General features: G+C 37.6%; 1 protein-coding gene across 4 annotated transcripts; it reads left to right on the top strand.

Annotated features, from left to right (window-relative positions):
- Positions 1-39447: 39447 nt before the first annotated feature.
- Positions 39448-68669, top strand: LRRCC1 (leucine rich repeat and coiled-coil centrosomal protein 1; the record flags this gene model as incomplete). 4 transcript variants are annotated; one of them, XM_080694036.1, is made up of 19 exons in its annotated part: positions 39448-39536; positions 41471-41676; positions 42449-42514; positions 43424-43591; positions 46226-46401; positions 46489-46551; positions 48214-48410; positions 49084-49231; positions 50520-50668; positions 53956-54160; positions 54700-54839; positions 56832-57033; positions 60338-60523; positions 61446-61620; positions 63582-63745; positions 64351-64559; positions 64649-64786; positions 65510-65645; positions 68547-68669. In XM_080694036.1, 19 exons carry the CDS (start codon positions 39448-39450, stop codon positions 68667-68669), a joined length of 2940 nt encoding a protein of 979 aa, XP_080550162.1. The 4 variants fall into 4 exon arrangements, with proteins under 4 accessions (XP_080550162.1, XP_080550161.1, XP_080550160.1 ...); XM_080694035.1 differs by having other exon boundaries at positions 46489-46650; XM_080694034.1 differs by having other exon boundaries at positions 46489-46698.
- Between the last annotated feature and the right edge of the window lie 3420 nt (positions 68670-72089).

Raw genomic sequence — 72089 nt, 5'->3', positions numbered from 1 at the left:
CAGAGAAGAGGATCCCCATGCCACATAATTGTCAAAATGACCACTGTGGAAGCCAAGCAGAGAATCTTAAAGGCAACAAAAACAAAGAGCCAAGTGACATTCAGAGGCAAACCAATTAGAATCACTCCAGACTTCCCAAACCAGGTCATGAGAGCCAGAAGGGCTTGGAGTAACATATTCCAAACTCTGAAAGAAAACAACTTCCAGCCAAAAATTGCCTACCCAGCAAAACTTTCTATCAAATTAGATGGGGAAATAAGAAACTTCCACGACAAACAGAAGCTGAAGGAATTTATGTCTTCAAAACCAGCGCTAGAGAAAATACTCAAAGAGATTAACTGCAAAGAAGAAATAGGTAACACACACCAGAACCAGAGAAACAAGATTTTCCATCCAACAGACAACTAAGATTGGTTATCTGTGGAGATTCATTATTTATGTTAGTCTTTTACCTATCTCTAAATTGTATTGTTTGCTTTTATTGTTGCTAATTTTTAGGATTTCTAGTTGGAATATTAATATACCTTCAGATATAGCATTTGAAAATATTTTATCCCATTCTATTAGTAACTTTTAACTCTGTTTACATTGTCTTTGGATATACAATTTTTTTTTATTTTTTAGGGAGTTTATTTACCCTTTTGTTGCCTGTGCCATTGAAATCATATCCAAGAAATCACTGCCAATTTCAATGTTGTGAGGTTTTATGACCCAGATTTTCTTCTAAAAGTTTATAGTATTAAGATTTATACTTAGATCTTTTATCTATTTTGACTTAATATTTGTAAATATTAACTCAAAAGGGTCCAATTTTATTATTTTTCATGTAATTATTATTTTTCAACAATATTTAGTTAAAAGATTATTATTTCCTTCACCAAATGTTTGTGGAAACCTTGTCAAAAATAACTTGACAATATATTGAAGAATTTATCTCTAGGCTTTTATTTAACTCCAATGGTTTATATATCTGCCTCTGGAACAGTACTACACTGTTTCAATTATTGTAGCATTATATGTTTTGAAATCAGAAAATATACATCTTCTAGCTTTGTTCTTCTTTGAGATTGTTTTGGGTATCTAGAATCCATATTCCATATTAGGATAGATTTTTTCTGAAAAATAACTAAATAAATGTATGATAGTTTCACCTAAAAAAAAAAGAAAAAAATATTCTCTGGTAAGAAAGAAAGCAAAAAGAAATATTGAAATGTTATCGTTAAGTCATCAAAAGCTTGGTATCAGACAAATGAAACTGTTTTGTGAGATTATCATTGTTAATATTGGATAAATTGCTATAAAACTAGATGTCAACCACTAAGCCAAGCATGGGAAGGAGGGATGGGGAGGGAACGGGGTGGGGATCAGGTAGGGGCTAACAGGGCGATGTGTGCATGTATGTCTACAAAAGTATTTTCTTTATACCATTATGATGTATGAATACATTGCAGCAATAAAAAAATTTAAAAAAAAGAAATGGTCACTATAGAAGTTACACATAAATATATATTAACATAAAACAAGTTTAAATGGTAGATTGTTAGATGCTGATATTTTTTCAAAACTTTAACTTTCATTAGAAATTTAAAAAATAAACTCAATCAAAGTTGAAAGATTTAAGGAAATTTCCTAAGAACAGGAAAAGTAAGTTGACAGAATAGCAGGCTGTCATGGAGTGAGCATTGGCAAGGAGAAGAAACATAAGCAATGGAGTCATAACTGAAAAACTCAAAGTTGATAACATACCTAGATGCAGCCTAAATATGGATGTTTTCTAGGATTAGCCATTATCACTATTCCATATTGGCAAAATTTTATTATTTAATGTGTGTGTGTGTTTGTATGTATGTGTGTGTGTTAGGGATTGAACCCAGAGTCATTCTACCATGGAGCTACACCCCCAGAATTTTTTATGTTTTATTTTGAAACAGGGTCTTGATGAGTTATGGCAAACTGACCTTGACCCTGTCATCAACCTGTCTCAGCCTCCCAAGTTCTAAGATTACAGGTGTGCACAATCCTGTCCAGCTTAGTCCAAAATTTTTCATTTAAACTACACTGGTTAAAAAAATACAATTACTGTACTTAACTAAAAAAATGCAATTATATTGCTGTATTTTTTTCTTAATAAATTTTTCATATATATTTGGGCTCTTCACAATGTTGTAAAATATGTATGTGGATAATAAAATGCTTATTACAGTAGAGCAAATAAATTTATACATAATTTCATATTGATATCTTTTTTGTGTTACAAGAGCAGCTAAAATCTACTTCTTTAACAAAAAATCCTAATACAATACAGTTTTATTAACCATAGTCCTCATGTTATATTGTTGTATAATTAAGGTTTTTGTTACATTTAATTCGAGTAAAAAGCACACTGATAGTTCTTCTTATATTTTTGTAGTTAACTGTATCTTTAAAATTTCTGGTTCTTTAGGTAATTTTGGATATTTACACATACAACTCAGAGGTTATATTTGCTTTTGAGAAGAAGCCAGAGCAAGAATATTTTTAACTACTCATTTTCATTTCTAGATTCTTTAGGAAGTTAAATGTATCTTTAAGTATGTTTCATCACTGTGATGAAATACCTGAAATAAATAATTTAAGAGATTAGAAGATTTACTTAGACTCAGTTTTGGAGCCTTCATCCATGAGCAGTTGGCTCCATTGCTTTGGACCTGTAGTGATCATAGTGAATGGCATGTTCACAGAGACACACACACACACACACACACACACACACGCACACACACACGCACACACACAAAGATACTATGTGTGTATTGTGTATATATATGTAATATATATGCATATATTAATGCATATATTATATATGCATATGTAACAGTATATGCTTATTGTCTTGATAAATATACACATATAACTATGAGTGTACATGTATGTATAATAACTTCTATTATTTCCATTGTTTCTAAAATAGACCATGGACATATTAAACATTTGAATTACTTCCCTTGAAGAACTTTGTTAGATACTCTAAAGCTCCATACTTGAGTACAACTTTCCCCAACATGAACAACAACAAAAATACCCCGAGGTGTAGTGGCATATAATGCCTATAATCCCAGTACTTGGGAGGTTGAAACAGAAGAATTACAGATTCTAGGACAGCTTCCGCAGCAAGACTCTTAACAATCTAACAAGACTTTGTTTCAAATACTTTTTAGAAGGATGGGGCAGGGGTACATCTCAGAGGTAGAATGTCCCTAGGTTCAAACGCCAGTGCCACAAAAATAAAATAAAACAACCAAAGAAAAAGACTAAAAAAGAGTGTTTTAAAACAATTTATCTACTTTCAATAATTTTATAATAATTAAATAATTTTATAAAATTATCTGCTATAGAAAATGTAGAACTGGGCCCCTGGGATGGGGTCGAGCAGGACACTCCTGCTCCCCAGGAAGGTTCGGGCTGGGCCGGGCCACAGGGCCCTGGGCCCCCGGGCTGGGGTCAAGCGGGGCACGCCTGACCCCCAACCCCGGGAAGGTCCGGAGGTCCCGGCTGCAAGGCCCTGGGGCCCCCGGGCAGGGATCAAGCAGGCATGCCTGCCCCCGGAAAGGTTCAGGCCGGGCTGGGCCACAGGGCCCTGGGCCACTGAGCGGGGGTCAAGCGGGTCACGCCTGCCACCCCCAAGGACCTGGGCAGGCCAGAAGGCCTTGCCCCCCCCCCCGCAGAGGTGAGGGGGGGGCACTCCTGCCCCTGGAAGGTTCAGAGGTCCAGTCCACAAGGATGTGGGCCCCCAGGGCAGGGATCGAGTGGGGCACACCTGCCCCTCCCAAGGAACAGGGAGGGCTGCAAGGCCCTGGGCCCACGGATGGGGGTCGAGCAGGGCTCGCCTGCCTCCTGGAAGGTCCGGAGGTCCCGGCCAGAAGGCCCTAGGCCCCAGACAGGGGGCAGGTGGCCCGGCCTACCCCCGGGAAGGCATGGTGTCCGGCAGGAGGCCGAGTTCCGGGAGGCCCGGTACCAAACGGGAGACCTAATCGCGGGTACAGAGGAACTCAGCTCTGCTGTGCTACACGAGGCAGTGGTATGCTTAGAACAGCAGAATCTGCTCTGCACGGTGAGACTGTTGAACTCCACTTTTGTAAGCGAGGAAAGAAAACAAATTCATTGCTACCGAGTGCCTGACAGCCACAACTTCCTCAAACCACACATACTGTCTTCTCTTATTTAAAAAAAAAAAAGAAAGAAAGAAAGAAAGAAAGAAAGAAAGAAAGAAAGAAAGAAAGAAAGAAAAGAAAAAAGAAAAGAAAATTATTGGAGAGGGGTCAAGATGCCCGCGGCGGCAGCCAGGATACTGGAGATGAAGACGAAACATATCCAACTAGACTGGAACTTTTGGAAAAAAATCCCCACGAAAGAGGACTGCCTCTCCTCTATATCCTTAAGAATCCTGGACATCACCTGTTAGGAGAGAGTTCAGCGGAGACCTAGGAGGAAGGTGGTGTGGGCAGCAGTGGCCGCGATGGCGGTGGAAGCTTGTATTTGGGAGAGGCAGAGATTGGATCCAACCCACCTGATCTTCTGAAGAAATTACCCCAAAGGTGGAATGCTACCACCGCGCAGGCTTAGGAACACTGGACAACATGCAGTCTGGGAAAATAGCTTGGGAAAGATTTGAAATGGTGGAGGCAGCGCCAATGGCAGCAGCCAGTACTCAAGAGAGGCAGAGTTCTGATGCAATACACCTGGAACTTTTGAAGAAATAACCCCAGAGGCAGAATGCCACCACCATGCACCCTCGGGAAAGTGGGACAACCTGCTGAGTGAAGAGGGTGTTCAGATCGGAGCCTGCCAAGGGGTGAGGCTGGTGACGGGGACAGCGAGGCCAGGATCGGAGCCTGCCATGAGGCAAGGCCAGTACTGGGGCCTCCGAGGCCGGGATCGGAGCTTGCCAAGGGGTAAGGCAGGTGCTGGGGCCAGCGAGGCCGGGATCAGAGCCTGCCATGAGGCAAGGCCGGTGCTGGGGCCTTCGAGGTCTGGATTATTAGAGCCTGCCGATGGGTTAGGCCGGTGCCGGGGCTAGCGAGGCCGGGATTGGAGCCTGCCACGAGGCAAGGCTGGTGCTGGGGCCTCTAAGGCCAGGATAGGAGCCTGCCGAGGGGTTAAGCCAGTGCCAGGGCCAGCGAGGCTGGGATTGGAGCCTGCTGTGAGGCAAGGCCACTACTGAGGCCTCCGAGGCCAGGATTGGAGCCTGCCATGAGGCAAGGCCAGTACTGTAGCCTCCGAGGCCGGGATCGAAGCCTGCCAAGGGGTTAGGCCAGTGCCGGGGTCAGAGAGACTGGGATTGGAGCCAGCCATGAGGCAAGGCCAGTGCTGGGGCCTCTGAGGCCAGGATAGGAGCCTGCCAAGGGGTTAAGCTGGTGCCAGGGCCAGCGAAGCCAGGATCAGAGCCTGTCATGAGGCAAGGCCAGTGCTGGGGGCCTAGATTGGAGCCTGCCGAGGGGTAAGGCCAGTGCTGGGGCCAGCGAGGCTGGAATAAGAGCCTGCTGTGAGGCAAGGCCGCTACTGAGGCCTCTGAGGCCAGGATCAGAGCCTGATGAGGGGTTAGGCTGGTGCTGGAGCCAGTGAGGCCGGGATAGGAGCCTGCCATGAGGCAAGGCCAGTGCTGGGGCCTCTGAGGCCTGGATTGGAGCCTGCCAAGGGGTTAGGCTGGTGCTGGGGCCAACGAGACTGGGATTGGAGCCAGCCATGAGGCAAGGCCAGTGCGGGGGCCTCCAAGACCGGGATTGGAGCCTGCTGAGGGGTTAGGCCGGTGCTGGACCAGCGGTCACAGGATCAGAGCCTGCCATGAGGTAAGGCTGGTGCTCGGGCCTTCGAGGTCTGGATTAGAGTCTGCTGATGGGTTAGTTTGGTGTCAGGGCCAGCGAGGCCAGGATCAGAGCCTGCCATGAGGCAAGGCTGATGCTGTGGCCTCTGAGGCCGGGATCGGAGCCTGCCAAGGGGTTAGGCCAGTGCTGGGGTCAGAGAGACAGGGATTGGAGCCATCCATGAGGCAAGGCCGGTGCTGGGGCCTCTGAGGCCAGGATAGGAGCCTGCCGAGGGGTTAGGCCAGTGCCAGGGCCAGCGAGGCCAAGATCAGAGCCTGCCATGAGGCAAGGCTGGTGCTGGGGGTCTAAATCAGAGCCTGCCGAGGGGTAAGGCCATGCTGGGGCCAACGAGGCCAGGATCAGAGCCTGCCATGAGGCAAGGCCACTACTGAGGCCTCCAAGGCCAGGATCAGAGCCTGCCATGAGGCAAGGCCAGTGCGGGGGCCTTCAATGTCTGGATCGGAGCCTGCAGAAGGGTTAGGCCGGTGTCGGGGCCAGCGAGGCCTGGATCGGAGCCTGCCAAGGGGTTAAGGCCGGTGTCGGGGCCAGCGAGGCTGGAATCGGAGCCCACTGTGAGGCAAGGCCGCTACTGAGGCCTCTGAGGCTGGGATCGGAGCCTGTCGAGGAGTTTGGCTGGTGCTGGAGCCAGTGAGGCCGGGATCGGAGCCTCCCGTGAGGCAAGGCCGGTGCTGAGGCTTCTGAGGCCTGGATTGGAGCCTGCCAAGGGGTTAGGTTGGTGCCGGGGCCAACGAGCCCGGGATCGGAGCCAGCCATGAGGCAAGGCCGGTGCGGGGGCCTCTGAGGCTGGGATTGGAGCCTGCTGAGGGGTTAGGCCAGTGCCGGGCCAGCGATCATGGGATTAGAGCCTGCCATGAGGCAAGGCTGGTGCTGAGGCCTCCGAGGCCAGGATAGGAGCCTGCCAAGGGGTTAGGTCGTTGACAGGGTCAGCAAGGCTGGGATCAGAGCCTGCCGTGAGGCAAGGCCGGTGCTGGGGCCTCCGAGGCTGGGATCGGAGCCAGCCGAGGGTTTAAGCTGGTATGGGGGCCAGCGATGCCAGGATTGGGGCCTTCCATGAGGCAAGACCAGTGCTGGATCCAGCAAGGTTGGGATCAGAGTCCTTCAGGTGGCCAGGCCTCTACTGGGGACGTCAAGAGTGAGATCGGAACTTGCAATGCAGCATGCACAGAGAAATATCACATAAAGTAAAAACCAGATGCTTCCCCTAACTAGCAAAATCTAGGAGGAAAGGGGTAACAGGAGGAGGTCGAGTTGCAGAAAGGGCCCTATAGAGAAGCAATTAAGGTGACCAGTCAAAAGGGATAGGATGGGGCAGGATGGAACCTCTTTAAAACTCAGGAGGTATATAAACAAATGTATCAAAGATATTCACCAATCAAACATGGGATCGAAGGAGGGAGAGGGAATGGGATGGGGATTGGATGAGGGCAAATTGGATGATGTGTGCTTGTATATCCTCTCAAAGCTTGTATTCCAATATCATGTATGATTACAATGTACCAATAATAAAATTTTTTTAAAGAAAATGTAGAACTGTGTTAATGTTTGGGAGAACTTATCATATGATTTAAAGCCCATTTAGAATTCTAAACATTGACTGCATCATGGAAGCATGGCAGGTAATATAATTATGTGTTTAATCATTTGGTGGTTTTGTTTTGTTTTGTTTTTAGTAAGATATTCATTTTTTGCCATTAAATAATTTGGGTAGTAAAAATATAATGCCTGAATGTTTTCTTTTTAAATAGGATGCTGCATGAAAATATCTAACAATATTTATCTATATTTTTTCTGTCCATTATGTTTTGTTTTAATGGTCTCAAATTTTTCAGAAATTATCTCAAATTAGAGATGCATATAATGAGTATGTTTTTAAATAGTCTAGAAAATAAAAGAAAAATAAACAAAAACACTATTGGAAAAATGTTGATAATTAGTGAGCTGAGTGACGAGTCTAGGACAGTTTATTTTGAAATTTTCTCTGCTTTTGTCTGTTTGAAAAATCAAACTAAAATTTTTAATCAGATTTTTATGAAATTGTTTCTATTTTAAAAAAATAAAGAGTTCAAAAATGAATAACCACAAAACAAATAATTCACAAAACATTTTTCTGCCCTGCAGTTTTATAATATACTGTGAAAAATACCTCTGTTTTATATTGTTAAATGTGAATGGTCATTTGAGATAAATATTTTCAAAGATGTTCTTCTGATTTCAATTGGACTGCCTGGTGTTCTGGGAAGAGTTTCTCTTGCCATCTTCTGCAGTCTTTCTGACCATGTTTTGATAGCCCACATAACACACACATGAATTTACTTGAAAATGTCTCAACATAAGAGCCACTGATAGGCTTTCAGTTTGAGTCCTTCTTCCAGCTTCTTACTAAGAGGCTTCTCCCAAAGCCAACTATTTCTATAAGCAGTGTGAAAAATCCAAAACCAAAAGTATAGACAGAGCCAGCTGTGGTTCAGGATGAAGACTCACTCCTGCAATGATGCACGCAGTCACCATTATAGTGGTCTTGCCAATAGGGAACCCTTTGCAGGCACATTCTCAAAGGTGAAGCTCACACAGTCTTCCTGTAAACTAGCTCTGCCTCAACTGTCATGGTGTAGCTTAGGCTACACTAGAAGAAAAAGCCTGGAAGAATGGCTCATTTCAAGTTTAACAATATCCTGGGAGAATAGAGTAGATTTTATAAGTTAGTAGAGTTGGTGACATAGTATAATCCAAACCTTATCTCATGGTCAGCTTGGCTCTGGCCCTTTGTCACTCAAAAAGAAAGTTGGTAAAAATGATGCCTATGTATACAGCTTTAGTTAAAGTAATTGCTTTGTGGACAATTTTCTCATATCTTGTCAAGCTCTAAAGTGGCTTGGTTGAATATACTCATTAGCAGCAACCATCATTGTTTTAAGCAGCGTGAAAACTAGAACAATATTCCAAGAAATACCAGATGTAAATGCAGCAATAATGAGGTTTGTGTAGTCAGCTTATTAATATTAGTTCTCAATGGCCTGAAATATCAATGTGACTCACAAAGAAAATACTAAGGGCGATAGCACTTCCACATTTAAACAGACATTTTCCCAAGACTCAGACAGGTGTATGTATGATAGAGATCCTTCCTCTCTCAACAACAGCCTTTCTCAAATGTTTCAGCAGTTTAATTTCATGATTTTATTAACAGCGGGAATCTTCTCCTTTTCCAGTCCCAAGTTCCTAACAAATATTTTAATACCTTAAGTTTTAAAGTAGTCTTTTAAAATTTGCATATTATATTTGAGTATTTGCAGTAAATCACCATTTTCAATCTTTATAGATTATTCACAAAAAACACAGGTACAAAAATCAAGAAAAATGGTAGTATTACTTCATTCTAAATTTTATTATCAGTTCTTTATGCACTGTTTTTGCTTTGGAGCCACATACTAAGGATGAATTTTTCTTCATAGAAAAAAAAATGGAGCACATACTGTGAAAAATCAATCCAAATGACAAAAGACCCCAGAATCCTGTTACACAGGAACAATTGGGGTGGAAATTAGGAAGCTGAGCCCTGGAAAAGAAAACATTTGAGTTGGAAAAGGAGAGAGAGAGAAAGAGAGAGAGAGAGAGAGAGAGAGAGAGAGAGAGAGAGAGAGAGAGAGAGAGAGAGAGAGGAAAGAGAAGCAGCACACATACAATGGGTGGAAATTACAGGTGTAGATTTGGACTTCATTGAAAGAAAGGTTGTTAAAATGAAATTACAATGAAATGTGATGCCCCAGAAGGCAGAGCGCATTCCATTGCTGGCTGTGGTTCAGGAAAAATGAGATGAGCCTGGCTCTGGGAAATTTAGAATGCTTTTGTCTGAATGACTTCTCTCTTCTCTTTCAACTGTAAAAGTCTCTCATTCGTCATCTGTTCTGAAACTAGCCAACAGAGCCGTCTTCTACACACAAGACTGGCAAGGAGCCTTTTTTTTTTCTTTTTTTTTTTAACAATAGTGAGGAAACATCAGTATTCTCCATACTTGATCTTTAAAAACGTTGCTGTAACTCCAGAAACTTGTTAAAATCTCAAAAAAGATTTTAATTGAAAGTAATGTTTAATGTGTCATATGCTCCCATATTCATTGGTTCTTCAATAAAAAATATTGAACACCGTTAACGGTTGTCATCTTCTGATATATAACCTTAAGATAGTGCATATATACAAAGTTCAGAGTACGTATTTAATTCCAAGGAAGGAAAAGAACTAATTTGGAAAAGAATGTTCCAGAGCACGTCCATGTTGGTTTACCACTGCATTGGTGAGAAGCATGGTGGTTCAGAACACCATCTTTGGCACTGGGCAGACAGGTTCTCACGCACGCTATGCTGCAGATGAGCTGTGTGACCTTCTGCCAAGCAACCTTTCTGGATGAGTTTCTGTTTCACTGTCTGTAAAATGTAAATAATATCACTGCCTGTCTTATAATGTTATTGTCACTTAAATGTGATAAAACACACAAGCAATCTTTCAATACATGTTAGCTGTTATTGCTGCTGCTATTTTTAGAGGAAATAATTTTTGGTATTTACAAAATCTTTTAAAATGTTATCTAGGAGTTCCTTGGTATTCCTTTACTCACCTGGGTAGCAGTTTTTACAAATTGGGGGTGGCAAATCACATTTTGCTTCATATTTATCTTCAATTTTATAGTAAATTTGTGACTATACAATTGCCTTAGCCCCCTTTCTGCTGCTACAACAAAACACCCAAGGTTGGTTGATTTGTGTATGTGTGTTTGTTTGTTTGTTTGTTTGTATATATTGTGGTACTAGGGATGAAACCCAGGGGCATTCTACTTCTGAGCCAAATCCCTGCCCTATTTTATTTTTATTTTGTAACAAGGTCTCACTAAGTTAACATGCCGTTGGCCTCAAACCTACAATCTTCCTCTTTCAGCTTCCTTAATACTGGGATTACAGACATGAATCACTGTGCCTACCTGGCATGAGTGATTCAATTTTACAAAGATGTTTATCTAGCTCAGTTTTGGAGACCCAAGTGCACAGCCTTCCTGGCTTCTCATGGCAGGTCAACGCATTATAGAAAGCAGAAGAGTGGGCAGGAGCCTGCTGAAAACAGGCATGTGTTCAGGAGAGGAAGAGAACAGAGGAGCTGATGCATTTCCTACCAAACTGCTTCTCAAGAGAACTGGTCTTTTTTCGCAGGAACTGCATTAATCCCTTTATGAGGATGGAGCCCCTATGACCTATTTACCATTTGTGTGTGTGTGTGGGGGGGGTGTCTGGGGTTGAAATCCATTCGACCTCCAAGCTACACCCCCAGCCTTATTTTGTATTCTTTATTTTGAAACAGGGTCTCACTAAATTGCAGAGGGTCTCACTAAGTAGCTGAGGCTGTCCGCGAACCACGACCCTCCTGTTTCAGCCTCCTGAATGCTGGGATTAAAAGCGTGCACCACCACGCCCAGCTCTAATTACCTTTTATGTGCCCGACCATCAGCAGGACCTGGTGGCACAGGCTGTAATTCCAGTACTTGGGAGAGACTGAGACAAGAGGATCACAGGTTTGAGACCAGCCTCAGCAACTAAGTGAGGCCCTCAGCAACTTAGTGAGACCCTGTTTCGAAATAAAAAATAAAATGTGGCTGGGAGTGTAGCCCAGAAGTAGAATGCCCCTGAGTTCAATCCCAAGTACCACAAATACAATAATAATAATAATGAAGAAGAAGAAGAAGAAGAAGAAGAAGAAGAAGAAGAAGAAGAAGAAGAAGAAGAAGAAGAAGAGCCCCACCATCTCTCAACATTGTTATACTGGAAGCTAAGCCTCAAAATGAGTTTTAGTGGAGACAAACAATATCAAATTATAGCAGTAATAATGATACAATTTTTCACCATGAAATATTTCCAAAACTAATATATAAATAGATTTAGATTTGATATTATCATTATCATAATAAATGTTAAGTAGCACATTATGCTGTGTTCTATGTATGATATAATAGTTATGCTTACCTACAATACCTGCTTCTTCTTTTTTTTGGTACTTGGGATGAAAACCAAGGATATTCTATCTCTGAGCTACATCCCAGGCCTATTTTATTGTTTATTTTTGAAGCTAGGTCTCAGTAAGTTGATGAGGATCTCACTAAATTGCTAAGGTCTCAAACCTGTAATTCTTCTGTCTGAGCCTCCAAAATACAGGGATTTCACCACACCTGGCTATATGTTCTTACACAGACTTTTGTAGGATTTGTCAAGGTATAATTTCCATATATCATTAATACTAATTAAATTAACAAACATAAGTAAGGTCATATTTTACTCAAATTTTTTGGGGTGGTAGCACTGAGGTTTGAACTCGGAGATATTGCACTTCTGAGCTATATCCCCAACTCTATTTTATTTTTTATTTTGAAATAGGGTCTTGCTAAATTGCTGAAACTGACCTCAAACCTTCGATCTTCCTTTTTCAGCCTCCTAAACACTGGGATTACAGGTGTGCACCACCATACCCAGCTTAATTATTTTAGTAAGTAAAAACATTTGTCCAAATTTCCTGTACATAAATGAGATTACTTAGTTTCTAAAATAATATCAATGGCCATGTGATTACATTAATGAATTTGTATTCAAAAGTAGAAGAGAAAAAATTCAAAACTGTATCTTCTCTGATTTTTGTAGAAATATTCTCCAAAGAACTACGAAAATTTTCAGAAATTTTCAAAAATAGAATATATTAAAAATTTATAATTATTAATGACCATTTCATTTATATATTACATAAATTTTTGTATGGTGTGTACTATAAAATATCGTTCATATTAGACATATGTTATATTTACTAATATGTGTTATGTATGATGTATAAGTATAAAATCTACTTATATTAAGTATATCATATAAATGTTGTCTATCAGCATAACAGCATTTCCATGACCCAGAGGCAACCTCTATTAATATACTTTCGGCACTCTCTTATTCCCTTTCTAAACATGATAAAGTATGTAAAGAATTAGTTTCAGCTTAATTCACCCATTTTCTAAAAGGGCTGTCATTAAGAACTTACATGTAGAGCCGGGCGTGGTGGTGCACACTTGTAATCCCAGCATTCGGGAGGCTGAGACCTGGAGGATCGCGGTTTGCGGACAGCCTCAGCTACTTAGTGAGGCCCTCTGCAACTCAGTAAGACCCGGTTTCGAAATAAAGAATAAAAAATAGGGCAGGGGGTGTAGCCCGGAGGTCAAATGCCCCTGGGTTTCATCCCCAGACCTGCAAAAAAAAAAAAAAAAAAAGAACTTACATGTAAAGTGACATAATGACACATACCTATAATCCCAGTACTTGAGAGGCTGAAACAGGAGAATCACAGTTTTGAGAACAGCCTCAGCATCTTAGTGAGGCCCTCAGCAACTTAGTGAGACCCTTTTCAAATAAAAACTAAATAGGGAAGGGGTGTAGCTTGAAGGTAGAATGCCTCTGGGTTCAGTCTCCAGTACCAAAGGAGGAGAAGGAGAAAGAAAAATGAAGGAAGAAAGTCACATATAGATATTTACCCCAAATTAAATGAGTTTGATGAAGATAGAAAAAAGTAGAAAAATATTTCACTCTACCAGGTGACAATATCTATTTCCTACAAATTAGTTAGTCAATCCGTATAGTATTATTGTAAGCAGATATAGCAAATCATGTCACCGTTCATTTTAGACAGTGAAATACAAGCAACAAGAAGGACGAGAAATATGTAGAGAAAAAGGAGAGGAGACAAAAGGAGGAGAAGATTTATTCTATTGCACACGGTAAATCAAAAGAAAATTCAAAGGACACCCCAAGACTAATAATTTCTGATTTTATATTTTATTTAATAGTTTATTCACTCATATAGAAGTATTTTATACAAAAATAGCTAAAATGTCTAAGCCTTTATTGAAATCATATTTTTAATTCAGTACAGTATTTTCTCATTCAGTGAGTCACAGACCAAATATAAGACATACTTGTAGAAGACAACATACTCGGATGGAAGAGAAAAAGAAAGAAAAGAAACAGTGGGTAAAAGCTCTAACAAAATACATGTAAAAATCCTAAAATTGATTCCAAATTCTAAAATCTATCATACTTTCAAAAAAGAGAAAGAGAGAAAGGAAAAGAGAAAGAGATAGACTAAAAAGATAACATCATTACTATGTGTGTGTGTGTGTGTGTGTGTGTGTGTGTGTGTGTGTGTGTTACTAGGAATGGAACCCAGGGGCATTCGACCTCCAAGCTATACCCTCTGCTCTATATTTTAGTCTTTATTTTGAAGCAGGGTCTCACTGAGTTGCAAAGGGCCTCACTAAGTACCTGAGGCTGACCGTGAACAAGATGCTCCTGTCTCAGCCTCCCAAGTACTGGGGTTACAAGTGTGCGCCACCACAACCAGCTACTTTCGAGCAAAAAATGTAAGAAGTATAACAAAGAAAATTTGAAATTCTCTTTGAAGTTTGAGGAAGATCTTGTGTTTAGCTTCCAAAGATCTGTGAAGACATGCAGAATATAAAAAGGCCCTGGAAGTGACCACAGAGCAGAGAGCTTAAGACTTTGTTTTGTTGTTATTGTTGTTGGGTTTGTTGTTGTTGTTTTTCTAATACTGGGGATTGAACCCAGGGGCATTCTACTCTGAACTATACCCTCAAGCCCTAATTTTTATTCTTTATTTTGAAACAGGGTCTCACTAAGTTGCAGAGGGCCTCACTAAATAGCTAAGGCTGGCCACAAACCTGCAATCCTCTTGTCTCAGCCTCCCAAATACTGGGATTAAAAAGTGGGCCTCCACACCCAATAAGAGCCTAACTTTGAAAATGCAAAGACCTGGGTCAAATTTTAGCTTTACCACTTTGCCATCCTGTGAAATCATGCAAATCTCCAACTTCTCTAATCCTTTGCTTTCTTATCTATAAATGAATACAACAGTAATTGCCGAATTGTGATGATGAATGAAAAATGTTTAAGCCAAATACCTTCTCTCATAAATATTAGCTAATGAAATTATTAAAACTAAGTTTCATAAGTCTGATAAGATACTGTTTACTTGCTTACTCAAAGAAACTCAGGAAATCATTCCTGCTACAGAAGATTCTGCCTCAGGATTCCAAAGAAACCTCCCTGATCTGACAATGAGTAAAGCAAAACAGAAGTAAAAGAGACCACTGGGGGAAAATTCCCTGGAGCACATGAATATCAAATTCTACCCCTGTATTTTATTAACACAGTGGGAGAAAATTAATCTGGTCACATAGTTCTTAAAATGGGATTCTTCTCACATCATTTCAAGAGCATCTTTCAACATCAAAGTAAACATATCCATTTAGAACCTAGCCTACCACAAAGAAAAAAATCAGGAGGGAAAATGGGTTTTCCACATTGTCAATCCAATGTATTCAGGAGACTATGTCAGTAGTACTAGAAAACTGTCATTGGTACAATAATTTATCATTTTAGAGACTCTATTTGAATATTTCATGCTGTTTGTCTGAATTATAAATTAATTGGCTCCTCCAGAAAACTAGAGAATAAAATAATGTGCTTTCTTCAGAGAGAGAGAGTACAGAATAGAAGAAGAGAGATATAGTTTGTCCATTAGGCACAGTGAAATGTAAGAACTTTGCAAAATATTTTATAAATAAACATCTCAAACATGCAGGTGATTCTTGGTTTTTATTTTGTTTTCTTTTGTGTTTAAGTAATTCTTAAGACTGATATGTGGTCTGTTAGCTTTATCTTTGGATTCTTTCAAAAGGTTAGCCTTACATGTTCTAGCCTTTAGTGTAAATACATTTCATTAAATAGATAACAATCTCATAAACCAAGTATTTCATTTTTTAATTTAGTCATAGCAAAATGGCAGAAAACTAAGTGATTCATTCAGTCATGCAGGCTTAGCATCATAAGAAGAGTTAGCATGTCTCTTTGTTTTTGGTTTGTGTGTGCATGTGTGTGTGTGTTGCTAGGGATTGAGCCCAGGGTAGAGCACTCTGCCTCTAAGCTACATCTGTAGACCTTTTAATTTTTTTATTTTGAAATGGCTTCTCACTAAATTGTGAACAGGGATTCCCAAAATTACTGAGGCTAGCCTCGAACCTGCAATCCTTCTGTCTCAGCCTCCCAAGTACTGGGATTACAGGTAAGTGTCACCATTTCCAGCAAGAATTAACTTATAGAGTTTTATTTTTATTTATTTATTTATTTATTTATTTATTTATTTATTTATTTATTTGTGTGTGTGTATGGTACTGGGGTTCCTGGAAGCCCTTCTACCTCCGGGCTACACTCCTAGACCTATTTTTACATTTTTTTTTTTTTTTTTTGGAAACAGGGTCTCCTAAGCCAGCGCACAGGGCTGGCTTTGAACCTGTGCAATCCTCCTGTCTCTGCCTCCCAAGCGCGGGGATTACAAGCGTGCGCCACCATGCCCGGCCAACTTATAGAGTTTGATACTGAAGATGCCTTTCATTACCTCTAACTTCTAAATGGTGTGTGTGTGTGTGTGTGTGTGTGTGTGTGTGTGTGTGTGTGTTACTGGAGATTGAACCCACAGACATTCTACCTCTGAGCTACACCCCAGTCCTTTTTATTTTTTGTTATGAAATGGGATCTTTCTAGGTTGTGGAGACTCTCGCTAGGTTACCGAGGCTGTCATATACCTGTAACCCTCCTGTCTCAGCCTCCTAATTACTAGGATTACAGGTTTGCACCACCACATGAGCTAACTTCTGATATTTTAATCTCTGGACTTTTTTTCTTTGTCAAATAAGTGTGATAATAACATCTTGCAAAATACCTCTGAGAATATGCAAAATTCATGCAAAGAGCCTTGCGCTGCATAGGCTCTCATTCATCAGATCTACAAAGGCATCCCAAATTTCAACTTTGCTTATTAGAACGAAGGCTGGAATTTATGGATTGTAGAGTGCAATGGAGTCTTCCCAGTATCCATGGTCAAAGAATCACCAGCTTGCAAAGAGATAAAGGTTGAAACAACTGAATTTCTAATAACATAACCTCGCCATATCAGGAAATTAGATTGCTCATCAGGGATCCAGACCCATTAGAATTTGGAGAAGTCCACTGGGTAGGTGGTCCTCTGAATGAGAACTGAAACCAAAAGGAAAAGCTTGGGTAGGCAATGTGCCAGGTTTTCAGAAAGGACTCAAGTCCACTGGCTCAGAAAGAAGAGAAATTGTTTCCTTTATCCAAAACAATCACAAGACATTTTATTCTAAACATCTCAGGCAGATTCACATGGATCCGCTCTGCCTCTAGAATTTTCTTCTCTTAGTCAGTTAACTTAATGCCACCAAATCCATTAGCTTTTCATTGGATGGAAAAATATCTTCAGCCCTATTTGGACTTCAACTGTTTAGCTACCTAGAAGTCCCCATGTTGGAACTCTGCTCTTCTTCCTAGCAATCAGTTGTGCTTTTTTTTATCCTCTCTTTCCCAGCTCAGGAGCAACTGTCCAGTTCATTCTCTTTTTAAGTTAAAAATTATATGTAATATAATCTAAAGTACATATAATCCACTTTTTACTTTCTAAAAATTAACTCCTCCATCCTACCATCTGCTAGTTGTTTTTTTTTCTTTGCAATTGGTGATAATAAGCTATAAATCACAAATTGGACACATCTCAGATGCTCCCCCTTAGCAACATCTTAGCAGTGACTCTCTGTAGGAGCTTGGCAAAAAGATTTCTTCAAGAACAATTCCAAGTAAAAGTTTAGTAGTTAACAAGTAATAAAATCCAAATCCTATTTTATTTTTCAGATAAAATCTGAGGCTCTCAGGATGTATGTTTAGAGACTCCTATCAATTTAGTGAAAGCATTGATCTAGCACCAGTATCCAGATCTTTGGATTCTTAGCTAAGTTTTGCAATAAAATGTTTCTCTTTTTTAACATACAGTATAATTTAACAAAAATGAAGAAGATTACAAAGAAATTTTGGGGGCGAATACATTGATTTCATCAGCTACTCAGATGAGACAAATGGAAATCAGCTAGACACAGGATTCATAAAGATTAGCAAAGGAAGAATAATTTGAGCCAATTCATTAATACATAAAGCTGTACCCTTAATATACTCCTCCAAGAAGACACTTGTGAGTCACCTAATATCTCCAGCCATTGGATCACAAATCTTTATGTAAACAAGGGAAACTATTATCCCACTCCTACCTGCAAATGTTCATTGCACAATAATGACATTTATATAATAAGTCAATGAGACATTGGAACAAAAAAATGTCAGTGGAGAGTATGATTAAATAGATGCATAGCCCTCACAATGATAGCTTTATACTCCTCATGGCAAACTTCCTCATGTACTGACAAAGAATAATTACTAAAGGTTTATTAAGCTGAGTTCTATACAATAGGAGTTGTAGGAGATATAAAAATAAGCATTATAATGCATGCAGCTTTCATTTCTACTGGGGTTACAAAGTTAAATATATGTAGAATAATTTAAGAAGTACAATATCATTCTCTAATTTCAGCTATCAAGTACCCAAATCACTAGAAGTCCCATAAGCTACCACTTAGATTCTTATTCTCAATAAATAAGATGGATCCACACAAACTAACCAGTTTCTTTTAGCTTACCCAGGACTTTTCCAGTTTTAGCACTAAGTCTCACTTCCCAGGAAATCCCTTGGTCTAAGGCAAGCATAAATTACAAGTAAACATAACAGTGTATCAATTATGCCTTGCTAATGTCATGTGAATTAGTATCTTGTTGGAATTTAGAATAATTCTTAAAGCGAAATTAGACAACAGTTACTCAGAGATGGATAGACTGCTGGTAATCAGTAGTGAGTCATCTCATTAAACAACAGAAACTTGCAAGGTCTATCATCAGGGCCCCTTTTCCAGGTCCATAATCAGCAGCACCAAAGCATGAACCAAGAAAGAAAAGAAATGGGTCTTGCAGAGGAAGTGCCCTTTTCCTGCCGGACACCATGCTGTAGGACTTTTTTTGCAAGCCACTTCATGGAACCTGCTCTTTGAAGATCACTTGTGACATCCTAATTACTAAAGAGAATGTTGGCTTTGTAAGCTTTCCCTTCCACAAGTGATCTATGTCATTTGTTACAGCTGTCTGTTCCTTCCTGCAAACATTTTGCTTTCCTATTCTTTGTGTACCTAGCCTATAATCACACCTGAATATTACGCAGTTTCACTTTTTACTTGACAATCTCCTCCAGATTCTTCTCCAACTATTACTTCTCCTTCATCCAGGATCCTTATTATTTATTCTAAAATCTGTTTCTCTTACCATGCTATATTCCCTGCTCAGCACCATAGTTCACTCAATACCCAACTCAAAATCCAAGAATCATCTATCACTCATCTTACCCCCTCATTCTCCAACATTAAATTGATCACTAAATACTTTTAAATGTATTTGCCCTGTATCTCTCACTTTCTCCCCCTTTCTTTTTATATACACTGGTACTAGCATAGTTCACTTCTCATCATACCTCAGTTGTTCCCCTCGGTGTCCACCATTAACATTTCACCTATTGGCTGAATTATGAAAACACAGTGAGCATTTCCTATGTGCCAGATATCATACTGGTCTACAGCTATAAACAGACCAAAGTTGGTGACCTCAGGAAGTTCATATTCTAGTAGGTGCTGTCAGACAATAATCAAATATCTAAGTAAGGGGTGATGTATGGGGCTTTATTTTCTATGTGTGGTACTGAGGATGGAACTCAGGGGCATTTCTGGGCAACACTCCCAGACCTATTTTATGTTTTATTTGGAAACAAGGTATCTCTAAGTTGCTGAGCGCTTCACTAAGTAGCTGAGGCTGGCTACATACCTGTGCAATCCTCCTGTCTCAGCCTCCCAAGTACTGGGATTACAAGCATGTGCCACCATGCCTGGCTTGTGATTTTTTTTTTCAAAGAGGAGCTAAAATTCTTTGGGGAAAGAATGCCTGTTTTATAAATGATGTCGGAAAAGAGCTGGAAGAAAGTGAAGTTTTAAATCACTTGGTATCTGAATAAAAATCTTTTCAGGCAGGAGAAATAATAAGTACCAAGGTCCTGAGGTAAAAAAAAAAAAAAAATGTTCAGTGATTATATAGCTGATAGGTTTGGGATAAGAAATAAAGAAGAGGCCAGTGCAAAACAATGGAGATAAAGTGATACAAGAAGTCATAATGATGTTTGGGAGGACCTTGAAGCCCTGAGGACCCTGCAAAGACCTTGACTCCTACTCTGCATGGATGGGAAGCCACAGATGAGTTGTGAGCAGAGGACTGAAGTGGACTGACTCGCCTCTTAAAAGTATCACTCTCCTAAGAATAAGTTATGTCTACAAGAGCAGCAATTATTGTTTATTTATCTTTGAATTAAAGGCAGTGAAGGAATATTATTTTAAAGGTGGCAGAAGCCTCTTAGGAGAAATTGTTTGTTCAGAAAAATAAAACCCTCGAGATGTGGCTGAAATGGGCTAAGATAGAAAGAGAAAGAGGACTGAATAGCCTTGCATAATGGAGTTGGAGAAAGGCAGAGCTCTGAAGTTTAAGTGAGGAGGAAATTGATGGATATAGAGCCTTTGGAGAGAGAAGCACAGCCCTGAGGCAGGCACTAAGAGAATCGGAAACAGAGTCAGCTAGTGAGATATTCCCTAGTGGGCAGAGGACCTCTTATAAAAAAAATATGAAAAATATTTCTTATGAAATATTCAGTTGTATAGCCCATAACATTTAAAAATTCACTACTCACTATCCCAATTCACTAGCTCATAATATTTTTAAGTCCTCCAAATTTCCACGAAATAAAAAATATAACAACACAAATGCCTTGTGTGAACAGTGCTTTGAGCAACTGAAGGGAAAAGAATTGTACCATTTGATATTCTTGTGAGTGAAGAAGAAACCAGCACAGAAAAAAAAAAAAGAAAAGAAAATAGAAAGGAAACCCATAGAGGATGAGGGTCAAGGGGAGGGGAGGAAAGGGGCATATGGAGGAATAAATTAGACAAATTATACTATCTATGTGCAGGTACAAATTTACCACAGGGAAGCCTACTATCATGTATAATTCACCAATAAAAACCTTTTTAAAGGAAAAAAGTATCTGTTTTCCTACCTTATAAGGTATAAGGTGTGTATATATCATATACACACAAAAATTTCAGATGGACTATAAATATGACCATGAAGAGGAAACAATAAAGTTTATAAAGAAAGCATATGACCAATTTCTTCATGGTTTGATGGCAGAAAATAAGTTTTAACCAACATCAAAACTATAACCATAAAGTGAAATAAAGTGCATTTCATTTAAATCAGGACTTGTCATTTGTCAAGAAACACCAGTGAAAGAGTGAAAATGCAAGTCACAGAGTTGGAAAAGCAATATGAAATACATATGTCTAATAAATGGCTCACAGCCATAATATATAAATACTCACAAATATATATACGGAAAAGGCAAACTACAGAGAAAATAAGTAATGAATTGAAGAGACACTTTACAACAGAGGATACTGAGATGGGTGATAAACATATTTAAGGTGCTGAACTAACTTCATTATTAGTTAACATAACAGAGCTACAGTAAAATACAGCAAATGAATCAACTGAGAACAATAGTACTATCAAGTATTAATGGTGGGAGAGCCCCTAGAACGTTCATTCATTGGTATGAAGTGTACATTATTTTAACTGCTTTAGAAAATTGTTTTTGCAGTATCTATGAGAACCAAAATATGTATATAATTACATAGTATATAATAAGATTATATAATATAAAAATAACATATATATCCTACAACCCAATAAAAAAGAAGACAGAATACAAATAGAGTTAACAACTCAGGAGAAGTATAAACAAAGGTAAGAGGAGACCAAAAAACATTTCATGAGAGAGAGATATTGGTTATCTCATTGTGGTGTGAAAGAGTCTAAGACATTATTTATACAGTTAGAGTAACTGCCACACACTAGAATGGATAGAAGCTGGTAATAATCCAGTGGAATTACTGGGGTTATGTTTGTGCTCACAGTGTGTAAAAATAAAAAGTACATTTATATATTTATATATATATACATATTTATGTATATATGCCAGTATGTGTATATGTATGTATGTATATATATATATGTGTGTGTGTGTGTGTGTGTGTGTGTGCACTTTATAATTTCATTATGCTTTTAGTTTTCAATGTAATTTTTATTTTAAGCTTATTGCATTTAGAATCATGTGCTAAATGCTTCATAAGGACACTATGCCCCTCCTCAAAAAAATAACTCTTTTCTACCCACCATTAAATATCAGAACCCCAAGTCTTAAGTGAAACAACTTGACCAAGGATGCACAACCAAGATGAGGCAGAGTCAGGACTTAAATTCAGGCTGCAGTTCCAGAGGCCATGTTCGTCAATGCCTTTTATCCCTCTCTCACCCATGCTAGACATCCATCATTACACCTCAGCTCACAAAAATGCCCTTAATTCGAAACATGGGAGAACTGAATCTATTTAGGGAAAAGTCCCCAGTAGATACTAACATATAAAATCTATAGTCAAATCCTGACCCCCCCCAAAAAAAAATTAACATGTACTTAAGGATATCTCATATTGTAAAACAGAAGAAAAAAGGAGAAATTGACTTTATAACATAGAATTAAAAACAACAGAAAATGAGTCATTTAATTTTTGCAGATATACACTTTCTAAACACTGGTTTGGAACCCCATGTCCTTGGTATAGTTTGTCTTACTCATCTAATTCAGACACTGATGCTGTACTTGGGGCAGTGTGAAGACAGGAGAACTTGAGACAGTACAACCTGTGTAACAAATAGAAGTTTTAACTGATATGTCTTGGCTGAGGGAGTGTGTGCTTTCCTACAGCTGCTTCCAAGACAAATTCAAAATGATGGCTCAGCCATCCTGGGCTTGTGGGAGACTCTCAATCACAGTGTAGGTGATGAGATAATCAAGAAGAAGACAAATTGTCAAGGAGAGATTAAGCAAAGAGAGCCCCGAGATGCTGATAAGACTTAAGCCTACATTGGCATTCTTTTTATAACCTTTACTAAGAAATGCCACAGCTTATAAATTTGGAGAAATGAAGATTTTTGCCCTTGAAATAGTTCTTTTTTAAAGATGAATGATATCATTGATTCTCTGAGAAAGGAATAAAAAGGTCTGATGGAAATTAATAAATGCCCAGTATTGGGTATTTCTGTGATTACTTGCCCAGAGTTGTCAGCTTTCTTCTTGAAGGCTGAGCTCCCTGTGCAACCTTTTCTGTCATCACAAATTCATTCAACACAGCCACATGCATTATCAGATACTGAGGAGATGCCAGAAATTATTTATATGTTCATCCAAAAGATACTGATTGAGCACACACAAAGAACCTATGACTAAGCCAGGTATGGTGGCACAAACCTGTAATCCTAGTACTTGGGAGGCAGGTTCACAGCCAGCTCAGCAACTTACCAATGCCCTTGCAACTTGGTGAGACCTGTTTCAAAGTAAGAAAATAAAATAGGCCTGGGGGTGTAACTCAGAAGTAGAATGCTTCTGGGTTCCATCCCCAGTACAGAAAGAAGAAGAAGAAAAAAAGTCCTAGTACTGCCTAAGGACTTGGAATCAAAAATTTAAAATATTCAGTTTCTGCCCTTGAGTCACTTTTAGTCTACAGGAAACTCAAACATGTAGGACTTCAGACTGATGCTCAGGTAGCATGCACTGGAGGATCCTTCTGCTTGTTCACAATGGGAGTTCTATGGATGGACTTAGTGTCTAAGACAAACTGGTTGTTAAACATTTTTAATATCACCCTAGTAATCAATTACAATGTAATGTGGTTTGTTCTACACTAAAGGCACATCTATGATCCCAAAGAAACAGAGAGGAAGGACAGTCATCACATCTTAAACTGGAATGGGAAATGTACAGTAACCTCTCCTGCCCTGTGACACTCTTTCAAATGTACCAGTCTACAGTGACATTTACGAACAAGCAAAGAGTTTTACAGTTGAAAAGGGTTATTTTGGAAATTAGATCAACCTCCTCACTCTACAGAGAAAGAAATGAACACAAAATGCTTCAGTGACTTTGCAAAATCTTCTACCCAGTTATGATTACAAGTAAGATGAGAATGGGGTCTTCTAATTCTAGTCTCAAAACTCTTTGAACTTCTATTCCACAACTAGTCGGGTATGCACACTACTGCCCCTAAAAAATTTCTGATTAGTTTATGTGCATTGTACTGCCCTTAACAATTTCCCCATTTCTTACCTAAAAACTCTACTAACTTCTCTGAAATAGCAGCCAAGACTAGAGAAAAACATCTGCACTTGGGTCAGGAAGCATGGGCTGGGTCTCTGGTCCATCATTTACTGGTTCATTACCTTGGAAAAAATTATGTGCTTACACTGGATCTTAATTTCTTCTTTCAGAGAATGGAAATAGCATGCCTGTGGTTTCCTAAGATTTAAAATAAACTGTGGCAGATGTAGTTGCCTGGTGATCTGCTTTCTCATCCTCCCCACTTCCGTCCATTCCCAAAGTGATCTTTCTCAGATCCAACTGAGTTATTTCTCTGCTTGAATCTTTTTGATAGTTCCTCGTGGCCAAAGGGAAAGAGCTAAATGGCCAGTAGTATATAAAGCCCTTTACAACCTTGACTTAACCTTCTTGGCAAATTTACCTCCAAACACTTCCCATAGTATTCTATGTCCCATTACCTTGAACTACTTATTCATAGTCCCCAAATATGCCATGCTGCCTTACACTCATGTTTTGCTTGTGCATTTGCATTCCCTGACATGTCCCCTCCCACTCACAAATTTGCTTACCTCCTTAATTAATCCTTCAAAATCTTTCCTCAATGTTTGACATTTTTACAACCAGAATGAATCCATGTACCACTTTTATAATTAAAAAGACTAAATAAATATTATGTTTCATAGAAAAATTTATGACCATGTTTAAGTGTCATCTTTTCTGCTAAAACTTTTTGATATTCCTTGCTCATTTAATTGTATTTTCATGTAAATTTTGTGGTTTTTACCTGTCTCTTTTATGAATATCATAATAGATGTGTCTGCCTCTACTCTGAGTCACAGAGGCAGACAACATGTCTTATATGACCCTCATCACTAAACTCAAGAACTAGCTGGATCCATAAGAATGTACAGAAAGTACCTGTGAAAAACTAAACTATGTAGAATCAGGATTATGTCATCTACTTTTGAGTGACCCGACTGAAGGACACATTACAGTTTTTCTCTCCCAGGGAAGGAAATAGAGATAAATATCAAAGCACCCAGTCTAGATTCTCCTGCAATAATTTAACTATAATCCTCTGCTTTGAAAATTGTTGAAAGTCCAGTTATCCAGTACATTGTAGAAAATCCCTAGACTAGCCTTACCCTAGAAACTCTTTTTCAACTTTTTAAAGCAGGTAACACTCAATGTACTGGGTTTTTGTTGTTGTTGTTGTTATTTTGGGGTTTTGTTTGTTCATTTGTTTTGTTTTGTACTGGGGATTGAACCCAAGGGCATTCTACCCTCCAATTGCATCCCCAGCCCTATTTTAATTTTTATTTATAAACAGGGTCTTGCCAAGTTGCTGAAGCTGGTTTCAAACTCTGATCCTTCTGGCTAAGTCTCCTGAGTACTGTAATTACAGGCATGTGCCACTATGCCCAGCTTCAATGTGCTTTTTAGAAAGCAAACTCTAGGTCAGGTGTGGTGGCACATGTTTGATATCCCAGCATTTGAGAAGCTGAGACAGGAGGATCCGGGTTTCTGGACAGCGTCAGTTACTTAGTGAGACCCTTTGCAATTCAGTGAGACCCTGTTTCCAAATAAAGAATATAAAAGGAAGATGGCAATGGAGCAAAACGGGGCTTATGAGCCCCGCTAACAACCAATCTCTATCACCACAAAATCAGCGCCTTTCATAGCCAGAAAACACCATCAGCAGAGAAACAAAAAATGTAATTTTAAAGGACAGAGAAAAAAAGGGCTGGAAAAATGAGACACCAGAAACCAGACCGCAGTGCTGCAGCCGAAGCCGCGACGTAAAGCGGTGGGCGCCATTTTGCCTTGCAGCACCAGGCTCCAGAGAGGAAGGGAACTCATAACGGAGTTCAGAAACCAGAGAGGAGACACGCCAGCCTCACGCCCGAGAACGCGGCAGCAGCACCTTACTGCTGGCGGCAGCGGCGAGTTCACCGGACGGCACCAGACCAACTCACTCAACAGCCCACCAAGCTCCAGAGAGGAGCAGCGGACAGCAAGCCGAGGTGAGCCGCTGCGAAACAGCCGGGCGGGATTCGGCAGATCTCTCGGCGCAGGGAGCATCTAAAGCTCCCAAGGGCTGGGCTCAGCACACCCTGCAGGGACCCAGAGTAGAGTTCAAAAACAGAAAAGAAATATGCCAGCCTCACGGCCAAGGGCACAGCAGCGGCGCCATATTGCTACCAGCGGCAGCAGCAGTGAATTCACCGAGTGCACAACAGCTCCATCTGTGCACTCAACAGTGAGTCAAATTGGGACCCCTAGAGGAGAAATCCCAATACTGTACTCCCAGGGACTTGACCCAGTGGGGGAGTGGTGGTGGCAGAGATATTACACCATAGGAGAATGCCCAACCTGGCACCCCCCATGGTCTAAAGCAGACTCGATTGACTCCCAGGGTCTGAAATTCTGCAATACAACCCAGTAAAGTAATAGTGGGAACTGAGATATCATAGACTTGAGATCCACAGCACCCTAAGTGAAATCGTAGTGACCCAGGGAAGAACCCAGAGAAGGGACAAACTTCCAAAATCATAGGAAAGAGGAATAACAATGGAGCAATGAATGCCCACAACCCCACAACATCAGAACCTGATAAAACAGAAATGCAGAGATTTCTAGAAGATCAAATCAGGAAAAAAACTGTAGAAATAATAGAGATGTTTCAAAAAGAATTCAGAGAGAGCCAAAGAGAGATAAAGGGTGCAATTAATGAAGTAAAGGCCTCAATTCAAAGTACAAACGACCGATCAGACCACATGGAGAATAGAATCTCGCTCCTAGAAGATGATCATTCCAAAAATGAACACATAGTTTCTAATTTAGAAAAAAAAAATCCAACAGCAGGAATCTGACATTGAAGAAATATGGGCCCATTGTAAGAGAGCTAACCTAAGAATAATTGGAATAGAGGAGAGAAAAGAAAGTGAAACCAAAGGGATTAACAATCTTTTCAAGGAAATAATAGCAGAAAATTTTCCAAACATAGAGCAAGAGGTTGATACACAGGTTCAGGAAACTTATAGAACTCCCGTTAGAGAGGATCAGAGAAGAAGATCCCCATGCCACATAATTGTCAAAATGACCACTGTGGAAGCCAAGCAGAGAATCTTAAAGGCAACAAAAACAAAGGGCCAAGTGATATTCAGAGGCAAACCAATTAGAATCACTCCAGACTTCCCAAACCAGGTCATGAGAGCCAGAAGGGCTTGGAGTAACATATTCCAAACTCTGAAAGAAAACAACTTCCAGCCCAAAATTGCCTACCCAGCAAAACTTTCTATCAAATTAGATGGGGAAATAAGAAGCTTCCACGACAAACAGAAACTGAAGGAATTTATGTCTTCAAAACCAGCGCTAGAGAAAATACTCAAAGAGATTAACTACAAAGAAGAAATAGGTAACACACACCAGAACCAGAGAAACAAGATTTTCCATCCAACAGACAACTAAGATTGGTTATCTGTGGAGATTCATTATTTATGTTAGTCTTTTACCTATCTCTAAATTGTATTGTTTGCTTTTATTGTTGCTAATTTTTAGGATTTCTAGTTGGAATATTAATATACCTTCAGATATAGCATTTGGAAATATTTTATCCCATTCTATCAGTAACTTTTAACTCTGTTTACATTGTCTTTGGATATACAATATTTTTTTTTATTTTTTAGGGAGTTTATTTACCCTTTTGTTGCCTGTGCCATTGAAATCATATCCAAGAAATCACTGCCAATTTCAATGTTGTGAGGTTTTATGACCCAGATTTTCTTCTAAAAGTTTATAGTATTAAGATTTATACTTAGGTCTTTTATCTATTTTGACTTAATATTTGTAAATATTAACTCAAAAGGGTCCAATTTTATTATTTTTCATGTAATTATTATTTTTCAACAATATTTAGTTAAAAGATTATTATTTCTTCCACCAAATGTTCATGGAAACCTTGTCAAAAATAACTTGACAATATATGGAAGAATTTATCTCTAGGCTTTTATTTAACTCCAATGGTTTATATATCTGCCTCTGGAACAGTACTACACTGTTTCAATTATTGTAGCTTATATGGTTTGAAATCAGAAAATATACATCTTCTAGCTTTGTTCTTCTTTGAGATTGTTTTGGGTATCTAGAGTCCATATTCCATATCAGGATAGTTTTTTCTGAAAAATAAATAAATAAATGTATGATAGCTTCACCTAAAAAAAAAAAGAAAAGAAAAAAATATTCTCTGGTAAGAAAGAAAGCAAAAAGAAATATTGAACTGTTATCTTTTAGTCATCAAAAGCTTGGTACCAGACAAATGAAACTGTTTTGTGAGATTATCATCGTTAATATTGGATAAATTGCTATAAAACTAGATGTCAACCACTAAGCCAAGCATGGAAAGGAGGGATGGGGAGAGAACGGGGTGGGGATCGGGTAGGGGCTAACTGGGCCATGTGTGCATGTATGTCTACAAAAATATTTTCTTTATACCATTATGATTTATGAATACATTGCACCAATAAAAAATAATTTAAAAATAAAGAATATAAAAGTAAGGCTGGGGGTATAGCTAGGAGGCAGAATGCCCCTGGGTTCCATACCCAGTACTGAAACAAAAATGAAAAGAAAACAAGAGAAAGAAAGAAAAGAAAAAGAAAAAAAGCAAACTCTAAGCCAGGTGTTGAAGCAAACATTTGTTCTCCCAGTACATGTGAGGCTGAAAAAGGAGAATTGCAGGTTTGGAGCCAGCAATCCTGCCATGTTCATGGATAAGCAGAATAAATATCATCAAAATGCACATTTTTCCAAAAGTGATCTATAGATTCAATGCAATGCCCATTAAATTACCAAGATCATTCCTCACAGACATAGAAAAGTCAGTCCTTAAATTTATCTGGAATAACAAAAAGCCCAGAATAGCCAAGGTAGTTCTCAGCAACAAAAACCATGCAGGAGAAATCACAATACCTGACTTTAAACTATACTACAAAGCCATTGTAATAAAAACAGCATGGTACTGGCAAAAAAAACAGATACATAGACCAATGGAGCAGAATAGAAGACCCAGAAACAAGTCCACACACTTTCAGCCAATTGATTTTTGACAAAGGGGTCAAAAACATACACTGGCGCTCCAGGCATGGTGGCGCACACTTATAATCCCCGCGCTTGGGAGGCGGAGACAGGAGGATCACGCTGGTTCGAAGACAGCTTCGCTGGCTTAAGAGACCCTGTTTCCACATAAAAAAGTAAAAAAAAAAAAAAAAAAAAAATGTCTGGGAGTGTAGCCCGTGGTAGTGTATCCTGGAGGTAGAAAGGCTTCCAGGAACCCCAGTACCACCAAAAAAAAAAAAAAAAAAAAAAAAAAAAAAACATACACTGGAAAAAAGATAGCTATTCAACAAATGGTATTGGCAAAACTGGTTAACCATATGCAGAAAATTGGAAATTAATCCCACTTTCTCACCCTGTACAAAAGTCAATTCAAGATAAATCAAAGACTTGGAAATCAAACATGAGACCTTGAAGCTCCTTGAAGAGGGCATAGGTCCAACACTGCAACACATAGGCACAGATAAACACTTTCTCAACAAGACCCCAAAGGCACAACAAACTAAAAGGCGAATCAATACATAGGATTGCATGAAACTGTCAAGAACCTCAATCGAGAGCCAATAGAATGGGAGAAGTTTTTTACCGCTTATTCCTCTGATAGAGCACTAATATCTAGACTATACAGAGAATTCAAGAAACTCAGCACTAAGAAAGACAACCCAACCAAAAAAATGGCAAGGGAACTAAATAGACACTTCTTAAAGGAAGAAATTCAAATGGCCAATAAATTTTTTTAAAATGCTCAACATCATTGGCAATCAGATACAAATCAAAACTACTCTGAGATTTCACCTAACTCTACCTAGAATGGCAATCATTCAAAACACAAACAGCAACAAATGCTGGCAAGGATGTGGAGAAATGGGAACTCTAATACATTGTTAGTGGGATTGCAAATTAGTGCAACAACTTTGGAAAACTGTATGAAGGATCCTCAGAAGAATGAGAACGAACTTACCATATGATCCAGCAATACCATTCTGGGTATCTACCCAAAAGAAGGGAATACAAACTACCAAACTAATGCATGCATATCTATGTTCATAGCTGCACAATTAACCATTGCCAAACTATGGAACCAGCCAAGATGTCCATCAACAGATGAATGGATTACAAAACTATGGGATATGTACACAATGCAATGGATATGTACACAATATTATTCGGCCAAAAGAAGAACAAAATTATGTCATTTACAAGGAAATGGTTGGAACTGGAGAACATTGTGCTAAGTGAGATTAGTCAGTCACAAAAAATAAGAAATAGAATATTCTCCCTAATATGTGGAAGCTAGGGAGAAAATGGGCCATAGGAGGAACTCTAAACAAAGAAGGAAATACTATAGATGAGCAAATAAGGCAACCTAACTGAGAAGGATAAGAGGAAGAGGGAAACTCCCTAATGTACATGATGTACATTCACAAACATATCAAAGTCTATCACTAAACCAAACATGAGAGGGAGAGAGTGGGGAGGGAATGGGTTGGGAATCTGGGTAAGGGCTAATTCAGTGATGTGTGCATGTGTGCTTCTACCATCTTGGACTCCATTAAGATGTATGACTACAATGCACCAGTAAAAATATTTTTTAAAGAAACATGGAAAATACACCAATATTTATTGAAAACTAACTTAATCTTCATGATACATGGAAAGAAATTACCACCTCAATACCAGAATTCTACTGCTTACAAAGTTCTAAAATAACTTAAAGTCTACAGTAGATAATCTGGAAATTTATATTAGAAAATGATCAATTTTTCATTGAGAACACCAATGATATTTTTGTCCATTTCTAAGTCTTACAATTTTATATTATACCATTCTAATTAATTGATGAGTTAAATCACTAATGCATTTTCTACAAAAATACACTTCTATAAATTTAGCTATGTGTATGTTTTCTGGCTGTTCTAAGTGTGTGTGTGTGTGTGTGTGTGTGTGTGTGTGTGTGTGTGTGTGTGTGACCAGGGATTGGACCCAGAGGGGCATTCTTTCTGCCAGCTACATCCCCAGTCGTGTGTGTGTGTGTGTGTGTGTGTGTGTGTGTGTGTTACTGGGTGTGGAACCCAGAGGCTTTCTACCTCTGGGCTATACTCCCAGATCTATTTTATATTTTATTTGGAAATAGGATCTCACTAAGTTGCGGAGAGCCTCACTAAGTAGCTGAGGCTGGCTTTGAACCTATGCAATCCTCCTGTCTCAGCCTCCCAAGTGTGGTAATTACAAGTGTGCACCACCACACCCGGCCCCAGTCCTATTTTTTATTCTTTATTTTGAAACAGAGTCCCACTAAGTTCTGGAGGACCTCATGAAGTTGCTGAGGCTGGCCGGAAACTTGAGATCCTCCTGTCTTAGTCTCCTCCTAAGTACTGGAACATGCCCGGCTTAGAGGATGCTTCTTAGTGTCCAGATTTTCAGATCCTTCACTTGGAAATTCTCATCTGCTGAATAATAAATGGAACTAGAAATAAATTTAAGTTCTCTTGTTTATCTGTGTTTGTTGATCTGTTGTTTTTTGTGGTGGTGGTGTGGTGGATTGGTTTTTGTGGGTTTTTTGGGGGGATTGGGGGTTTGGGGTTTTTTTTGCTGTTGTTTCTGTTTTTGCTTTTGGTACTGGGAATTGAACCAGGGACATTCTACTTCAGAGCTATACCCCTAGCCCTTTTTTTTCAGCAAAATCTTGCTAAATTGCTGAAGATCTAACTAAATTCTGAGGCTAGCTTCAAACCTGCAATCCTCCTGTCTCAGCCTCCTGAGTACTGGGATTACATGTGTGTACCATAATGCCCAGATAGTGTTTCATAATAAGTGTTCTGCATGATTTTCATGATCAGGCAAGTTGGAAAATGTTGAGTTAAAGCAAGGCTGAAAATAATACAATTCCTAAATATAGTTTAAAGTAGGCTTAAATTAAGCAGGCTTAAATTAACTAAGCAATACTTGATTGAATTTTTATTTAACCCAGAGGGCTGATTAAGTTTTTTTAAAAAGAGTATCTAAATTCATGGCCATTTACATAATCTCAGATTTATTTAAGTATTTTACCAGAATATAAACACTAATTGCCTCTGAAACACCTCTTTTAATTTTCAGTCTTACTCTACATTTTTCACCTCATATACAGTGTGATAAAGCTACCAAAATTAATTTATAAATGTGACAATAATAAAAAATCAATAAACAGTAGTCAGTCAGCAAGAATAACAAATAGCTGATCCACCAAAATCTAAAATATTAGTACATGTGGAAAAGAGGAAAAGATTTGGAAATGAGTCAGTTTAATAGCTGAATAAAAGGGAATCCAAGGTCAAGTTTTGCAGAAGAGCACAAAAGGGCAAAAAATAAGGTTTAAGGAAATAAATATGGTAGATACAGATAACTTCCTAGGACAACAATCTTCAAAAAGAAAGATTATTTATTCCCACAAATAAAAATTGAATCTCAGCTAGCACATACCAGTATATTGAAATATTTCTATCATACTTGGTAAATGGCCACTATTCTGAGCCTCTCTCCTGGCCAACTCAGGATCCAAAAACTGAAGACATAATACCTGACACAGCAGAGGACCCCCAAACCCTGCTCCAGCCCTACCGCCAGTGACTACTGTGATTGCTTTAAGCCATATCCTGTTGATGGTCAAATACTATTACTATTACTCTTGCTTGCAGGGAGGTCTTTACTAATCTTTTCTTTTCTGTGGTACTGGAGGTTTGAACCCAGAGGCATTCTCTCTTTGAGCTATACTTCCAGCCCTCTTTTATTTATAATTTTTAAACAGGATCTTGCTAAGCTGCTGTGGCTGGCCTTGAACCTGTGATCCTCCTGTCTCAGCCTCCAAAGTACTGGGATAACAAGCATGACCCACTGTACTCTGCTTCCATTAATATTTCATGATTCATTCAACCAAATCCCTGAAGCTACTAAAAGTAGTCAATTTTCTGCTAGAAAAAAATAGAGGTGGGGACATTCATACTATTATCTCAGCATTGAAATTCTATGATTTTTTTTTTTTTTTTTGCGGTACTGGGGAACCCAGGCATTGTACCTCCAAGTAACACCCACAGCCCTAATTTTTAGTCATTTTTAAAATTTTGAAACAGGGTCTCAATGAGTTGCAAAGGGCCTCACTAAGTAGCTGAAGCTGTCTGTGAACTGCAATCCTCTGGTCTCAAGCCTCCTGAATGCTGGGATTACAAGCGTGTGCCACCATGTCTGGATGAAATTCTATGATTTATTAACCTAATAGTACCCCCCAGTTCAGTTCCATGACTCTCCCTCATCACAAGTCCCTTCTGTGCTCTTTCTCAGTGTAGGACACCGTGCTTCAACCAACTGCTTCAGAAGTCTATTCATGCTGCAAACTTGACATTGGCCTCCCTTCCACAGAGAAGCCATCCTTGACCCAGTCTAAATCAGAGATCCTGTTGCATGCTCAAACTGCACCTTAGGTCTTTTCACAGAGCTTCTCATACTTGGAACTGCTTTATCATTAAAAATTATTTATAAACTTTCCAAATTATTTTACCAACAAATGCCATGTGGACAGGGCGATGTCTATTTTATCACTATAGCTTCACCATTGCTCCTAGTACCTAGCATTTGTCATATATGCAATACAACTTATTAAAAGAAAAAGACACTTAGAAAACTTAGAAACTTTTGACTCATTCCTTAATGGCAAATATATATACATATATATGTGTGTGTGCATGTGTGTGCATATGTGTAAGTAATAAGAAATTAATAATATATACATTTTCTTCTCTTTTCTTTTTTTTTTTTTGTGGTGCTAGGAATTTAACCCAGGGGCATCCTAAATTTGAGTTACAATCCCAGCCCTGCTTTATTATTTATTTAGAAACAGAACCTTACCTAATTGTTGAGACTGGCTTCAAACCTGTGATTCTCCTATTTCAGTCTCTCAAGTACTGAGATTATAGGTGTATGCCACCACACCCCAATATGAAAGATTTTGTGCTGGGTGTGATGGCACATGCCTGTAATCTTAGTATTTAAGAAGCTGAGACAGAAGGAGACGCTCAGCAACCTACTGAGATTATGTTTCAAAACAAAAGCATAAAAGAGGCCGAAGCTGTAACTTGAAGGTAGAATGCTCCTGGGTTCAATCCCCAATACCACAAAAAGAAAAAGAAAGGATTTTATGATGCCTTCAATTTCTGAACTAAATGAAATTTTCCGAATATATATGTTTTTGCAGAGCCATCTGGTGTTCATTTTGTTTAGCGAAACTAAAACTTAAAGCCCAAAAGGCCACCATAATCTCCACCTAGCAGTAGCAATTTCATATACCAAATGGCCAATTGAGAAACCTTCTTCCTGAACTACCTTTACTACTCTTTTCCACATAGAACTTAGTCTTTTTAGAACCCTGGTGTGCCAGTATGGGGAATGACCTAGGAAGATTTGGGAAAGCTCTGATTATTAATATATTTCAAAAGAAAATAATTGGTATATTTCAAAGTAGTGTGTCAAAATGGGGGCAGACATGGATAAAGAAAGGACTTGGTTTTGGCCTGACAACAGGCAGCTATTCCAGTGTAAATCAACCTAGCTCAAAGTACTTAACAAGTCAATAGAGGAGAGCTAGGGCTTCCTCTTTCTAAAGACAGATCTACATGATCTAGGGGGGATGGGGCAGGGTTTGACCTTGCCCTTTATGAAAGGAGACACCTTACCACATCTTGCTAGGGGAGGTACCTTACAGGGACGTTCACGTCAGAGTCACGCAAACAAGATGGAGGTCATGGGTATAAAAAGGCCAAGTCCACGTATAAGCCCTTTGGTGTACTCATTCGAGTCATCTTTCTAATAAACTTCTTTAAATCTTCAGCAGCTGTCCAAGCAATGAATACACGGTTTTTCTGTTTGTCTGTGTGTCTGGTGGCGGGGAGGGGGGGGGAATTACTTCACACACACACCACGCACCTTCCCCCACCCTGCAACACCTGGGAACTAAAAATATGAGAGATCTTTAGTTAATATGGTGTATTAAACGATGTATTGCTACTATCTTCTTCCTCAAGTCCCACTTAAATGATGCTAATGAACTAACATATGTACAACATGTGAGATACAGAGAACAGCTTAGGAAACAACAGAAGGTAAAAGCTACAGCAACATTTCAGAACTCAAGAGAAGAATGAGTGGCAATTAACGTCAACATTAGAGAAATCTGAAAGCTATGGAAGACTGTAGAGGAAGCAAACAAAAACATGAACCCCAAAACATCTCAAAATTGAAGATACTTAGTTCTTCTAAAGTTAAAGCACTTTTCAAGTAGTTTCTGTGGAATCTGTACTCCAGCAGAGTCTAAACCAAGAAAAAGTGAAAACATGCTATCTAGACTACAGGGTATATAACAAAGGGAAGAGGTAAAGGAAATTCCCAGGTTGATGGTGAGCAGAATTCAGGACTTCCTCTGTGAAGCATTCAAACAAACCAATATAAATCGATGCAGAAGGATAGGGAACTTTAAGAAATATCTAAAAAGGAAAGCAAACAAAACTATTGGTTGAATGAATGGGCAAAAAGTTGCAGTTATACAAGAATATTTGGAATGAATTAGTCACAGATATATAGAAAAACTAGAAAAGAAAAAATATAGCTACAATCAATTGACAATCTAATAATATTAAAAAGTAATAACGACATGAAAAACTAAATTGATTTAATCAGTTGTACTACAATTATTTTGAGAAAGTAGAAAGAAGTAAAATAGTAGAGGTAGTGGATGCATGTAAAAGAGCTCGCTCTATTTAGTTAACTAGTATACTATTCACACTAAAAATGAAAATTAGTAACAATAAAATTATATTATTTTAAAATATGAAAACAAACTTTAAAACACACAAAAAAAAATTAGGTGCTTTAATACTTCCTAAGAAGTTATAATAAACAAAAAAAGACAAAATAAACTTAGTATTTGGGAACTTTACAGAAATAAAATCATAGGTCATACCGTAGGAGAAAAACTTACCCACTATTTGTTATAGATATAGACATAGGGCAGCAACTTACTCAATAAGACCCCTAAAACTGAGAAAGATCATAGATCACAAAGGGAATGGAACTGATGTATCCACACTGTTGACCTGGTGTTCCACAGGGAGGCTGATATGAATAAAATCTTCATAAACTAAAAAAAATCTTTGAATTTTATTTTGGGAAAAATGCTTATATAAAATTTAGATGGTTAAAAATCCAAGTAATGGCTTTATGAATCTTGTCTGAGAAATTAGCAAACAGATGCTAATGCTGATTCTAATAGAAAAACACAAATACAAGTTGCATAATACCATCATTATACCTTCCCACAATTTGTGATCTCACAGGAATACATCAAAACACCATTTTCAAAATGATCAAGATAGAGAAAAGAGAAATGACTAAAATTTATATTATGCCCCTCACCCAAGTTATTCTGCAGGGCTCCTAAAATCTACCTCATTAGTATTTCTTCAGCTACTTCCTCTCATTATTCTCATTGTTAGTGTCTTGGTCCAGACATTTTTCTCACCTGATTTACTGAAATAGCCTCCAAATTTATACACTAATCTTTCCATCTCTAATTTCCTCCCTCTGATTCAGCTTCCACTCAGTTCCTAGAGATAACTTTAAAAACCACTAACCTAAGCAGATCATTTCCATGCTTAAACACTCTGCTGTCTTGTCTTCTTAAATCTTCTCTCAGTCTCTCACACCTGATTCAATCATCACACCATCACCACCTTCCTTTAGACCAAATACCATCTTCTCACCTGACTGTACCTGGTTCTAAACTAGCATGTCTTTCAAGTATTGTTTTCTGTCCTCATCTATTGCATTATCCTTCACACACAGACACACACACATCAGCTTTTTAAATTTGTCATTTCCAAACTAGACACTATTCTCTCTGCCTCCTCGCAATGCCACCTTGATGTGCAGCTGAATTGCTTATCTCAGGTGTGACCTCGCCCTAATAGGAGTGATGCCGAGTGTATTGCCCTCTTTTAACCCCACAAATCCTTCCCAAATGACAGTGCTTAAGCAGCCTTGGCACAGAGCATGCAAGGTGTCCTGAGGGCTTGACTTGGTACTAGCACACTATGTTAGTTTTCCTAGAGAAACAGAACCCACAAAAATGTGTAGATTATAAAAGGGGATTTATAAAATTGGCTTATACACTCAGAAGCTATTGTCTCAAGGAGCTGCCTGCACTGTGGAGAGTCACAGGACCAGCAGCTGCCCAGTCCAAGAAGCAGGAGCCTCAAACTCGGAGGGACCAATGATATAGCTACAGCCCAAGAATGAAAGGCATGGAAACTCCTTGAAGAATCCTTGAAGATAGTCCACCTTGGAAAAATGAAGCTGGAGCCCAATATCCTCAGGGGAGAGCAGCAGCAAACACACCCACTCGGGAAGGATGTGGCTCAATTCCATACCATTTATTTCTCCAACTGACCTTTGTTCCACCCAGGTGCCAGCTTACTGGACAGTGCCACCCACCCTCAGGGTGAGACTTCCCTCTCAATCTGCAGTTCCATATGCCAATCAACTCATCAATGCATCAGAAGTCTACCAATTCTAGAGGCTCAGTCAAGTTGAGAATTTGATTAACCATCACACATACACCAACACTTGCAGCACATACTTATGGCCAAAAAGAGCCACTAGCCAGCTTAGAACCAAAGAGCCAATCAGTAGACCCCACTTTCACCTCTTGCAAAGTGTGCGGTAATAGAAATCAATGAACTGTGGTCATGAATTTTAGAAAATGGTTGGTTTAGCTAAATAATAGGACACTATTGGCAATTAGCCTGGAAGTATTTTCAATAAATGTGAAAGAAAATTAATTTTAAAAATAATTAAACTGAACCAGGCATGGTGGTGTATGGTTATAATCCCAGCATTTGGGAGGCTGAGACAGGAGGATCGGTTTACAACAGCCTCAGCTACTTACTGAGGCCCTTTGCAACTTAGTGAGACCCTGTTTTGAAATAAAGAATAAAAAATAGGGCTGGAGGTGTAGCTCGGAGGTAGAATGCCCTGGGTTTGTCCCCAGTACTGAAAAAAAAAAAAAAAAAAAATCACACTGAGACAGGACTATTGGTGAACTCTGAAGAAAAAAGCGAAAAAGATCGTTAATATAAGTCAAAATAATTTTATGATTTTTTGGTGGTTAATAATCTTAATTTTTCCATATTATATGTAAACAATAAATGACCTAATGTAGAATACTTTTTGTCTTAAAAAAAAAATGTTTCCTTTTCCCCAAAGAGGAAAAGACTGGAGACCTTTATTTGGTCCCTAATGAGGAAACACTAAAGATTTTAGTTCAAGATAGTGACAGGTTTCACTTGTTATATCTTATCTCTACATTCTTTAATATTATCTTAGAACAGTCTAGAACCTATTCATGAATTGTTTTCCCACTTATAATGCCTAGAATTCCCCTTGACCTAGACCTAGCCAGACTATCACGCTTAGAACACTTCGTCACTACCCATATCACTCCACAGTTGGCTTCGATGAAACTGAGCTACTCCTAACACCCTAGCTGTGTAACAGTTCTGGTTCCTCCATTGGACCTTGAATACTTCCAGGAACTAGAATGGACTCCGCCTTACTTTACATTTCAGGGTGAATAACATACCACAAGGCATCCCACAAACATTTAATCAAGGAAAAGGAAGTGCAGTGGCCTGTGAGGGAAAAACTTATAGTATGGAAGATTACATAAAATCAGTGACCCACATTCAAATCTGATAAACTGGTGACCAAATCTGGGTTAAAAAAAAAAAAAAAGGACAGTTTTGTAAAGCAAACTGCTGTGCAACTGTGAAGCCACCTTCCGAAGCCAGTCACTGACAGCAGGCAGGGCCAGGGCCTCCACTCCTTCCCCATCTCCCAAGTGCCCAGAAGACGACGTCGCTTTACGGCAGGCCCCAAGGTCGCGCCGCGGTGTCGTAAAAGGCAGCGCCGCGCCGGGCGGCGAGCGACTTCCGGCCTAGCGGCGCCGTGGAGGCGGGAAAGTGCGGGCCGTCGGTTGGAGGGCGGTCCGCGCCGCCGCCCGCCCGCCCCTCGGGCTGCTCCACCGCGCTCCCGGCAGGCGTGTTCCAGGCTCCCGGAGCCAGCGCTGGGCGCCGGTTAAGACCCGCTTCCCGTCGCCCGCACCATGGAGGCGGCGGTGGAGGCCGAAGTCGAGAACGAGGACGGCGACAGCTGCTGCGGAGATGTGTGCTTCATGGACAAAGGCCTGCAGAGGTGAGGGCGGACCCGCGGCCGCCCGGCTCCCGCCCCGCCGAGGGGCGTCGCTTCGGGGGCTGTGAGGGTCGGCCCTGCTCGCTCCCCGGCCTCCGCCGCCGCACCCCCTAGAAAAGGCGGCGGAGGAGCATCCGCGGGCCCTTGCTGGTTTTGCCGCCGTCTCATTACCCCGTTCTGGTTGCTTCGTACAATGCACCATAACAAACCTGTCTTACTCAGTTCACCTTTTCCTTCGCGTGCTGCTTGAACTCGTTACGGGGCCCGCGAGGCTCTGGGTGTTGCATCCTAAAGTCTCCGCCCCGACCCGTTCACTCGGTCTGTTCACCCGGGTTCACCTCCCGGGGCCGCAGGTGGTTCCACCACAGCCTCGCCTGTGTCTCCAACAAGCTGCGCCTGTGTGAAGTGCTCTTCTTCCTGCGAACTTTGCGACCGGTGATTAGCGTCTCGTTCCCAACCCTCAACTAAAATTTGCTGGATGACCCTGGGAATATATTTTTTAAAGAAGTGCTTACATTTACATACCTAATAGTAGCTGCTGTTTCCTTCATTGTTCATGTTACACATATTATCACTAGTCTTCACAGCAATTTTGCAAGGTAATAGTTTTTTCTCCTAAGTGAGGAATATGAGACTTAGTGAATCTGACGTGCAGCTGATGAGTAGTTAAATTCTGATGCAAACCCGTTTCTCCACTTGCTTTTCCTATGATCCTACTTTATCTGCATAGTATTGATTTACAGAAACTGCAATGGGTCAGAAAGTAAGCGGCTATCATTAAAAGTATGTGTTAATAGTATATTGATCTGACACTAAGAGCCCAGTAAATGACAGAAGTTAATTACCAAATGCCTCAAACATTTAGAAGTTGCTAGTATGAGAGATGCAATTGCGTCCCTGCTGCCAGTTTTGTTTCTTAAAGTTTTATGATACTTTTTATGATTTAACTAACTAATTTCCCATCCAGGACCTTTATCTGCATTGTTTGTGATCCTGAAACTACTTCTACCTACAGGGGAAGTTCCAGTTATAAAGAGTAATTGAAGGAATAGAAATGAGTTCTACTTAGGGAAAGTGGATTCCAGTTTGCAATAGAGGAACGCAGGAGCATATAAATATCAATAATCCATGATTTCTTTGAAGTCAACTACATTCTGAGCCATTATAGACCAGTGAAGAAAATCAGATTATAAATTGCATGAGATTTGTATTTATACCTGGGCTCTTTTAACATAACTGCAAGAACTTTGAGTGTGCAATTTAGTTTTCATAAACTTCAATATCCTTATGACATCCACTGCTTAGAGTTGCCAGATTTAAATGAGATAAGGAACCTGGGGCTCTGAAAGGTTACCATTTGTTAAAGTAATAGGAGAAAAAAAAAAGAGGTAAGGTGTAGATATGAACTGCGGTATTAGAATTCCAAAAGATTTTCATTTATTTTTGTTCAATACTGCCTTTACTGTGCACATAAAAGTATGGTGGCACACACTTGTAATCCCAGTACTTGGAAGGCTGGGACAGGAGGATGAAAGGTTTGAGGCCAGCCTCAGCTACTTAGTGAGGCTCGCCACAGCTTAATGAGACCCTATTTCAAAAATAAAAATTAGGGCTGAGAATATAGCTTACAAGCTTACAGGTAGAATACCCATGTTCAATCCCTAGTACCGCAAAAAAAAAAAAAAAAATAGAACTGCCTAGGGTCATTCACCTTCTTTGAGTAGTTTTGTTTTGTTTATTTAGAGTGTCTAAAAATACTGCTTTTTGTGGTAAGAAGCACAGTTTTACAAGACAGTTCAAGGCATAAATGGAAGGAGTTTACTCTAGAATGGAGTACACATTAACTACATAATGCTATTTGGTTATTTTTAATTATTTAATCATGCCTTTAAAATCCATTTTTACTTGGTTTTTATGATACATATTTTCTTTTGTAGCATCTCAGAGTTATCTTTAGATTCATCCCTTCATGCCATCAATCTTCACTGCAATAACATCTCCAAGATCACAGCCATTGATCACATTTGGAACTTAAGACATTTAGATCTGTCATCTAATCAAATAAGTCAAATTGAAGGGCTAAGCACACTGACAAAATTATGCACTTTAAATTTGTCCTGCAATTTGATCACAAGGATAGAAGGTTTGTGACTTTCATATAATACTTTGCATTAAGAAGGTTATTTATATCTATTTCTCCAAAATAATAGAATAAATATTATTATAATTATTTGAAAACTGACCCTAAAACTCATTATGAAAATGTTTTCTTATAGAAAAGTACAACTTTTAAAAAATTATTTATCAGAGCTGGGCATTACAAGTGGCGCACACTTGTAATCCTAGCATTTGGCAGGCTAAGATAGGAGGATCACAGTTCATGGACAGCCTCAGCTACTTAGTGAGGCCCTTTGCAACTCAGTGAGACCCTGTTTCAAAATAAAGAATAAAAAAATAGGGCTGGGGGTGTGGCTTGGAGGTAGAATGCCTCTGGGATTCATCCCCAGTACCGCAAAAAAAAAAAAAAAAAAAAAAAATCAAATGTCACTAAAATTGATTTATCTGTCATCAGACTGGATTTACTTCAAAATAGTCTGAGCTAGGCTGTTGGGGTCTGCGTGGTGGCACATACTTGTAATCCCAGCATTTGGGAGGCTGAGACCTGAGTATCCCATGGACAGCCTCGGCTACTTAGTGAAGCTCTTAGTAACTCAGTGAGACACTGTTTCAAAATAAAGAATAAAAAATAGGGCAGGGGGTATAGCTCAGAGGTAGAATGCCTCTAGGTTCCATCCCCAGTACCGCAAAAAAAAAAAGAAAAGAAAAAGAAAAAACAGTCTGAAGTAATACTGTAATGTATTTCTCTATCCTTTAATTCTTGTAAAGGCTTTATTTTGTTTTTGCCTTATTTTTAGGACTTGAAGCACTAATTAATCTCACTAAACTGAATTTGTCTTATAACAACATAAGTGATCTTAGTGGTAAGTAAATATGCTTATATTTCCCATAATGCAGTCTGATAAATTAGCTCAGTATATTGGAAAACTCCAAGTACTAATCTAAGTTTTGACCTGAGTTCTCATCTAATGAATATGCATGTCATAATTCTTTTTTGTTGCTGTCAACAAAAATCACAGCTAAAGCTGGACATGGTAGCACACACTTGTAATCCCAGCATTTGGGAGGCTGAGACAGGAGGATCACAGTTCGTGGCCAGCCTCAGCTACTTAGTGAGGCCTTTGCAATTCAGTGAGACCCTGTTTCAAAATAAAGAATAAAAAATAGGGCTGGGAATGTAGCTTGAAGGTAGAATCCCCCTGGGTTTCATCCCTAGTACTGCAAAAAAAAAAAAAAAAATCACATCTGAGTGAAAATAGAGATAAAGACCAGTGTGATCACTGGGAGAAAAAACTTAGGTGAGAAGACCCACATCAGGGGAATAATGTTTTAGTCCTATATAGTTAATTTACTATTAAATATATATAGAGAGAAGTCATTCTAATAGAACTTTCTACAGTGATGAAAATGTTCTTATCCGTGTTCTGGTATGGCAACAAGAAGCTAAATGTGGCTGGCTATTAAGCACTTGAAGTATGGATAGGAACTGAATTTGTACTTTTAAATATATAAAGCCACATGTAACTAGTGGCTACCATGTTGAAACGTATAAGTATGCAGTATTCCAAAGATTCTTGCAAACAGAAATAAAATATTTCTAATATGCATAAAAATATTTAATTTTTTTAAAAGAGTTTCCCTAAGTTGCTGAGGCTGGCTTCCAACCTACAGTCCTAAAATGGACTAAAGCCATTGTTTTGTGCATATTCTCATAGCAAGGTCTTAAAATGCTGCTCCTTTGCCTCAAAAAAAATTTTTTTTTTCTATTGTAGGTTTGATGCCTCTTCATGGACTTAAGTATAAACTTAGATATATTGACCTACATGGTAATTGTATAGATAGTATCCATCACTTGCTTCAGTGTATGGTAGGATTGCACTTCTTGACCAATCTTATTTTGGAGAAGGATGGAGAGGGGAATCCTGTCTGTCATGCGCCAGGTAGGAACAGTTAATTTAATAAATTTTGTAACTTCTTTCTTTGTAGCTTCTTTCTTTCCTTTTTACACTTTGCAGTGTTTTATTATATATTTAGAAAACTTAATTACAAATTATTTTATCAAGACAAACTAAACTTTTAAAAGAACAATACATTAGCTAGTCAGTAATTCTTCTATTTAGACAGTTTATATTTTATCATTATAATGTTTTCTAATAGAATATACTATATAGCTATTTAAAGAAAAAGAAAAAACCCACAGGGCAGGCGTGGTGGCGCATGCTTTTAATCCCAGTACTTGGGAGGCTCAGACAGGAAGATCTCAGTTCGAGGCCAGCTTCAGCTACTTAGGGAAACCCTCTACAACTTAGTAAGACCTTGTTTCAAAATAAAGAATAAAAGCCGGGCGTGGTGGTGCACGCTTGTAATCCCCGTGCTTGGGAGGCTGAGACAGGAGGATCGCACAGGTTCGAAGCCAGCCTCAGCTACTTAGTGAGGCTGTCAGCAACTTAGTGAGACCCTGTTTCCAAATAAAATATAAAATAGGTCTGGGAGCATAGCCCGGAGGTAAAAAGCCTCTGGGTTACACCCCCAGTACCACCAAAAATAAATAAAGAAATAAAGAATAAAAAATAGGGCTTGGGGGTATAGCTCAAAGGTAGAATGCCCCTGGGTTCCATCCCCAGCACCACAAAACAAAACAACAACAACAACAACAAAAAAAACACAGAATCTCTTTGTTTACTAGTGGTTAATAACTCCAAGATATATTAAGAGAAGGAAAAGCAAGTTGCAAAGTATTCCTTACAATAGGCTACCATTAGTGTGTAAAGACTGACACATCTCCTTTATACATATATATAGAAATATCTAAAAAAAACGCTCCCTAAAACCTTGATAATATTGGCTCTCTAGGAAAATGACCTGGGTAGCTAAATATTAGGAAGTGTTGGGAGAACATTTTACTGTGTACATTTTGAATTTCATACCACATGAATTTAACATATTAGTAAAAAAGGATTTTTAAAATTAAGCTTACACTTATATATATGATGCTACTGAATTGCCATTTAATCTATAACAGAATCAATCAAGTTGCAAAGATGAGATGGATTAGAACTTAGTTATTTCATACTGTTTAGCCAATAAGAGAAATGTGTTGAATATGAGTATACTTCCTGAAAATCTGCTCGATTATAAGTTGGCTACAGAGGCTTCATCTGACGTTCATGTGCAACTATGAAGCTTTTTTTAGCATGACAAGTCTATTTTTATTATTTCACAAAAAATATATTTTTATAAGTCTACTTGAAAATTAGGGCAGATTTGAGAGATTTTAGGGAAACCCCTTTTCTTTGAAAGAAAACCTAATTTTTTTTTTCCTCTTTTTAGCTTGTGTATGGTATTGGGGATTGATTCCAGGGGCATTCCACCTTGGAGCTATACTACCAGCTCCTTCAGCCTTTCTTTCTTCCTTTCTTTATTTCTATATTCATTCATTTATTTTTAAACAAGGTCTTACTAAGTTACTCAGGGCCTCACTGAGTTGTTGACAGGCTGACTGAGCACCTGTAATCTTCCTGTCTCAACCTTCCAAGTACTGGGATTACAGGTGTGTTCCACCTTCTTTTTAACTGTAAAGTCAGATATAATTTTTTTTCTTTCTAACAATCTTGTATCAAGAACCTCAAGTTTGAATTTGGTTTTCTTTTTTTTTTCTTTTTTTCTTTTTTTTTTTTTTTGGTACTGGGAATTGAACCCAGGAGTATTCTACCTCTGAGCTACACCCCTAGCCCTATTTTATTTTTGTATTTTGAGTCAGAATCTTGTTAAGTTGTTGAGACTGGCTGTGATTCTCCTGTCTTTGCCTCCCAAGTTACTGGGATTACAGACATACACCACCATGGCTTGGCTTTACTTTCTTTTTTTAAAATTAGGTACCTATCAATCCTGTCCTCTAAAATTAAAAGAAACATTTCTAAAATTACTTTTCTTCTCCAAAATGTTTTAAAACTGATTGGCCAGATTTCTTTCTTTTGGAATTATTCCAAGCACTTCATTGATCCTTGTTAGAAATGCTTAGCTTTAATATTACAGTTCAGCAAAATCAAGGTGCTCCTATTTGGCTACATACTGATTTGATGTTAATATGTCAGGTTTTCTTGTATTTAACTGTTCTCAAGAGAAATAAACACATTATTCTTGAATACTTGATAGGTGACATCATATCTAAATATTTAATGCTGGAGGATTTAATAGGGAAATTTGGGGGCTTTGATTATTGTATCATCTTGACTTGTTTGTTATTTTTATGCTAGTTGTACTAAAAATAAAGACATTCTTTGCAGGATAAATTGATGCTGGTTTTATGAAATAGAGCTTTTTTCAAAGAAAATGATTTTAACTTTCTAACCATCAGGAAGATTATTTGGGAGGGGTAAAGAGAATGTTTTGTTTCTTTTGTATTTAATTACATAATGGAGAAGTTGGATAAATAGCATTTATGACAAGTGTACTACTTGTTTTCTTGAACTAATTTTATCACTTATGTGATACATGCAACTTAGCTTATTTTAGAAATAATTAGCCTCTGTTTTTAATTTTTAAATTTTCATTTTGAATGATTTATTTTCAAGGATACAGAGCAATTCTCCTCCAAACTTTGCCACAGCTTAGAATCTTGGATTGCAAAAACATATTTGGTGAACCAGTAAATATGGCAGATGTGAATTCATCCCGCCTACAGTGCTTAGAAGGTCTTTTGGATAATCTAGTTTCCTCTGATTCTCCCCTAAATATAAGTGAAGATGAGGTATAGCAATAATTTTTTTCTAATCAAAAAATTTTGATTGTTCAAAGAATGAATTTAAAAGGATTTTGGTTTGTTTCTGTGTCATAGATCCTTGATAATATGCCAATAGTAGCACCACCCATCAATGAGTTACTTCCCCTGGAGCAGTTTGCAAGTGCACCAACAGATAATGTTTTGACATCATTTTTATCTGTGTGTCCATCTTCCGAGCCAGAGAAAATTAATCATGAAAAGGATTTTCAGAATGAGATGAAACTTCAGAAATTAGATGATCAGATTTTACAGCTTCTCAATGAAGTAACTTTTTTCTATCTTTCTAAAGCCTGGTATATGTTTATTGAAAAAAATAGTTAATAAAATGTAAGATGCAAATTTTATGCAAGCTGACCAACCAAAAATAATCTATATTGTATGCATCAGTGTGTATATTTTTGTTTTCCTTTATGGAAATAGAATTTAATATAGCAATAGTGTTAGAAAATGGTAGCCTAGTTTTTCACTCAATTTTCTTGTTGCCTCCCTTTGCATCTTTACTATGTAATTCTTTTGTCTTGTTCTGCAGTATTCCATATTGCTTCTGTTCACTTGGCTTTAATTTCTAACCTCAAGCAAGATGAGAACTCTTAGGGGTATTTATTAACACAAGGAATACCAGGGTTACTTTTGGCCTCTACTATCTCTTAGGTTGTTTACTAGTCAAAACCACTTAAGAATTTACAGTTAAATGGCAACTTAATTTATAAAACTGCTCCAGTTTCAGTTTCCAGCAGACCATCTCCTAATTAGTCCCTGCTTGCCTCAACTATTTACCTTATTTTTATTTCTATTACAGATTCCTTGCTTTTTTTTTTTTTTTTTCCAGGTCTGGGGATGGAACCCAGAGGCATTCTACCTTCGAGTTATACCCCCATCTCCAATTTTTCTTTCTTTATTTTGAAACAAGGTCTCACTGAGTTGCGGAGGGCCTCACTAAGTAGCTGAGGCTGTCCGCAAACTGCGATCCTCCAGTCTCAGCCTCCCAAATGCTGGGATTACAAGTGTGCGCCACCATGCCTGGCTAGATTCCTTGCTTAAAAAAAAAAAAAAAAATCTATGAACTAAGTGAATATTGATAAATTCCAGTGAATATCAGTAAGTTCAAGTGAGTTATAGTTCATAGAATTTACTCTTCAGTACTCAGCCCTCAGTGCTGCATTCTTGCACTAACCAACAGTGATGGGTTTTTTTTTTTTTCCCCTTTGGAACTACACCTCCTTGAATTCAATGGATTATTACTTGGTCTTCTACCTAGGTGTTGGATAGAGAAATAGTTATAAATGTCACCTCTGTAGAAAATTTGGTATAGGCCAAAGAGGCTTCAAATACCTAATAACCACATATTAGCTATTTAGCCATATCAGACAACACAGATATAATAAAACATTTTCATTTGGAGTTATTTTCCTTCAGTCAGTACTTCTATTCTGAACTTATGTTAGCAAATCTTGTAATGGACATCTGTAGATAAACCTAGTTTTATTCACTTTTTCAAAGGCCTTCAAGTAGCTATTGTTTGGTTTTTTTGTTTTTTTGTTTTCTTTGCATTTTCCCCAAGTTCATCACTGCTACTTTTAGGAGACCTACCCTAGTAGAAGCTTATCTATACTAGAAGCTGAATTCCCTGTTGTTTCTCATATTATTTCAAATATATTGTTTCAAATATTTCTTGTTTGTAAACTTTTAATCTTATAAAAACCTTAATATTTAAGAAAATTTTAGATTTTTTATACTGAGTTTAATATTTAACAAACTTTATTGTTGTTTTTATTCTAGACTTCTAGTTCTTTAATAGATAATGTTCCTGAAAAAGACCTTAGACCAAAGAGAGAAACAGATATAACTTCTGAAAGTGACTATGGAAACAGAAAAGAATGCAGTAGAAAAGTTCCTCGAAGATCAAAAATTCCATATTATGCCAGAACTATTCAAAGTATTAAGCACCATAATAAAAACAACAATAGTTTCATAAGGTACTTTTTTAGTTTTAGAATTCCAAATAAGACACACAGGCAGTAGTTAATATGGCTATCTTTTTCCTTAAAGCTATCTCATGGTGATATTTATCATTTTATTAACAGTAGTTTGACTCTTCAGCCTTCTTGGCTCTGATTTGTTTAGTACTATCAGCCCTTCATGGTTCTACAGGTTCTGCATCAGTTGATTCAACTAGCCACTAATCAAAAAAAAATTATTTTAAGATTTACATTTGAGATATACTATAATTTCATCAGGTTCTAGCTAGTGTTATAATCTACTTATTTGGCTCTATGCTGTTAATTTTAAATGTTTAACTCAAAGGGTAATTATATTAATTATTTTTCCTATACGTGGACATCATTTTACCATAGTCTTCAAGTAATGACAATACTTTTTAAACTATTTTGATATATTTAAGAATTCCACCTAATCTAAATATGTTGAACACTAAACATAACATCACTATCTTTTCAAAAATCTTGAGGCCCTAATATTTTAATCAACAAAGTACATATAAAATTAAGGAAGCAGTTTGTACAAGTTACTATTTTATTTAATGTCTTTTTGTCAAAGCTGTTTACATATAAGACTACATATGTTAACATTAGAGAACATTAGAAACAATGTATTTTCTTTGGGTTATCTCCAGAATTTTATTCTTTGCAGTTGTAATCGTAGAATGAAACAACCTTACTTTAAAGAATTGTATGTAAGATCATCTTTAGCAAGCTGCAATATTTTACGAGAATTAGAAGAGCGGAAGACTGATATAATTAAAGCAGACAAAAATAGCTCAGAAGATAACACTTACAGGGTAAGATTTATGAGATTAAGAAACAATTAATGTGTAGTCAGGCGTGATGGTGCACGCTTGTAATCCCATCATTCAGGAGGTGGAGACCAGAGGACTGAAGTTTGTGGACAGCTTCAGCTACGTAACGAGACCCTTCAACTCAGTGAGACCCTGTTTCATAAATTAAAAAACACTAAAAAATAGGGCTGGGGATGTAGCTCCGAGGTACCCCTGGGTTCCATCCCCAGTACTGCAATAAATAAATAAATAAATAAATAAATATAAGAAGGAAAGAAAGAGAATGATCATAGTGTTAGTTACAAAATCTGGGGGGGGGGGGGGATTAGCCTTTTTTAAGCCCTTCTGCCTCCAGACTACACTCCGAGACCTATATTATATTTTTTTATATTTGGAAACAGGGTCTCTTAAGCCAGCAGGGCTGGCTTTGAACCATCGCGATTCTCCTGTCTCCACCTCCCAAGCACGGGGATTAAAAGTGTGCGCCACCACACTCGGCATAAATTAGCCATTTTTATGGGCAAAAGTATTGCTTTCAATTTCATAACACAATAAGTTAATTTTTTCCTTCCCTATTCCATATTTTGTATAACTTTATAGAAATAAAAATTATACATTTATTTAAGATCAGATTCAAGAGAAATCATTTGTTTCATTCAATGAAAAGAGAATCAGTTCTAAATTTTTTAATTCTTAAAGTGTGTTATCTATTTTTTTATACTGTCAGACTCCCTTTTAAATATCTAAGAGAATCTACATGTCTTCTTAAAAAATCTACTTTTATATACATTTTAAAAAAAGAAACAAAAACATATAACAGTTTTTTTGTACTAACCCAAAACCCAGTTTTGGACACAGATTAAGAGGTGTTATTTCATGTTTTTTTGAATATTTCTCATGTTGTTGAGAGTTTTTGGTACATCTGCTTTCTTATTTCATGTTTTTTAACTTGCCTTTATTGTGCTTGTTGAAATCCTGGTTATTTTTTTTTCTTATACTTTGTACTGTTCTTCCAGTAGTAGTTTTGCCTTCAAATCTTTAGTATTACTGCTTTTCTTCCCTTATTCTCAACTATAGTGGCTTTAATATTGAAAAAAAAATTATGATTACCATTATGACAAAAATAAAAAAGCAACTAACATTTATTGAGTTGTTGCTATCTGCTAGATATTGTTCTGTATGCTTTACTTCCGTTAATTCTTACAATTTTTGAAGTGAAGTAATATTTAAAAATTGTGGCATTAAAAAGGTAACCTTTTCAAGTTCACCTAACATTGTTGTTCTCTTTCAGTCTCTTGTTGAACAGCTAGACCAAGAGAGAGAGATGAGATGGAAAGCTGAGCAAGCGGAAAAGAAACTTATAGATTATATTGATGAACTGCATAAAGAAGCAAATGAAAAGAAAGATGTTCATAGTTTGGCTCTACTTACCACAGATAGGTGAGACAAAAATATATAAACCTAAAGATCTCATTGCAAAAAGAATATTGAACTTGGAACTGAAATAACTTAATTTAAACTAGCTATAGTACAATTTTACACTTTTTAAACAATGTATTCAAACTTTATTTGGTCTGAAAGCTTAATGCTTTGTTTACATGTTACATAAATAAGGAATTCTAGATATATGTTTTTGAGCCCCCAGCTGAGAAGTGTCAGATAGATGCAGATAGGTAAGTATTATAAGTAAAGAGACTAGAGCAGGGGTAGGCAGAGTCTTGAAGTTCCAAATTCCATACAAGGTAGGGATTTGCAAATATTTATTTAAGCTTTTTGGGTCCTTTTCAAACTGTTATCACATATTAGTCTTCTGCACTAGGCCTTGGTACCAGCCTTATGTAACTTGTTTCTTATACTATGTTTCCCATGTTTCGTTTTCACTGATCCCTTGGAAAATTAGTCTTTTCTGACCCTGCTTCTAACTAAAATCTTGTGTTTATATTTTTTAGATTAGATCCTAAATCTTGATATCTCCTATGTACCTTAGTAGGGACTCTGTCCCTTGCATCTAACCCAGAATCTAGCATCCAGGTACCATACTATGAATCTTGCTGGGCATGGTGGTTTATACCTATAATCCCAGCTACTTAGAAGGCTAAGGCAGGATTTTTGCAAGTTCAAGGCTAGCCTGGACAACTTTGGGAGACTATGTCTTGAAATAAAAAATTTTGAGCTAGAGATGTAGTTCAGTGATAGAGTGCCACTGGGTTCAATCCACAATATTGCAAAAGAGAAAAAAAATGGATTGGATTTAGTATGGTATATCTCTTATGTCTAAACCTCCATGATGAATGAACTTTATCTTACTGCCTACTAAAAATGTTTTACCTATTTCGTCTTAAGGTTAGCATATTCTTAGATTCATCCTGCTTTCTTATTCTATATTCTTTGTCATAATAAATGGTGTCCCATCAATATCCAGTCAGACAACAAAAGTAGAAATCTAGGAATAATTGTTTGGTGTCCTTTTTCTTTCTCATATCCGACAGCTGGTTGGTATTGATAATCTTCATTCACTTCTTAAAGAATATTGAACTGTATTGAACTATATCCTTTATAATTCAATATTCTTTATAGTTCTCCTCTATATCCTAAAATTGTTGCCTTAATTTACACTCTTATCTCTTGCTTAGGTAATTGCTCCAGGACTCCTTACCTATAGCTTCTCTGTCCATATCCCACATAGCCCATAGGATAAGCTCTAACTTTGGCCCATATAGCTGTCAAATAAGTTGATTGTATGAACAAAGGAAAACCACTTTGGATACTACTTTCATTAAAGACAAGATGTTAATTTTAAAAAAAGAAAAAACTAACAAAAGAATTTAAAAAAATAAAAATAAAAAATAAAGACAAGAGGTTAGATAGTAAGAGCAAGAATTAGAAGGCCGGGCGTGGTGGCACACACTTGTAATCTGCACGCTTGTAATCCTCACACTTGGGAGGCGGAGACAGGAGGATCACGCAGGTTTGAAGCCAGCCTCTCTGGCTTAAGAGCCTCTGTTTCCAAATAAAATATAAAATAGGTGTCTGGGAGTGTAGCCCAGAGGTAGAAGGGTTCCATCCCCAGTACAACAACAACAACAACAAAAAAGAATTAGAGAAATGACCATACTGAAGTTTGTGAATATATTTCTTTAAATATGGCCTAGAAATATAATAGCTACACATTGGGGTGGGTGTCTAGCTCAGTAATTTCTTTGTGAGGCTATGTTTTTTTCAAATACTGGACTTTATATAAACCACCTTGCTGTCTGTAATATTTGGTTAAGATGTGAAGGGTGAAACTGGGCGTGATGGCACACACTTGTAATCCCAGCACTTGAGAGGCTGAGACAGGAGGGATGCAAGTTTGGGGACAGCCTCAGTAAGTAGTGAGGCCCTCAGCAACTTAGTGAGACCCTATTGAAAAATAAAGAATAAAAAATAGGGCTGGGGATGTAGCAAGATGTGAAGGCTAAGTGTATAACTCAAGTAGGTCAAACATAATGGAGTAACCCTTGGCCTCGGTGATTGCTTAATGGTGTGCACATTTGACTGAACTAAACTAATCTGAGCCTTTCCAGTGACTCTTCTAAGTTAAGCTAGAGGAAGATGATCCTTCTGTTTGATTCTCAGAAGTTTTAGAATAGTAGCCCAGGGATGTTTTTATGCTTTCTTCTTTACCTCCCCCCGCCATGCCCCACTCTTGTGCTGCTCTTCTGTTCCCTTCCCCAAACATAAAAGACACCTGCAGTAGAAAAACTAAAGACAGCCTCTAGGGGATCAGATATAAAGAGGGTGGGGTTTTTTTGGTGATGCTGATGTTTGAATCCAGGGGCATTCTACCTCTGAGCTACACCCCCATCCCTGTTTTATATTTTATTTGAAATGATCTTGCTAAGTTGCTGAGGCTGTCTTCAAACCTGAGATTATCCTGTCTCAGCCCCTGAGACAACAGGTACCACATGTAGCCAAATACAGAGTTCTGATGGTATTGCATGTTCATTTCAGTAGTACCTCAGAATACTATCACTCAGTCTTTTTCTAAGTTTAGTTATGTGGGTCAATAAATGTTCTCCTTTTGTATAAACTAGTTAAGTTTTCAGTAACCAAAGAGTTCTATATGAAGCTAGAATCAATACTTAGTGTCTAAGCCAGGTATAGTGTACATGCTTGTAACCCCAGTATTTGGGAGCCTGAAAGGAGGATTGCAGGTTCTCGGCCAGCCCATAGCTACATAGTGAGACCCTCTGAGTGCTCTTGGGTTCAATTCCCAGTACCAAAAAAAAAAAAAAGTACTTGGTGTCTGAGGAAAGTCAAACTTGACTTACAGGTAGCTCTTCTTATAGCACTTATGTCACACAACATTTATAAATGCCTCCACATCTTTCCTGTCTGCTAGATACTGAGTTTCTTAAAGGTATAGGTTGTATCTTATTCATTTTGCTTTTAAAAAGTCAATATCTACACACTGTCTGAAACACATTAGCTCTTTTGTAAAGGTTTTGCTAAGGTTTAATAAAGTTATATAAGGTAAGGTGTGATTAATTTATAGTGTTTTCCCTTTGGGAACGGTATTAGTTTCAGGAGTGGGGGTATGGGCTAATAATGTTTTACAGCCATTTTAATTGAAATTAGAATTTGAAACACACTTATCTTCCTAATTACTATAAACATTAACATTGACTACAGTTTTTATCATTTTATATGTCATATACCTAATGCCACACATAATTTCTGCCTAGGTTAAAAGACATTATTTTTAAAGAAAGAAATTCCAAGGCACAACTTGAAGTTATGGTTCACAAACTTCAAAATGAAATTAAGAAACTAACTATTGAATTAATGAAAGCAAGAGATCAGCAGGAAGATCACATTAGACACTTAAGAACCCTGGAAAAAGCATTAGAAAAAATGGAGAGGCAAAAAACGCAGCAGCAGGCGGCACAGGTATCCCTCTTTTAATGTCTGACATGAACTAACACAAGTTGATAATTTCTATCCTGAAACAAATTATATCACATAGTAACTAAAAAATGTTAGGCTATATATAAAAATTAAATTACTGGTAATTTAAATATGATAATCATGTAGCCTTTGGGATTATATTTAAATTAAGGCTATCAGCACTTACATAAAGTAATTAAAAGAAAAATTGATGAGATATCTCAGGTAATTAGGCCTGTATTTTGAGAAAACTAGTTTGTAAACATTTTGGGAATACATAAGTTAATTTTATTTTTATGCTTTCTAAAAGGAAATTCTTATCGAAATCTGTGGTACAAACAAGCAGTAGTTAAAGTCAGTGTATTTGATGCTTCCAAGCAATCATTTATATGACCATAGCATTGTTGATTTAATAAATTTTGAACATCAACATAGTCACTATGTCCTGCCACTTAGAAGACACTTTTCTTAGAAGAATTGGCATTAAAAGAGGAGCAGGAAGATTATTATATAAGTACTATAATGGTACATACTTTATGCAGATGAGACTTATCCAAGAGGTGGAACTGAAAGCTTCAGCTGCTGATAGAGAAATAAGCTTACTTCGAACTTCCCTTCACCAAGAAAAGGAACAAGTGCAACAACTTCATGAACTTCTGGCATTGAAAGAACAAGAACACAGGTAAAGGAAAAACATTAGGAAAATAATTGACACTTAAAAAACAAGAGAAAGCTGTGGGGGTTTCCTCTCAATATTTAAAGACAATGATGGCTCATTGGCAAATTTTCACAGAATTAGCTCATGGAAAATACCATGGCTATATATGTATTAGAATCAGGACTAGCAAAAACTGCTAATCACTTTATTGTCAGCATTTGAAGTAAAGGCTTTATTAACAAAGAAGCTTATTTTACATTCCTCTAAACCCAACCAAAAAATTAACATTGTTTATAGAGAAATCTGTTTTAATTGACTTCCAAGTAACTACTTGTTAAATTGTTTAGTTTTTATTTTTCTGAACCAAGGATCAACAGGTTTTGGGGGGGTAGGGAAGAGCGTGCATTTGGGTACTAGGGATTGAACCAGAGCATTCTACTTTTGAGATACATTCTCAGCCCTCTTTATTTTGAAACAGGTTCTCACTGTGTTACCCCTCGTTGGCTTTGAATCTGTGATCTTCCAGTCTCAGAATCCCAGGTACTAGGATTACAGACACAAACCCGGCACAGATTTTTTTCTCTAAAGAGCCACGTAGTTTTGTAGGCCATACCTAACTTTTCCTTTGTCTCCATATATAATATTTAAAGAACTGGATGTGGCTATGTTCCAATAAAAGTTTATTTACAAAGAAAAGGGCAGCAGGCTACTCCTGCTGTGTAGAGTCCACAGGAACTTGAACATTTTTTTCTAGTCATCTACTTACTGTCTACCTGTTGAATTATAAGCTTGTTGTGGTTAATTGCATTAATTCTCAAACCAGTTTTGTTTCTGTACTTTGTGTGTGTGTGTGTGTGTGTGTGTGTGTGTGTGTGTGTGTGGTACTGAAGGTAGAACGCAGGGGCATTCTACCTCTGAGCTATACCCCAGTCCTAATTTTTTTAATATTCTTTATTTTGAAACAGGGTCTCACTGAGTTGCAAAGGGCCTCACTAAGTAGCCGAGGCTGTCCTTGAACCACCATCCTCCTGTCTCAGTCTCCCAAATGCTGGGATACAAGCATGTACCACCACGCCCAGCTCAAAAGTTTTTAATGCATGAAGTAAATTTTGACCCTCTAAGAAAAACTGTCGTCATGAGTGTGGAAGATAAGAAAAAATTGGGAAATAGTCACAGGAAGCCAGAAGTTTGTACCTAGATTTCTTAACAGATTTTTTTTTTAATTTTTCTCTTTACATTTTAAAGAAGCCCAAAGTGAAAATAATGATTTTGTATTATAAGTTTGAATTCTGCAGAAAAATAATGGAGAATTCTAAAGTATGAACTTAAAATTTAAAATCAAGCCACAGAGCCAGGCACACTGGTATATGCCTCCAGCCCTACATTTGGGAGGATCTTTTGAGCCCAGGAGTTGGAGACCAACCTGCCTAAGCAACATAGCAAAATCCTGGCTCAAAAAAGACCAGTCCTGTATGAAAAGATTTGTAAATAATTTTATACTTTAACTGACTTTTTCTGTTAAACAATCATCAGTACCAACCAGACTCTATCTAGGTCAAAAACAGACCAATGGAAATGCACCTGAAGTATTTTTGAAGCCATAGGATGACTGAACAATTTCAGTGAAGTTAAAGTCAATCAGGAAGCCAAGCATGGGTAGGAGGGAGGGGGAAAGAAGGGGTTAGAGATTGGGAAGGGGCTGATTGGGTGATGTGTGCATGTAGATCTGCACAAGTTTTTTTTATCCCATTGAGATGTATGACAACAATGCACCAATAAAAATTTTTTTAAAAAAAAGATTTGACATATTCCTTAGATCCCCATCATCACTGCATATACATATATACACCTGATATTTTTACTAAACATACCTATTCTAAATTTCTGTGTTTAAAAGTAAGAAGGTGATCTTAAGTTAATATTAAAGAATGTAGAATATTAAAAACTAAAGACTTTTAATTTTTTTTTCTTTTTAAGGGGTAGCATCATTTGATTTGTATTCATTTTTCATTCCAGGAAAGAACTTGAAACAAGGGAGTTTATTACTGATGCTGAGTTCCAGGATGTCTTAGCTAAGGAAATAGCCAAAGAAGAGAGAAAACATGAGCAAGAAATAAAAGAATACCATGAGAAAATTGATGTATTAAACCAGCAGTATATGGATTTAGAAAATGAATTTCGTATTGCTTTAAGTGTTGAAGCTAGAAGATTTAAAAATGTAAGAATTGGCATTAGCTTTTTATTGAAAACAGAATCAGCACATTACAGTTTGATAAGAAGACTAAATTTTATAATGCTAGCTTTATTTACATGTTGGCTATACAGTGTGTGTGTGTGTGTGTGTGTGTGTTTTGCTGGCGATTGAATCCAGGAGTATTCTACCTCTGAGCTGCACCCCAAGCCTTATTTTATTTTTTTATTTTGAAATAGTCTCACTAAGTTGCTGAGGCTGATCTCAAACTTACAATCCTCCTGTCTTAGCCTCCCAAGTACTGGGATTACAGGCTTACACCACCATGTCCAACTTGGCTATGATTCTAAATTACATAAATTCTTAGAGCCTTAGTTTCCTCACTTAAGTAATAGCTGTTCTTCATTGCTGTTGCAAACACATTATTAAGAGCACTTTGATAAGAATGGGAAAATCTGAAATTCCTTATTACGCAGGGATTGGCAAAATTAAAGATCTCAGGCTGGATATGGCCCATGCCTTTTTTTTAAGTAAATTTTATTGGGAAGGAGCCGCACTTGTTTGTTTATATATTGCCTCAAGTTTGTATTTGCAATAGAAACCATAGGCCTAGCCTGCAAAGCCTAACAGTTTACTATCTGGCTCTTTACAGAAAAAGTTTGGCAACCCCTGCTGTAGAGGAACAATTTTGCTCCTAAGGCCAGTCCCACAAGGTATATGCTAGATCCCATTTCCTTTTGCCTGTTAAAGGATATGCCCACAACAAATCTTCCTTCTCTCTTACATCAGCAGTTTCCCACTCTCTGTTGGATCATTTCCTTCAGCATACATGCATGCTATGATTTCTCGCATCTCAAGAACACTTAATCCTATTTGGCCACTGCCTTTCTTCTCTGCTTTCATTTTTAATAGAACATCTCAAATATATGTGTTTGCTGCCACTAATTTCTCTACATCTCTCCCTCTCACCTATTCTAATTCTATTTTAATTCTATTTTTCCTGCAGTACTAGCAATGCTGTAGTTGTAGTCACTCACAAAATCCATACTAAAAATCATCAACTTAGTCTTCATCTGATCTTATCAAGGCCCAACATGTAACAGAACTGATCTCAGAACTGATCTCTTCCTTCTTCTCCAGACTTTCTTCACTTAATTACCAGCACACCCTCTCTTGATTTTTTTTTTTTTTTTTTTTTTTGAGGTACTGGGGGTGGAACCCAGGGTCATTCTACCTCCGAGGTATACCTCCCCAGCTCTATTTTTTATTCTTTATTTTGGAACAGGATCTCACTAAGTTGTAGAGAGCCTCACTAAGTAGCTGAGGCTGCTTGTGAACCCGGATCCTCCTGTCTCAGCCTCCCAAATGCTGTGATTACAAGTTTTCTTGACTTTTTGTTATTTCACTTTACAGTCTGTATTATTGGTTTCTCTTATTTTCTCCAAAATTATTATTGGAATGTCCAGGTTTTAATCCTTTTCTAGATACCTCAGTCTCTTGGTACAATTGTAGCATCAATTATTATATCTTCAGCCTAGATCTTTTGCTTGAATTTCAAACTTGTACTTATAACCACCTGTATAAAATCTATACATAAATTTAGTGTGGTGGAGTACACTTGCAATCTCAGTACTCAGGAGGCTGAGATAGGATCACAAGTTTGAGGCCCACCTTAGCAACTTAGTGAGATCTTCAGCAACTTGGTAAAACCCCGTTTCAAAATTAAAAAGGGCTGAAGGTGTAGCTTGAAGGTAGATTGCTCCTGGGTTCAATCTTCAGTACCAAAAATAAAATTAAAGTCTGCACTGAACTCTGCTGACTTTCCCCCCAAACCTTCTACATCAGTGGTCTTCCTATCTCATTTAATGACACTAATCCTTCTAAATGCTTAAGTCCAAAATTAGAATTATCAACTCTTTCTCTGGCACTCCATATCCAGTGCAAGAGAGTGTGTTACCATTATTTTATTTTTAAAATATAATCATTTCTTAATACCTGACTGCCACCCTGATATGTCACATCATCTTTCATCTGTGTTATGTTAAAGACTTCTTAATTGATCGTACTGCTTTCTCCTTTCTTCCCCCCTCCCTTGTGAACCCAGGGGCTTTATTTTTTTTTCTAACCTAGGGGCATTCTACCTCTGAGCTACACCTCCAGTTCTATTTTATTCTGTGTATGTGCGTGTATGTGTGTGTGTGGTACTGGGGATGAAATGGGACATTCTATCTCTGAGCTACACCCCCATCCCCTAGTTTTTACTCTTTATTTTTATTTTGAAACAGAGTCTCACTGAGTTGCAAAGTACCTCACTAAGTAGCTGATCCCTAAACCATGATCCTCCTATCTCAGCCTCCCAAATGCTGGGATTACAAGCATGCCCCACCACTGCCAGCTTATTCTTTATTTTGAAACAGTATCTCACTAAAATTGTGGAGAGCCTCACAGGTTGCTGGGGCCCACCATAAACCTGCAATTCTTTCTTAGCCTCCCAAGTGCTGGGATTACAAGAGTGCACCACCACACTTGGCTGATCTTCCTACTTTCATCCTGTTCCCCTTTCTGTTTATACTGACCACAGCAGGTGCTGTGTTCTGTTAAAATGCACATTCGGTAACCTGAGTTCTCACCTCAGAAACCTCTATTGTCCCTCCGTTTTATTCAGAGTGATATTCAAAACCCTCTATAATCTAGTCCTTGGATATAATCTCCTCCTGTTCCCTCCTTCGATGCCAGTCCAATGACACCAGCTTTCGGTGCTTTTCCTCCAACATGGCAGGCATGTTCCTGCTTAAGACACTTTCCCCACATATTTGCACAGCTCCCTCCTTCAAGTTATTGCAGCTGTGTTATTAGTGATTATGCCATTTAAACTGTACCTGCCTCTCCCAACACTTCACATCCCTCTTAACTTCTTTTTACCCAAATACGTAATATCCTCTAACATGAGACCTAGTTTATTATGTTTACTGCTTACTATTAGTCCTTACCCACTAGAATGTATCGTTTCCAGAGGGAGAGATTTTAGCATACATTGATCATTGATATATTCCATGCCTACAACAACAGGTGGCACCAGAACCTCAGTAATATTTGACAAATTAATGAATGCTGGTTTTAGATCCACTGATTTTCCTCTGTAACTTTAAAGAAATGAATGACTTCCCTGGATCTGTTTCATCATCTGGAAATTAGTGACTTTTTGTCTTTTTTTTTTTTTTTTTTCTAAAACTGTGATTCTAAAAATGAAACATGTTAACTGTTTCCAGAAGCAAATATTTTCTAATTACTATTGGAGAGCTTCCATTTATAATGCAATTTTCAAATACAGGTTAAAGATGGCTTTGAAAATGTTGCAACTGAGTTAGCCAAGAGCAAACATGCTCTTGTTTGGGCTCAACGAAAAGAAAACGAGTCTTCCTCTTTAATCAAAGATCTAACCTGTATGGTCAAGGAACAAAAAACAAAACTCGCAGAAGTTTCCAAATTAAAACAGGAAACAGCAGCAAATTTACAGGTAAGGCTTTGTAACATTTTATTTTCCTTTATTTTTTACATCATTTCTTTAATCTTGTTATGATTTTTAGAAACTATACAAAATGAACTTTAAAGATACTAATTATTAGCCGGGCGTAGTGGCTCACACTTGTAATCCCAGCACTTGGGAGGCTGAGACAGGAGGATCACACAGGTTCGAAGCCAGCCTCAGCTACTTAATGAGGCTGTCAGCAACTTAGTGAGACCCTGTTTCCAAATAAAATATAAAATAGATCTGGGAGTATTGCCCAGAGGTAGAAAAGCCCCTTGGTTCCATCCCCAGTACTACAAAAATAAAAAAAATAAAGATACTAATTATATATTGTGATGCATATGAGAAAAGTCCAACTTATAATTAATTTTAGGAAACATACTAAATAAGCAACCAATTGTACAGGTGACACAATTGGGAAAATAATACTTAAGTGACTGAAGTTTGGGAAACACCACCTGGATTGCTATTATTAATTCTGTCATGGTAGTGATGGTGGTGCTGGTACTGTTTTGAGATATACATAACTATAATAGTTTTTAAATTAATGTCTTTATTGCTGTTTTCTTGACTAAACAGTACTACTTTGCCATGATAAGTGAACTTTTGGAAGGAAATTTTAACACTGTTGGTATAAATGTTTCATGAGAAATTTTAAATATTACAAGTATAATTTCTCTTTTAGGATCTTAGGATAAAATTGAAAGTGTTTAAAAGAGCCATCTCTTGAAATTTGACTTTTTATTTTATGATCTGTGTTTATCTGCAGTTAATAAAACAAACTTCTGATAAAAAAAATTGTCAGCATTTACTTTGTATTCGCTTAAATAATGTTTTTCTCATAAGATGCAAAAAGTAGAAATAAAAATCACTTATAATTGCTTTTTCTTCAATTTTGGGGAGTATACAGAATCAAATCAACACACTTGAAATTCTGATTGAAGATGACAAGCAGAAGAGCATTCAAATAGAACTTCTCAAGCATGAAAAAGTTCAGCTTATTTCCGAGCTAGCAGCCAAGGAATCACTAATTTATGGTTTAAGGACAGAAAGAAAAGTATGGGGACATGAGCTGGCACAACAGGGTAAAAATCTCAAATTTTCAAAGAAAAATAGCCATTTTTAAAATCAGCAATTTTGAGTACTGGAGACAAAAGGGCTACTTGCCTAGAAATGCCAAGGAAAGAGATGGCACTTTATCTTGAAGAATAAGTCGGCATTTGCTAGCCAAACAGAAATGACAGCTTCTTGGGGAAATGGGAAGTAGTTTATACCAATTAAATTATAGCTCTAGAGCCGGGCATGGTGGCGCACGCTTGTAATCCCCATGCTTGGGAGGCAGAGACAGGAGGATCGTGCAGGTTTGAAGCCAGCCGTGCTGGTTTAAGAGACCCTGTTTCCAAATAAAAATATAAAGAATAGGTCTGGAAATGTAGCCCAGAGGTAGAAGGGCTTCCAGGAACCCCAGTGCCACCAAAAGAAAATAGCGCGTGCGTGCGTGCGTGCGTGTGTGTGTGTTGTTTCAGCCTTCCAAATGCTGGCGTTACAAACGTGCACCACCATTCCTGGTTTAGCTCTGATATTTTTTATTTAAGGTTTTTTTTTTGTTTGTTTTTTTGTTTGTTTTTTTTTTTTTTGGTGGTAGTACTGGGATTCCTAGAAGCCCTTCTACCTCAGAGCTACACTCCCAGACCTATTTTATACTTTGTATTTGGAAACAGGGTCTCTTAAGCCAACGCGGCTGGCTTTGAACCTGCGAGATCCTCTTTTCTCCGCCTCCCAAGTGCGGGGATTACAAGTGTGCGCCACCACACCTCGCTAAGATTTTTAACTGATACGTGAAAACAAAAAATTATATATTCATAGGATTCCCTGGAATGTTTAGATACATGTATATATTTTGTAATATTTAAATAAAGATAAAAATATCTTTCCTCATCTGGGCATGGTGGTACACACCTGCAATCACAGTTGGGAGGCTGAGACAGGAAGATTACAAGTTCAAGGATAGTCTCAGTAGTATAGCAAGACTGTTTCAAAACAAACAAAAATTTTAAAGGGACAGGGAATGTAGCTTGGACGTAGAATGCTCCTTAGTTCAATTTCCAGGATCACATAAAAGAAAAAAATCTCTCCTCAGATATTTTATCGTTTCTTTATGGGGAAATCATTTAAAATGCTTTATTTCTGGCATTTTTTTCTTCCCAATATAATTTGTTCACTTTTCTGAACTATATATACCTTTACAACAGTATAGCTAAATAAATTATTAAAAATCATTCTTATACAATGATTTTAAATTATTTGTACAGTATGAGATTGTTTTTAACTCTTAGTAACATTAACACTTTTGTGCCTACAGAAATGTAAAATAGTATATGAATGAAAGCTACTTTAGATTTGGGTAAACCCTCAGTCTCATTCCTTTTCTAATTACTGTAAAGCAAGAGATAATATACTGTTTTATGGTATTTATAGATACCTTAAAATTATGAAAAGCTAAATGTTGCTATTAATGGCGCATTGCCCATTTATCCATTTCCTTTACACATTTTTAATATTATTTTATCTGTTTGAATGCCAGAATATGACTTAAATATTACATTTCTGAGTTATTTGTTCTTAATTTTATTCAGTATTTTACGTTAATAGCCCAGTATAGCTGGCATGGTGGCGCATGCCTATAATCCCAACACTTGGTAGGCTGGGAGAGGAGGATAGCAGGTTTGAGGCCAGCCTCAGCAATTTAGCAAGACCCTATTCAAAAGTAAAAATGACTGGGAGTATAATTCAGAGGTAGAATGCCCCTGGGTTCGGTCCCTAGTACAATAAATAAATAAATAAATAAATAAATAAATAAATAAATAGCCCAAGTGTTCGGGCTTTTTGTTTGCTCTTCTCTCTATACTTATGCTTTGAGCTTTTCTTCAGTTTTGATTTACTATATTTTACAATATATTATATATATTGTTAGATTAAATTTTTATAAAATACAAAACCTCCAAAGTATATTAATGTTTCTAATTGATTATGATTTGTTTCTTAGGGTCATGTCTATCCCAAAATCGTGGAAAATTGGAGGCCCAGATCGAAAGTTTATGTAGGGAGAATGAATCTCTGAGAAAGGCAAATGAAAGTGACAGTGATGCATTACGAATAAAGAGCAAAATCATAGAAGACCAAACTGAAACCATTAGAAAATTAAAAAGTGTAAGTATGACATTGGGAAAAGAACAAGTGGTAAATTTGAAATTTTGTGGATCATATATCCAAAAAATAATTATCTCAATGATTCCCAACTGTTGTAGAATATAAGACAGGATATCATGTTTTCTTTTATGATAACAAGGGAATACTTGCTCTTAAAGTGCTACCTGATATTTCTTACTTAAATTTTACTTCAGAATTTTATGGAAATTTTTATGAAGCCCTTTGTAGAAACTGGAAGTACTCAGTGTCAATAAGAGATTAGAAGTCACAAGAAAATCTAACATTTTTGTATTTAATGTGTGTGTGTGTGTGTGTGTGTGTACATTGGGGATTGAACTTGGGCATTCTACCTCTAAGCTACAACCTAGCCTGAATTATTTTGTTTTTATTTTGAAACAAGGTCTCACTGTGTTGCAAAGAGCCTCAAGAGGTTGCTGAGGCTGGCCAAGAACCTGTGATCCTCCTGTCTCAGCTTCCCAAGTACTGGGATTACAAGTGTGAACCACCACATCCAGCAAATATTCCTTTAAATGATAATATAAACCATATCTAATTAAAATATGAAACACTTAAGGACAGTAAAAATACTGTTTTTTTTCTTAAAGTGTTTACAAGAAAAAGATGAAGAAATAAAAATGTTACAAGAAAAGATCATTGAAATAGAAAAATGTACTCAAGAACAACTTGATGAAAAATGTTCACAACTGGATAACGTAATTGAGAAGCTGGAAAAACACAATGAAAGAAAGGAAAAACTAAAACAACAATTGAAAGCAAAGGAATTAGAACTTGAGGAAATTAGAAAAGCTTACAGGTATTAGAGTATTTCCCCCTGAGAAAAAATATTGGCATAATAATTTCATATACCTAATCTACTTATAAAACTATTTCTTTTCATATTAGTACACTTAATCAGAAGTGGCATGATAAAGGAGAACTTCTAAGTCATCTTGAAACACAAGTAAAAGAAGTAAAAGAAAAATTTGAAAACAAGGAAAGGACACTTAAAGCAGAAAGAGATAAAAGTATTGAACTACAAAAGTAAGCATTAAATCCTAGCGGATGTGGGACCAATTTTAAATGTAAACACTGAATTGGAATGGTTAAATATGTATAATAAAGAGAGAAGTGCCAAAAAATATATAGAACATACTTATTTGCCTATAACTTTATTTCTATTTTATCTAGAAAATGAATACAGTTCACACCTAAAGGTTAGATATGAATTTGACATATATATCTGTTACAAATTATGAATATTTATGGTTTATTTGAATTATATAGTGGCTAGAATGGTTTTTGACATATAGCAATTATTGTATGAGTATTTAGTTTGTGATTATTGTTTTAATTATGACTGTTCGAATGAAAGCAGTGATATTTTGGTTATTATAAGTAGAGTTTGGAGGAGAGTAACTCGACTACCAGGAGCAATGAGCTCCTAAAGAAGCTGAGGCAAACTTAAATAGTAGTCAGCCTGCAGAAGCTCAGAATATTTCTAAAGAGAGAAAAGAAAATATATACCCTGCTGCCATTGTTGTGTGGATTCTATAGAATGTACTCAAGAGGAAATAAGGTTTTATGTATATAAATTTCTAAAGTAATTTTATGTAATATAGTTTAATGATCACTTCTCATGTCAAGATAGATTGGCAACAACATAATGAAATGTGGACAGCCCCCCCCCAAAAAAAAACCATACACAGGCCTTCTACATGCACACATATGAATATGAGATTGTTGTGGTTTTTTGCCATTTTTAAGAGATGCAATGGATAAGCTTCATAGTATGGACGATGCCTTTAAAAAACAAGTTGATGCAATTGTTGAAGCTCATCAAGCTGAAATAATACAACTGGCAAGTGAAAAGCAGAGATGTATTGATTCAGCAAATTTAAAGGTACTGTAAGTAAAATTCGCTCTGATAATGAGGATTAAATTAAACAGTTATAGCTAAACAAATTAGGTCTTTGGAAATTATAAAAAGAAAAGGCAGCATGATCTTACAACCTAATAGGATGTTGCCAAAACTATGATGGCGCCATATTTGGTAAAACTTATTGTGGAACATAATTCTAATGAAAACAAAATTGTGTGATCCATTGTGTACCTGCTTCCTGATCTCCGGATAAAAATTTTCATCTTTGCTGGGTGTGGTGGTGCAAGCTTGAAATCTCAGTACTTGGGAGGCTGAGACAGAGGGTCACAGGTTTAAAGCTAGCCTCGGCCACTTGATGAGGCCTTTGAGAACTTGGTGAGCCCTGTTTCAGAATAAAAATGGGGCTGGGAGTGTAGCTCAGAGGTAGAATGCCCCTGAGTTCAATTCCCAGTACCACACAAAAAAAAAAAATTCATCTTGATCATTACCTTAAAACATAGGCAAGGTGAGAATATGAAAGTGTTAAACATAATTCATCACTACATTGAGAAAGTTCTCAATGAATAATTAATTATGACTCAAGACTATCTGCTGTATCATCTTATGGTTGACAAAGGGAATGAGTTTGGGGTGATGTGAAAAGGCAAACATCAGAATATCCCAGGAAGTTTTTTATTTTTATTTATTTTTTTTTTTCAGGTCTGGGGATGGGACCCAGAGGAATTTGACCTCTGAGCTACACCCACTACCCAATTTTTTATTCTTTATTTTGAAACAGGGTCTCACTGAGTTGCAGAGGGCCTTACTAAGTAGCTGAGGCTGTCCGCGAACCGCGATCCTCCGGTCTCAGCTTCCTGAATGCTGGGATTACAAGTGTGCGCCACCACGCCTGGCTAGGAAGCTTTTTAATAATACACATTCAGGAGGTTCCTCTCAGATATTGCTGGGTTGAGACTCAGTTATTTTTTAAATTTTAGGTGACTGATGTGATCCCACCCCTTTAAGATGCAGTAGAATCAGGGATAGTTGTGAATTTCCACTTTTCTGTAATTTTGAAGGGATAGGAAACTAAGGTATCTAAGACTGGAGATTCAGAAATGAGCAGCTGTAAAAGAGTACAACAAAAAAAAGTGAAGCAATGTTCCAACTTGGCCTAGAGGTGTAGCTCAGTGGAGCACTTACCTGGCAAGTGGAAGGCCCTGGGTAAAAAAGTACTCCATTTGATTTAATTAATGTAGTGTGTTCAAGTGAACTTACCCTCAGGACTCTATGCAAACATAAAGAAGAAGTGAAGCCGTAAGGACTTTGGAAATAATTATAGTAAAGTTTTAGCTTTTAACTTTTGGTTATTTCAAGTCAATAGATATTTTGGGTGTTATATTTAACATTTAGCAAGGGTATATCAGGTAATAAAGTATAAGACTATGCCCCTAGTTGAAAGGGAAATACTGAGTTCTGTGTTGGAAATCCTGCCATTATGAAGTAATAAAGAGAACAGTTTGTTGAAGAGTTGGAAAAATAGAATTAGAGCCTAAATGTGATAATGAGATATGTATGTGGAGGAGGGAATGCTCAGACATGACATAGAGGTGATGGTTTAAGTTAGAATAAAATAATAGTTCTCTACAGGAAAAGAAATCTATTTTAAAATTTAAGATCAAAGTAAACAGAAATTGATGGTCATATTGGTGTATCAGGAGTGCTTATTGTATTATAGGAGAGAGTTTCAAACAGAAGTTAAGAGTATCAAATACAAAGATCCTAGCAAAATATAGGTTAGGAATAAATGATAAAATGACCTCAGAGAGATTATAATGCATAATCAATAGCACTTTTAGGAATGCTACAATAAAAAGTTTTCTTTTATGATGGTTGCATAGTTTATCAGATTAGTGAAGACATTTGTCATGTCTGATGTATCTGGGATTTGGGGGGAAAATTTCTTTTGAGAAATGAATATCAGGAGGAACTCTAGATAAGAAAGAGATCTTATAGAGGAGCAATTAAGGTGACCTATCTGAGGGGATGGGAGGGGGAAGATGGAAACTCTTTAAAGCACATGATGTACATAAACACATCAAAGTCAATCACTAAACCAAGCATGGGAAGGAGGAAGCAGGAGGGAATGGGATGGGGATTGGATAAGGGCTAATTGGGTGATGTGTGCATGTATCTCCACAAGTTTTTTTTTGTGTGTGTTTTTTTTTGTTTTGTTTTGTTATTTTGTTTTGCGGGTCTGGGGATGGAACCCAGGGGCATTTGACCTCCAAGCTACACCCCTGCCCTATTTTTTATTCTTTATTTTGAAACTGGGTCTCACTGTGTTGCAGAGGGCCTCACTAAGTAGCTGTGAGGCTGTCCGTGAACCACGATCCTCCGGTCTTAGCCTCTCGAATGCTGGGATTACAAGCGTGCACCACCGCGCCCAGCTATGTGTTTTATCCCATTAAGATGTATGAACACAATGCACCAATAAAAATTTATTTAAAAAAATTTCTTTTGAGTGTGAGATTGTTTCAGTTTTAAAGATCTATAAGGAAACTCGTGTTTAAGTTGAACTTATGACTCAGCATGTATAGGCAGCACAGAACAGAAGATTGTCAGAAAACTGGTTTTATATCCTCACTAATTAGAATTACAGAACCTTAAACAAATTTACTATGCTCTGAAATAGTTAGGATATACTATCATGTCTTTTTCACAAGGACCTTATGAAAAAGATAATATACGTGAAAGTACTTTGTATAATATATAAACATTGTATTTTCTCTATTAGTATTTGGACAAGTTACATTTTACTAACCTTATCACATTAAATACAAAATGCCTAAGAATGGGGTCTTTACTTTTTTCTTTTAGAATGCATTTTTAAAGTACATTTTCTTTAGGAAATTAAAATGTAAAATTTACATGTTAATTTAGGTTCATCGAGTTGAAGAAGAAATGCGTGAACTTCTGGAAGAAACATGCAAGAACAAAAAAGCAATGGAATTAAAAATTAAGCAACTTGCTTGTGCTCTAAATGAAATTCAGAAAGAAATGTGATGGACCTGAGAACAAATTTAATTGAAATGGACCAAAAGACCTATTGTAAAAATGATTAAATATTGTAATAGTAGTAACAGACTTTTGATCAAGTATTTATTAATTGTATATGTAGGTTTTTATAATAAATTTTTTATAATTATGTATATTAGAAAACCCTATCATAATAGATTTATGACACTTCTTGTTTCTGTGCTATACATTGTTTGGTTATTGCACATTCGCCTACAAATTTGTAAATGAAGATTAGTATTTTTGCTTCATAAGGGAAACTTTTAATCACTGTTGTTAACATTATTGTGTTGAAGAACTAATTATATTTATTGGTTATCCTTTAGCTGATGTAGCTCCATTCTTTTAACATGCTTATAAGATATAGTCCAAAAGTATTTGAAATCTGTATGATAAAAGATGTGGTATTTTTAACAAAGCACGTGTAGCCATCTCCACATCACTCATAATTTATGCCTTTTTATAATGCATCTGACTTTTCATTAAAGATTACATTTAAGGTTTTGTAAATATTGTCTATTCTAGAAGAGGAATATTATTGTTCCCTGCTTATTTTAAATCACTATATATGAAAATAGTTGTGAAGTTACAACTGGAAACACTCATATTGGGTTGTTTATTTCTGTTTCAAATTTGTCACCTCTTACACTGTACATGCAGAAGGAAACTATAAGTGCTATACCCCTTTCTGTTTCTGAGAGGAAGAAAATATTACTTTTTTTGGGGGGGGGAGGGTACTGGGGTTCCTGGAAGCCCTTCTACCTCCGGGCTACACTCCCAGACCTATTTTATATTTTATTTGGAAACAGGGTCTCTTAAGCCAGCATGATCCTCCTGTCTCTGCCTCCTAAGCGCGGGGATTACAAGCGTGCGCCACCACGCCCGACAAAATAGTATACTTTTAAAACTAATATTGAGCTGGACGTGGTGGCGCACGCTTGTAATCCCCGCGCTTGGGAGGCGGAGACAAGAGGATCACGCAGGTTCGAAGCCAGCCTTAGCTACTTAGGCTCTCAGCAACTTAGTGAGACCCTGTTTCCAAATAAAATATAGAAAAAGGTCTGGGAGCATAGCCCAGAGGTAGAAAGCCTCTGGGTTCCACCCCTAGTACCACCAAATAAAAAAATAAAACTAATATTGTTAAGGCCGGGCATGCTTGTAATCCCAGTACTTGGGAAGCTGAGACAGGATAATCCGGGTTTGTGGCCAGCTTCAGCTACTTAGGCTCTCCGCAACTTAGTGAGACCCTGTCTCAAAAAAAAAAAAAAAAAACAGGCTGGGGTTGTTTGAAGATAGAATGCCCCTGGATTCAATCCCCATTACTGCAACAAAAAACTAATATTGATAATAAGCTAAATTTTAAAAAGTAAATGGAAACAAAAAATCTTTTTTTTTTTTTTTTTTTTTTGGTGGTGTTACCAGGAATAGAACCCAGGGACATTCTGCCTTCAAGCCACAACTCCAGTCCTAATTTTTATTCTTTATCTTGAAACGGTCTCACTAAGTTGCAGAGGGCCTCACTAAGTAGCTGAGCCTGGCCAAGAATCTATGATCCTGTCTTAGCTCCCCAAGTAATGGGATTACAAATGTGTACCACCATGTCTGGCAATCAAATGTTTCTTAAAGAGAAAGTTTTCGTTATGGATAAGCTTCATACTGACTGTTACAGATTGGGAGAATATGGTTTGTGGAAACTGTTTCCCGGGAACCCCCTGTGAGGGCCCCAGACACACTTTCCCCCAACCCATAACAAAATCCAAAACGACCCCAAACAGAAGAAAAACCGTGGATTCTTGTCCTAAGCTAAGAATAAATATGCATAGCTTGGACCGTTGCTAAAGATTTAAAGAAGTTTATTAGAAAGATAGAAACACAGAAAATAGACATACAGCCCCATGCCAAAATGGCATGGGGCGGGGTGACTCTAAATGAATACACCAAAGGGCTTACACGTGGACTCGGCCTTTTATACCCATGATCTAAATCTTGTTTGCGTGACTCTGACATAGTGAAGGTCTCTATAAGGTACCTCCACCAGCAAGGTGGCAAGGTGTCTTCTTTCATGAAGGTTGACCCCTCCTACCATCTTAGCTGGCTTATCCAATCATGTATCTGTCTTTAGATAGAGACAGGCCTAGTTCTCCTCTCCTATTGACTGGTTAATTGCTTTGAGCTAGGTTAATTTACATTAGAATAGCTGCCATTTTTAGCAGAAATCAAGTCCTTTCTTTACCCATGTCAGCCCCCATTTTGACAACTATTTTGAAATATATCAATTATTTTCTTTTTATATTAATAATCAGAGCTTTCCCAAATCTTCCTAGGCTGTTCCCAATACTGGTACACTGACATCTTTGGAACAATGTCAGATATACCAGTGCATGTCATGAGAATTTCAGAAGACAGCAAATATTTAGGGAAATAATTGATGAAAACTTACTAAATTTGATTTATAATGAGTAACCTACAAACAAGTTTTTGATAAAGCCTATGATAAAAAGAGAATCAAACCTAGACATGTTATGCTTAATTTGTTGGGAAAATCATGAAAGCCAAAAACTAAGATTTATCTGACACAGAAATTACAACATAACAGCCAACTGCTCATGAAACAATACGTGATAAAAACCTTCCTAGATTCTAGTGAAGACTCAGTAACATTGCTAACCAAACTGCTTTAAGAGAATTGCTCAAAAACAAAAAATCTTACAGGCTGAGAGGAAATATTAGACACAAATCCACTGGAAAAGATGAGCATTAATTATTAAAGATAAGATACATGCTTAAGTGTTTATTTAAAAGACTAATATTACCTAGAAAATGATAAAAGAACTAAAACTTGATTTCATAACAGATGTGAATATATATTGTTACGGGTTTGGGAGAGTATGGTTGTGAGGAAACTGTACCTGGGGACCTGTTAGGGTCCTGGACACACTTTCCCTCAAACCACAACAAAACCCAAAACGACCAAAAACAGAAGAAAAAACCACGGGTTCTTGTGCTAAGAATAAATACGCATAGCTTGGACAGTTGCTGAGGATTTAAAGAAGTTTATTAAAAAGATAGAAATACATAAAATAGTTACAGCTCCATGCCAAATTGGCATGGAGGGAGGGTGGCACGAGCCAATTCATCACCCCCAAGATACAGCACGTGGACCGGACTTTTTATACCCATGACCTCCATCTTGTTTATGTAATTCTGACGTAGTGAATGTCCCTGTAAGGTACCTCCCCCAGGAAGGTGGGGCAAGGTGTCTCCTTTCATGAAGGTCGACCCCTCCTACCATCTTAGCTAGCTTATCTAATCATGTAGATCTGTCTTTAGATAGAAAAAGGCCTAGTTCTCCTCTCCTATTGACTTGTTAATTACTTTTAGCTAGGTTAGTTTACATTGGAATAGTTG

This window comes from Muscardinus avellanarius (genome assembly GCF_963383645.1).
Source record: "Muscardinus avellanarius genome assembly, chromosome: 4".
NCBI classification, from domain to species: domain Eukaryota; kingdom Metazoa; phylum Chordata; class Mammalia; order Rodentia; family Gliridae; genus Muscardinus; species Muscardinus avellanarius.
The sequence above is the reverse complement of the archived record's forward strand: the minus strand, read 5'-3'. Positions and strand labels throughout refer to the sequence as shown.